This window comes from Physcomitrium patens, chromosome 5, assembly GCF_059467195.1.
Source record: "Physcomitrium patens ecotype Gransden chromosome 5, ASM5946719v1, whole genome shotgun sequence".
Taxonomy (NCBI): Eukaryota; Viridiplantae; Streptophyta; class Bryopsida; order Funariales; family Funariaceae; genus Physcomitrium; species Physcomitrium patens.
The window spans coordinates 7,364,818-7,436,906 of record NC_143414.1 but is presented as its reverse complement, the minus strand read 5'-3'; the positions used below and the strand labels follow the sequence as shown (position 1 = coordinate 7,436,906).

General features: G+C 32.1%; 1 protein-coding gene and 2 long non-coding RNA genes across 9 annotated transcripts; 1 reads left to right on the top strand and 2 right to left on the bottom strand.

Moving 5' to 3' along the window:
• The first annotated feature begins 20,989 nt into the window (after positions 1-20,989).
• On the top strand, positions 20,990-26,803 carry LOC112282706 (uncharacterized). Of its 4 annotated transcripts, none has more exons than XM_024520689.3 (10): positions 20,990-21,138; positions 22,629-22,829; positions 23,222-23,337; positions 23,738-23,803; positions 24,003-24,068; positions 24,285-24,974; positions 25,143-25,278; positions 25,514-25,688; positions 25,935-26,088; positions 26,215-26,803. In XM_024520689.3, exons 2-10 carry the CDS (start codon positions 22,706-22,708, stop codon positions 26,476-26,478), a joined length of 1,791 nt encoding a protein of 596 aa, XP_024376457.1. In that variant the 5' UTR covers positions 20,990-21,138; positions 22,629-22,705; the 3' UTR covers positions 26,479-26,803. The 4 variants fall into 4 exon arrangements, with proteins under 4 accessions (XP_024376457.1, XP_024376459.1, XP_024376458.1 ...); XM_024520691.3 differs by having other exon boundaries at positions 21,109-21,226; XM_024520690.3 differs by lacking the exon at positions 20,990-21,138 and adding an exon at positions 21,378-21,558.
• Positions 26,804-27,352: 549 nt separating this feature from the next.
• LOC149989254 (uncharacterized) lies at positions 27,353-28,267 on the bottom strand. Its single transcript, XR_016502918.1, has 2 exons — positions 27,980-28,267; positions 27,353-27,579 (listed from the first exon to the last, which is right to left on the bottom strand). It is a non-coding gene; the product is annotated as an uncharacterized LOC149989254 (long non-coding RNA).
• A 13,179-nt stretch (positions 28,268-41,446) lies between these two features.
• LOC149989253 (uncharacterized) lies at positions 41,447-45,280 on the bottom strand. 4 transcript variants are annotated; one of them, XR_016502914.1, is made up of 3 exons: positions 43,980-45,280; positions 42,677-43,870; positions 41,447-42,418 (listed from the first exon to the last, which is right to left on the bottom strand). It is a non-coding gene; the product is annotated as an uncharacterized LOC149989253 (long non-coding RNA). The 4 variants fall into 4 exon arrangements; XR_016502915.1 differs by lacking the exon at positions 41,447-42,418 and having other exon boundaries at positions 42,521-43,870; positions 43,980-44,532; positions 44,831-45,276; XR_016502916.1 differs by lacking the exon at positions 41,447-42,418 and having other exon boundaries at positions 42,521-43,870; positions 43,980-44,170; positions 44,831-45,270.
• Positions 45,281-72,089: the final 26,809 nt, after the last annotated feature.

Here is a 72,089-nt window from a genome sequence, read left to right as displayed (position 1 = left end):
GAGGTTTGATGGAAGGAATATCACCAAGTTCTTAAGGATTTACACATGTGAAATGGAGGTGCATCAAGTTTCAGAGATGATGATGATTACCACCTTTGATTTGGTAGTGGTACCAGAAATCAGAGAAAGAGTGCAAGAGTTACATTCTGAGACTATATCATGGAAGAAATTTGAAGAACTCTTGAAAGATGAATTTTTTGAAGAAGATTTAGAAAGAATGACAAGATAGACTTTTTTGGAGTGGATTGAGCAAAGGCCAGAGAATCAATTGGCTCCAAATGAATTAATCAGTGAATTTGAAAATAAGTTTGGACAATTACCATGGCGAGAGAGGCAACTATTAGAAATAATAAAAACTGAGTTATTCTTGCAAGCAGCTGATGAATATTTGGAAGACAAGCTTCTCTTTTATCTGGCAGACAAGACATCTGAGAGTGGTTTTACAAATAATCGGAAGCTAGTAAAAGAGACAGTGGAACTTTTGGCTAAACAGCAAAAGATTAATACTCATGGTTTAATATCAAGATTGGAGTCAATATCTACATCTCAAAATCTAGTGCCACCTCAAAGGATAATAAAGACTATTAAGGATGACACTCTTGAAGAATTAATTAAGGGTATATGGAATTTGAAGGTAGAAATGACAGAGTTGAAGAAATCTCAGATGGAGCAAACATCAAAGAATAATGCCATACAAGGAGAAGGAGCTGAAGCTATCAGAAAAATGACTGGATGGAATGATCCAATTGATGCTATTAATATTAAAGCATATTTATGTGGAAAAAAACATGATGATGATCTGCATGATGCCATGGTTGAGGAAAAGAAAGATAGAGCTATTCATGAGGAGGATGTTGAACTTGGAAGCAAGAAGAGGTCTCTAAGTAATAAAGAAGCTTATGAAGGGCAAAAGCTAGTGAAGGTGTTTTCTTCTACTTATCCTAGAGATATATCAATATCAAAAGAATGGTGGGAGAAAGACAAAGAGAAGGAGAAAGATGACATATGGAAATCCAAAGTTGAAGCTATTATAGTGGAAGCATTGGATACTCACACAATGGAAGAAGAAGAAAAAGAAGAAGAAGAAGAAGAAGAAATTGGCCAAGTATTTACTCTTATGTGTGATCCTATGATTAATGATGGCTACAAAAAAGAGCAAAAAATTGGCTCTAGTGAGGCTCAAGAAGAAGAAGTTGAAGAAAGAGAAGAGTTTTTCAATGGAGAAATGAAAAATGAGGTTTTACAAATATTTATTGGAATAAATATGAGTAATATGGGGGTTGTTATGGATACAATATGTATCCAAAATCAAGGTGAATTTAAATATGGAAGAGCGCAAGGCTTAACAAAAGGAGCCCAGACCATCTAAATTCAAGAATTCATGGTTGAAGAAATATCAAATGAAAAGATGGTTCACAAGGATACAAAGGTACTTATTTATACTCTTAACTATAACTTTGAGTGTGGTAAAGAAAGAAAAGTGGATTATTTTTATTTATTTTGGACAAAAGTAAAGCTTGAAGAGCTTAAAGATATGGTTTTAGCTTTGATTATTCATGACTCTGAGAAAAAAATCATATCTAGGAGACTTTTTCATAGGAAAAAATGGTCCATCAATATCAACCAAAAATAGATATTGAGAGTTTCAAATAATATGAAAGATATGTAAATAGAGGTTTTTAATGGTACTTTAGAATATCAATATAATATATAGAAGAAATTTTCTTAAAGATAGTTTGAGTCATATATAGTTGCAACAATGCAATACAATGAAACACATATATTTTGAGAGTTAGATGGTATAATGTTGAAGATACCTATAGTTGAAAAGAGGATCAAGGTATTTAAGAGAAGACATGGCAGATTTATTTCAAGTGATCTTCCAAATTTTAAAACATTGGGTTTAGATGAAGTAGAAGATGGAAAAGAAATGGAAATAATGAAGCAAACAAAGATGGTCAGATTGGCACATGCCAGAGGATGTGCAGGTTTGGAGGGGGTAGTTGTCGTACTGTAAATGCTTACAATATGTAAAAATTAGCTAAAACATATTATATGTTGATAAATCTAGATGTGTGTTAGAGTGGCTAGTAGATTAAATTAAAAAGATTTGGTATAAGAAACTTTATTTTGTTTCTTTACTTCTTTTGATTTTGATATTAAAATATATATATATATATATATATATATATAGGACCTAAATGCTTAGTATGAAGCCTTGGGAGAAGGTGGAAACCTAAGGATGAAAATCTAAACTAATAGGAGGCTAATTGAAAGGGATGAAAGTAAGGCATGGTCGGATGAAGGCAAGGAATGGAGAACTCCATCCCTATTGGTCGAATACCATGCCCAATAGACTTCAAGGAGGCTGCCTGAGGCCTTATTAGGGATTAGGGTTCTTCTTTCGAAGGCATTCGAAGATTAGAAGTTAAGGTTGTAAAGTTTAGGGTTCGGAGAACAATTTGTGTACAAAAATTAGAGGATTTGGAGTTAGGGTAAAAAAGTTATAACCGTTTGAAGTTAAGGTGTTTATTTAAGACATACTATTACTCTTTTGAGAGTACAAGGAGTTTTACATCAGCTTTTGAAGATCGAAAGGTGCGACTAGAATGGCGATTTTAAGGCCTACATCTTTTACGAAAGAATTATTACTTTTGGAGTTTATATGAAGGAGTTATAAGGAGTTGAAGGCGATGCTTCCAAATCAAAAGCAGTAAGTAAGCGGGTTTATTTGTAGTAATGGTTGAAGCCATAACTTGAGTTTTCGGACGAATTTTTGGCTCAAACTTTTTGGAGAATGTAAAATTTTGTGTTAAAAAGCTATACATATAAATTTCGTGGCATTTGAATTTATATTTTGTGAGATATGAAGAAAATTGCACACGGATGTATAAAGACAAGGGTTTGAAGCGACTATTAGGGATTTCAAGATATCTCAAGATCTGCCATGAATTTGTAGTTGAAAATTGTTGTAGAAGTTAATAAGAATACATTAGTATCTCATGTAAAATTTGAGTTTGTTTGGACGGTCGGATTAAGAGATATGAGGTGTTGAAGTTTGGAAAAATCTCCACATAAGAATAAATAAGGATTTAGAAGTTTTTATCATATTTTGGAATTTGTGGGTTACTTGAGGATTGTATATTTGGTGTAATTACTCAAAAAGAAAAAAATTATATATAAACTTAGGGCTTCCCTTATTTTTAAGCTTGATTGAATAATTAGTGACAGCCAGAAGCCCAGTATATTTTTTGAGGCAAACTCATTCTACCCCGACAACGGTGACTAGACTCGAGGCACCTTCTAGATAATGATTCTATTCTTAAAATGAATCCATGATTGCAAGGAGCTCTTTGTCGTGGATCTCATAATTAATCTCGGCTACTAAAAGTTTTTTGGAATGAAAAGCTACTAGGTGGAATTTATCATTTGTTTCTATTTTTGATAACACGGCATTCATAGCAAAGTTTGATGCATCTATTTCCATAAAAAATGCTTTAGAGAAGTCGATACAAATTAAGACTGGTATAGAAGTAAACTCTTTCCTTAAAGCATCAAATGATGCTTTTGATTCTTTATTTTACCTCACTTTGTCTTTATAAGTCAAACATGTAAGTAGAATTGCAACTTGAAAAAAATTCTTGATGAAGATTTGGTAGTAATTAATAAAGCCCAAAAAGTATTATACATCTCATATTATTCTTGAAATCTTCCAATCTATGATAGTTTAGACCTTCTTAAGATCCATCATAAGGCCTTCATTGAAAATGATGTATCCTAAAAAGTCAACTTGAGTAGTATAGAATACACACTTTTTCAACTTAACATATAATCTTCTATCTCTAAGTTTTTATAACATGAAAAAACCATGAAGTTTACATTCTTCTATGTTCTTAGAATAGATTAGAATATCGTGTAAATAACAAATAACATAATCATGGAGAAATTTATAAAAAATATCATTCATAAGATGATAAAAAGTAGCCAGTGCATTTGTGAGTCCAAAAGGCATGACATTATATTCAAAATATCCATACCTAGTCCAAAAAGTAGTCTTCCATTCATCTCTTTTTTTGATACAAACTAAGTTGTATGCTCCTTGTAGATCTATTTTGGTATAGATCTTTGCTTGATTGTATTGGTCAAGAAGTCTTGAAATCCAAGGCAAAGAATACCTATTTTTTATGGTAATCTTATTCAGTCCTTGATAATCCATTCACATCTATAGAAATTTGTCTTTCTTCTTCACAAATAAGATAGGAGCCTTGGTTAGAGATTTAGAATGGCATATAAAGTTTTTTGCTAAGTTCTCATCAGTATATTCCATTAATGTTGCTAACTCATTGTGCAATAAGCTATAGATTGGTCTAAATGGCGGTTGAGCTCTTTCTTGTAGATCAATTGAACAATTATAAGGTCGTTGCTTTGGAAAAGTATCCTTCTTTTGTAGCATGAATGAAAGCTCTTGTATCTACCAGTAAAGGTTTAGATATATTAGACTTATGTACTTTTACTTTACAAATAACAAAATCATCCAAAAATCTAGAAACGTTAAAGTTATGAGACATCCAATCTATTTGAGGTTTATATTTTTTTAACCACGATAATTCTAAAATAATTAGATTGGAGGGAGATCTTATTAAATTAAATACTATTATGTGACAAGGATACAAACTAAAAAAAGATACATAAACTTGAAGAATCTATATCAAAAGAAAAGTGAAAAAATAGAAGAAAGTATGTATATTCAAAGAAGAATTGGAATGGCTATTGTCGATGACTAAAAAATATAAGACTCTTACAACTAGACTAAAAGTAAGAAATGAGTTGACAAAAGTGAGGAAGGCCTCACTCTTGTCTCTATATATACTACTTAACTAAGAACTATATGGTGACATGCCATAAGATCTCTAATACGCATCCAACTTGAAGGACACATGTCTAATTTGCAAGGCAAGTTTCCTAGGTATGTGCCATATGTCCAACTTATACTAAAAGTGGTCAACATATCAATATGTGGCATCCTTGTTGGCAAAGTTTTCAACCTATCAATCACCTATAGACATGTATAAAGGCAAAACAATGTCTATAAAGCTTTTAAGAAGCTTTCCACAAGATATTATCATATTTATCTACTTTGATTTACTTCTACTTATTTTTATTATCTAAATAATTATCAAGATAAATATATATGTCTATGATATTATCTCCCTTTTAGAGACAAGTTCCACAAAGAATGGTGATTATATGTTGATAAAGTCCGAGATGCATCAAAAATTATTTGTCACATATTCTGATCTTTGTTTCGTTTGAAGGTAGTTGATAGGTTCTTTCAACCATTGATAATGTTCCATACCAAGGCGAAAAGACCACCCTAATATTTGATCATTATTGAGGCCTTTATAACTTTTTTCAAACAAAATATTAATAATATCATCAGGAATAGTATCTACCTCCAAAAATATCACTAAATACCAAGAATCCCTTCTAAGATTATGGTATCAAATGTGTTGTATCTTGCCATCAATTCAAAGAAGAACATGTCGTTCTTAAGGATCTTTATCTTGATTTTACCAACTTGAAGGTTGTAATAGTTGCAATGTCTCGTCTGGTAGCTCAGCAAATGATGGCTCTTGAGTTGAATCTGTTGGTTATTGATTCTTTATCTCTTAAGTACTAAAAAATCTAAAGAAACAATGATATAAAATCTATTAAAGAAATATAATAAGCAAGACATAAGTAAGTAGAAATCAGTAAGCTTAGATATAAGAGAAGTGTGAAATGAGATACCTCTCACTTCCAACACCTTTTACTTATATATAGAATTTACATCTATTATGGATCAACTTCATTCTCATTCATCCTTATTTCATTCAATTTAATCCTAGATTCTACTTAACTTAGTCGACACTCCAAACCTTAGTCGCTACTTAACCTAACCACTACTATAAACCCTAACTGCTACCTTAGTAACTTTCTTATTATGTTTTGCTACCTTTTAACTATTAGCAACTTATATTACGTAATATCTTTTATTTGTCTAACATTTACTTTATCACTCCTACTTTGCTATTGAATAAAAGCTTCTAAACCTAATGCCTTTGTCAATTTGTAATATCTATCCTTCATCAATGCTTTTGTAAGCAAATCAGCAAGCATGTCTTCTATTGCATAATATTTTATGTCAATCACTCCCATTTCAATCTTTTTTCATATGAAGTAATATTGAATGTCAATGTACTTTATTCTTGAATGATGCTTTGGGTTCTTTGCAAAGGTAAGGCATCCTTGATTGTTATACTTCATTGAAGTTGCTTCCAATTGCATAAGTCCAATGTCTCTAAAACTTGTCTTAGTCAAATTGCCTCAATTATACCATAACTTACTGCCATGTATTGTGCATCCATTGTAGACCTTGTAATTGTTGGTTGTTTCTTATAATTTCATAAAATTTCTTCTACTTCAACAAAGAATAGATATCCCATTATTGACCTTCTATCATTTGTATCTCTAGCCCAATTCGCATCATAATAACCATGCAATACAATATTATCACCTCCAAGGCATAATTTGAAGTTTAAAGTGCCTTTTAAGTACCTCAAGATCATCTTAATGGTTGCCCAATGGATTGGTCCAGCCTTTGATATGTTTTGATTCATAACATTCATCAAATATGTAAGATCTATCTTTGTACCAACCATTGTATATATAAGTGAGCCTACTACTGCCTTGTATGGAATATCTTTTATTTCATCTTCAATTTTAGTAAACTCTTCATCCATTAGCTTCATCAACTTTATATTGGCCTCCAATGGTACTCCTATAGGCTTGCACTCCTTCATATTGAATCATTTCAATATTTCTTTAATATACTTCTTTTGGCTCAATGTAATGATCTTCTTAGGTCGATCTCATACAAATTCCACTCCTAAGCAATAGTGGAGCTCTTCCAAATCAATCATCTTAAATTCTTTTGTTAGCTTTATCTTCAACCAATCCATCTTTTTAAGGTGTTGGTAAAGTTGATTAAATCATTAACATAAAGAATAATAATCAACAAGAAGACTTTTGATTGCATCACATACATGGAAAGATCAGCTTTGCTTTTCATAAATCCTTCATTTACAAAGAATGTATCGATGTATTGAAATCATATCCTTGATAATTGCTTGAGTCCATACAAGGATTTCTTCAATTTACAAATAAGGTGTTGTTTGCCTTCTTCAACAAATCCTTGAGGTTGATCCAAATAATTGTCTTCTTCCAACTCTCTATTCAAGAAAACCATCTTCACATCCATTTGTTGCATCTCCAAGTCTATAGTTGCCCCAATTACCACAATGATTTTAATGGTGGCAAATTTGGCCATGGGAGCAAATGTCTCATTGAAATCAACACCAGCAACTTGTAAACAGCCTTTGGCAACGAAACTTATCTTATACCTAACAACATTGCCCATTGCATCCCTCTTTATTTTAAACACCCACTTACAACCAATTGAAGCTCAATTTGGTAGAAATTGAGTCAATTCCCATGTTTCATTGTCCATGAGTGATTGATATTCTTTTTCTATGGCTTTCTTCTACTTCAAAGCATCTGTGGACTTTATTACATCATACAAATTCAATGGATCAGTAAGAAGTGCATCATTGATATGTTCTTTATTTATTTGAGGAAAGATATGATTCTTCCACCATTCACCATGTTGTTTTCTATCTTTCAAATGACATCTCCTTTTATTTGAAGAAGACTCAACTTGTTGTATTCTATGGTCTCTTCCAACCTTCTTTCCTTTTGTAGATAGTCTTCTTTCATTCAAAGATTGATAATCCTCATCACCATCATCATCAACATCTTCATGCTTTTCATTGCTGATCTTAGCATTTTTAAAGGCCTTGTTCTTCACCTTCTTTGCCTCTTCATCTTCATTTCTACCTTTACAACCATCATTATCTTCATCTTCTTCCTTCTTTGCTGAATTTAAAGATGTGTCTATAAATACGCTATTACTCCCACTCGGACACATCTTCAAGTGCTCACAAGTACTCTTGTCCTCTAAAAACTCAACATCATGACTTTTGATGAATTTTTTGGTCTCCAAATACATGAGTCTATAAGCCTTTGTACCTTCATAATATCCAATAAATACACATTTTGTACCTTTTGCATCAAATTCATTTACAAAATATAGTACTCAAGAATCAAGAAAAAAAATTCTAGAAATAATAATAGTTTAGAAGAGGGTAATCCAAAACTTCTAATACGCTCATATCTTATCAAGAGAAAGGGATAATCCACTCTCAATCAAGAAAGGACAAAGCTTTGATATTGTATGTATACTCTTGTCAATCTGTGAAGGATATAAACTAGAAGAAGATACATAAACTCGTGGAATCTGTATCAAAAGGAATGTGAAAAAATAGAAGAAAGTATGTATATTCAAGGAAGAACTGGAATGGCTATTGCGAAAGACTAAAAAACATAAGACTCTTGAAACTAGACTAAAAGTAAGAAAGGAGTTGACAAGAGTGAGGAAGACCTCGCTCTTGCCTTTATATATATTACTTAACTAAGAAGTATGTGATGACATGCTATAAGATCTCTAATACGCGTCCAACTTATAGAACACATGTCTAATTTGAAAGGCAAGTTTCCTAGGTGTGTGCCATATGTCCAACTTGTACTATAAGTGGTCAACATGTCAACACGTGGCTTTCTTATTAGCAAAGTTTTCAACCTACCAATTATCTATAAACATGTTTAAAGGCAAAGCAATGCCTATGAAGCTTTTAAGAAGTTTTCCATAAGATATTATTATATTTATCTACTTTGACATATTTCTACCTATTTTTATTATTTAAATAATTATTAGAGTAAATATGTATGTCCGTGATACTACGTTGTTATAATCTTTAATTGCTACATCCAAAGAAATAGACTTGTGGATAATATTTTTAGAAGACAATGAATGACCATCTATGACTTTTACATGTACGAGTTTAGTTTTCTTAACTAATGGTATTTTTTGATTTTTGACAAAAGTTTTATCTATAAAACATATTAAGACTTTTAAATCTAATAAGGCAAAGACTTTGTGATTTTTAGGTCTTAAACACAAATCTATTGTAAAACAAGGTGAAGGGTCTAAGGAAAGAATGTGACCTTTAATAGATGTTGCATATGATTTCAACCACATGGTTCCTATTATAGCTAAAAAAAAAAACTCATTTTCTAACACATTATCTTCTTTGATAATTGTGCTCCTCATTTTGTAATTATATTGCTTCTTTAGATAATATTAAGCAATGTGCTTAGCTTCTCCACAATATAAATACAAACCCTCTTGGCCATGTCAAGTCTTTTCCTGCTCTGTGAGGGATTTAAAATATATCATATTAATTTGTATTGGTTTCAACCTTAATGAATATGTTCAAAAAAACTTAGAAGTTTCCACCATTACTTGGCTCATTCCTCTCCAACCAAGTTTTTATTCTTGAGGCCTTTCAAATAATCAATTGTTGCATGCAATAGCTTGAGCACTAAATTTTTCTAAAGATTGTGCTTTTGGCATTATTAATATCAAATATTTGATGCTATCCTTCAATCCATATCAAAATTGATTGATAAGTGCTTTGTCATTTTATTCCATGTTGTCATGGAGACAGAATTTGTCTTGAAAAAATATTGGTTTTCTGACTACTATTGATTGTTCTACTATCTTGTAACTCTTGAATATTTATAATACTCTATGCAATAAGAATCTTTTATAAATTTACTTATCCCCATATCAAAAAAATTTCTTTCATTAAACATTGGAAAAAAAAAAAAAAAAAAAAAAAAAAAAAAAAAAGAGCCAAAACTCCCTCAAAGAGTTCTTATATCCTCCTCTTAAGACGGTTGCCTTCCTTAAAAAATCCTAAATCCTAAACTCTACTCCCAAATCTTAAATCCTAAACCCTACTTTCAAACTCTAAATCCTAAACTCTACTTCCAAATCTTAAATTCCAAATTATTATTTTTTTATTTGAGTTTATATATTTCTTTTTAAAATAAAAAAGTTTGGAATTGAGGATTAAAAAGGATTGATGCCATCTCACTTTAAGCCACCACCAACTTGTGGCTTCTTTCTTTTTAGGAGAAGCTATATATCAATCTATCAGAAAGATAAATATATAGAAGGTGTGGATGTTACATATCATCTACTATTAAGAGAGATCCTTCATTTCTATCCATAGGTGATAAGTGCCTTTCTCATCCAACATAATCTCCTAATGTAAGCATTACAAGACCAACCTTTTAGATATCCTCAATAAATTAACTTAAGATTTTTTTAGAATATTCTTTTTTCTTCTCTCCCATGTACCACCATCGAAATTTAAACTTGAAATCTCCTAAATACCACCCAAAAACCTTATCATCCATCCACCTCCATAAGTTCCAAGCCACTACTTAATGTCCAAAGCCTCAACTCTTTTTCCTATAAGCTTGCTGTCCAACTTCTTCCACTTCTTTAAATCTTTATTTTTTACAAATCATAATTTATTTTTCTATTAAAATTTACATATCTATTTATAGATATATTAAAAATATATTTTAAAAATTTTACATTGAATGGATATACTAAAAATTAATTATCCTAAATCCTATTTTTTCTTTGTATAAACTTACTTTTAATTTTTAACAATTACAATACTTATTGCTAATAGAATTCACTCATATATATATATATATATATATATATATATTAATATTTATTCTAATTTAATACTTAATTAATTAATTAATTTTTATTTCTAATTATTTTTCTAAATATTTTATTTAAATAAAAAAATATAAGCTAAGAACTAATAGATTTTATAATTTTTATCTAGTTTTTATATATCGTGCTCAAACATGACACAACAACGTTGCAAGTGAGGTTTTGGAATTTAGCAACATATGTGGTGGCTAATTGTGATCTTTTTCATAAAGATAAGAGTTTTGTCTCGACTACTCGTTCTTGATCACTTTTTTTAAATATGGCTGTAAACACTCCTAAGAATGAATTTAAATCATAAAGAAGTTGTGAATCTTTTTTCATCAAAGGTACAAACCAAGTAAGAGCACTTCCAGATAGAAGTGGGCCTATGAAGCTGCCTTGAGTAAATCCATCTATATATTGGAAAGGATGTAACCTTGAGTAGAGCTTAACTTGTTATAAAAACCCTCAAAATTTTGATCTTATTCCATCAAACTTCTCACACATACTAATTCTTGCCTCTCTTGAGTTTGTAGAAGTAAGACCTCTTAAATTTAATTGTGAGGTTGATGGACTTGTTTCTCTCAACTGTACAATATTTTATCATAGACTCTAGACTTCTTTCATAGGTATAAAAGTAGTGCTCCTATAATTGATATTGGTGATTTATGAAATTTTTATCCTAAGAATATTGATAAGCTTATAAAGATCCACAATACTTGCAAATCTATTTTCAGATCCGCTAAGAGTAGCATCCATAATCTTTTTTTCTATAGAAAATCAAATAAATCCAAAAAGTTAAATTAGAAGAGGGTAATCTACAACCTCTAACAAAATTTTCCTCAAAGAGAAATAATCTATTTTCTTTAAAAAAAAAATCAGTATTAAAAAATAATATTTTTTTTAAAAGTAGATAGTCTACAATCTTTAAAATACAACAATAAAAGTGAAATAATTCATTTAATTCTAAAAAAAGATAGAAATAGTATATTAGCACTCATATCAAATTATCAAGGACATGATTCTTAAAGAAAGAAAATCCTCAATATATTCTTGTGTCACTGAAACGAACTAAAAAGTCACTCAAAGATAATATAATATTGAATTGGAATGACTATTGCTTAAAATAAGAAGACTAAAAATTCTTGAAACAAGACTAAAGACTAGAAAGGCATTGACAAGAGTGAAAAAGGCTTTGCTCTTGCCTCCATATAAAGCTACGTATCGATATTCTATAGGACTTTCAACAGGTGTTGAATTTGTTAGCTACATGTCTTAACTTGTAAGGCAAGTTATCTATATATGCACCACATAATTAACTTGTTCTATAAGCTACCATACGGAGTTAACTTATTCCATAAGCTACCAACATGTGGTTAACTTATTGATTAGGTTTCTAATCTACAAACACATCTAAAGTCAAAATTGCTTCTAAAAAGCTTTTAAGAAGCTTTTCTAAAAGACTTTATGAAATTAATCTATATTTACTTATTTCTATATAATCATATAAGTAATTATTGAGATAAATGTATATGTCCATGATAGTCATTCAAAATTTGGAAATAGTCATTCAAAATTTTTTCTTGAATATATAAATTTTTTTGATTACCATTTTATTTATATATCTTTTTATGAGTTCTTGTCTTTGGTAGATTAATAAGTATGTTAATTAATTGTTTTATCTTATTTTTTAGAAGTAAGTAGATTATTCTACTTCTATTATTATATTTTAAAGATTCCAAACTATCCATCTTTGGACTAACATCCTTTGTTATCTAAACCTTAAATATTTTCTTAAAGAGAGCAGATAATTCCTCTTTGTGGAAATTTTTATTTGACATTAGAGATTGGAAATTATTCTCCTCTATTTGATTTGTAGATTTATTAAGTTATTTGAAATAGATGAAAAAATCATGGATGTTACACTTAATATAAATAAGAATAGATTTGCAACTATTACATATCTTTATAAGCTTTTTAATACTCTTAGGATAGAAATTTCATATGTCACTAATGTCAACTACAGAAATAATATTCCTATACTTATAAAAGAAGTCTAAAGTCTATACCAAGAAGTTATGTAGTTGAAAGAAGTAAGTAGATTAATCTTACAATTAAACTTAAGAAGTATTTTTTCTATAAGTACAAGTGAGGCAAGGATTAATATATCTAAGAATTTTGATGAGAGAAGATCAAAATTTCAAAGATTTCTACAAGAAGTCAAGTTCTATCTAAGGTTGCATTCCTTCCAATACTCTAATGGATTTACTTAAGTTGGATTCATAAGTGCTTCTATTTGGAAGTGTTATCTTAATTTTTATCTTTAATTAAAAAAATATTTATAACTCCTTAATAATTTGAATTTATTCTTAAATTATTTTTAACAATATTTGAAAAAAATGACTGAAAAAGAGTAGCAGAGATTAATCTCTTATCTTTACAATAAGGATCATAGTTAGCTATCATATACATTACTAACTTTCAAAACTTTACTTGTGATATAGATTGAAGTGACAAAGACCTTATTAATTAATTTTCATATGGATTGAAGGATAATAATAAAAAATTATTATTAAAAATATTGAAAATAAATTCTTTGGAATAATTTATTATTCAAGCCATTGCATGCAATAATTAACTATTTGAAAGGCATCAAGAAAAAAAAAATTGGTTGAAAAAAAAAGTGAAATAATGATGGTAGCTCCTAAATTTTCAAAAACGTATTTATTAATACCAAAACCAATGCAAATTGATACAATATATTTAAAAACTTTCATTAATTAAAAAAATATTTAAAATTATCAAAAAGATTTATGCTTATATTATGGAGAATCAAAGCACATTATTTAAAATTATTAAAAAAAATAAAGTAATCAAAAAATAAGGAACAGAGTTGCCAAAGAAGACAATGTATTAGAAAATAAGTTTTTTCAACTATAATAGGAACCATGCGGTTGGAATCATGTGCAACACCTAATAGAGGTTTTATTTTTTCTTTATATCCTTTATTTTATTTTATAATAGATATATATTTAGGACCTAAAAATTACAAAATCTTTGTCTTATTAGATTTACAAGCTTCAATTTATTTTATAAATAAAGACTTTATTAAAAAATAAAAAATATCTTTAAATAAGAAAACTAAATCTATACATATAGAAATTATAGATGGTTTTTTATTATATTTTGAAGATATTACTTATAAGATTGTTCTTTTAGATGTAGCAATTAATTTGATTTGTTCACAAATAAGAAATGTTTTAAGTCTATGGTAATCTAACTTATTACAACAATGACTATTCTTGATGTTATAATAAAAAAACCATATCTTATTGCTTATGTGGAATTGAGATTGTTCTTTAAAATAAAAATTTATGTTGATTTTTTATCATTCTTAAACTTTCTTTAATTGTACCTTCATTATTTCATATAGCTTTCATAAATAATTTTTCAAATCTTTTACAATAGGATTATCAATTTTTAAAGAGTCAAAAATATAAAATCAAGGATAATAACCATAATCATTATAAAAAAATTGAGTAGAAAATATATCTTATTATAGTAGATAAATTTTAACAACTACAAAAGAATTGTGCAATCATTTTAATGGTAGTTGGTGATATATTTCAAATATGTCTTCAAGATTTGATTGATATGTTTTATTTGTCCATCAATTTGAGGATAAAAAGCCAAAGATAATTTTATATGTACCTTCAATATTTCAAAAAGAATTCTCTATAATCTTATTATAAATTTATTTTTTCTATTCAATATAATAATAATTAATACAGTATAAAATATGCCATCTTAGTAAAAGAATCTACTATCATGAATATAAAATCATATGTATTTGTCAAGGATAAGAACTTGATAAAAACAAATAAATAAGTGAGACTTCTCTCAAAAAAAGATGAAAAAATAGAAATTACTAAATATGTATATTAAGAAAGAAATTGGAATGGCTATTTCCAAAAGACAAGAAAACTACACACCCTTGAAACTAGACTATAAGCAAAAAAGGAGTTGATAAGAGTGAAGAAGGCTTCACTCTTGCCTCTATATATACTATCTATCTAAGAGCTACATGGCGATGTTCTATAAGACTTCCAAAAACGTGTTAACTTTGCATAACACATATCTTAACTTGCAAGGCAAGTTTTCTATGTAGGCGCCACATAATTAGTTTATTCCGTATGCTATCAACATGTGTGGTATGTGGTTAACTTGTTGACCAAGTTTCTAACCTATCAATCAAGTATAAACACATCTAAAGTCAAAGCAGTATCTATGAAGCTTTTAGGAAGCTTCTCTGAAAGATATTATGAAATTAATCTACTTTTATCTACTTCTACTTAGGTGATATCACCTAAGTAACAATTATAGTAAATATATGTCCATGACAGTACTTGAGATTAGAAGAATTATAATAAAATCCATAGAAATAAAAGATTATAAGACCAATGATAAGAAGTTTTTGATCTTGAACAAATATCATATCTTTGAACAAAGTTTTTAACTAACTTTTATATTTGATACCACCAAAAATCTCTTAATATCAACTTTAAGGTCTTATTGTATCCATAATATTATACAATTAAAAAATTGTGACAAGCTTGAAGAGTACGTAGTTATGTTTTATTTTTTGTAATATAAAAGTAATTTTTTATATAGAATAGATAATTTTAAAACTCAAATTCAGAAATGTCATGAAATTTAGAAGAATTATTTCTAATATCATGAATAAGAGGATTTGAAGGCATATTTGATTAAACTTGCTTTAAAAAAATTGAATCAACAATCAATGTTAATTTTATACTTTGAAGATAAAATTTCTTTGACTTCAAAAGAATTATTTGTTGTAGATCAAAAGTTGCATCTTTTTTTTTGATGCAAGATAAGACCATTTAAAAAATTATGTTATTTATCTACTTGATAAGTGATGTTAAATTCAAATCTTTACAAAAACATACTCCAACGGACTTAGTAATGACTTAAAAATAGAAGCACCTTCTAAATAATAGTAAAATTATAGAAATAAATCTATAATTATATGAAGGTCTTTGTTGTGGATCTTGTAATTGATCTTGGCTATTAAAAAAAAATTAAATAAAAAGCTATAGAATGAAGTTTATCATATGCTCATATTTTTGATAATATTGCACCAAAAACAAAATCTAATGGATCCATTTCCATGAAAAATTCCTTAAAAAAATTGATACAATAGAAGATTTTTAAAAAAATAAAAATTTATCTTTAAAGCTTTAAATGGTACTTCTGATTTTTTCTTTCTTTTATAGATATCAAATTGTATGTTTTTTATAGATTTATTTTTATATAGATCTTTATTTGATTCAATAGATTAAGAAGTTTTGATATCAAAGGTAGATAATACCTATTCTTAATGGTCATCTTAGTGAATCCTTCATAATCCACATACATCCACATTGATCCGTCTTTTTTCTTTATAAAATATATAGTACTTTCTACTAGAGATTTCAAATGGCATATAAAATTCTTAATCAGTTTTGCATTTAGGTACTTCTTAAGTACAATCAATTTTTTTATAATAATCTATAGATTGATCTAAATTACAATTGAGTTTTTTTTTTTTAAATCAATTAAGCAATCATAAAAATAACATATTGGAAGAATATTTATAGTTTTTTTTAAAAAAAATATATTAATAATCTTTATACTATCTTAGAATTTTACTTGAAGTCTTTTACTATCAAAAATGGATGTCACATAAATAACAAAAAATGACCTTTTTTTTGCAGCATATATAAAAATTCTTTTATATACTAATAAGAATTTCAATTTATAATTTTTTACTTTGATAATAAAATTTTGGATTATGCTATGGAAAAAAATCAAGATTATAAGAAATTTAGTCTATTTAAAGATTATATATTTTTTAACCACTATAAATCTAATATAAATAAGTAAAAATAATATCTAAAAATATTAAATATTATTATAGTTATGATGACTATTACTTGCTACTTCTATAGAAATAGTTTTATAGATAACATTCTTTGAAGATAAAAATTGACCATTTTTTATTTTTGTATGTATTAATTTAATTTTCTTAATTAATGATATTTTTATTTTTAAAAAATTCTTTATCTATAAAATAAATTAAGGCTCTTAAATATAATAAGGCAAAAAATTTGTAATTTTTTAATCCCAAATCAACATCTATTGTAAAATAAGAGAAAGAATTTGAAGAAAAATAGAACCTTTATTAGGTATTGCACAAGATTTTAGCCTCATAGTTCTTATTGTAATATATATATATATATATATATATATATAATCATCTTTGGCAATTATGTTCTTTATTTTGACATTGTATTGCTTATTTAGACAATATTGAATACTGTATTTAAATTTTCTATGATATAAGTATAATTCTTCTTAATAATGTCAAGAATTTTCTTCTTCATTGAGAATTTTAAGCATATTATATTAATTTACATAGATTTTGATCTTAATTAATAAGTTTTTAAAACCCAAAAAATTATTATTATGACCTGGTTTGTTCTATTCCAATAAAATTATTATCATCATTTGAATTTTTTTTAAAGCCAATTAATACATGTAATAGCTTGAGCAATAAATTATTTTAATGGATATATTTTTAATATTATTAATAATAAGTCTTTGACATTATCTTTTACTTGATATTAAAATTAATTGACAAAGACTTTATTATTCCAATCCATATTGCAAGCAAAGTTTTGGATTTAAAAAAATATATTATATCTAATCATGATCTTTATTGTATGAATAAGAATCTTATCTTTGCTACTTTCTCTCAAACATTTTTTTCAAATGTGGCCATAAATACTTCCAAAAATGAATTTAGGTTTTATAAGAAATTTGAATCCTTTTTCATCAAAGGTACAAACTAAGAAAAAATACTCTCTAATAGAAATGTTTCTATAAATCCAACTTTAATAAATCTATTAGAATATTGAAAAGGATATAATTTTGTATAGAATTTTATTTTTTGTAGAAATCCTAAATATTTTTATCTTATTTCATTGAATTTTTTTAACATACTAATCCTCATCTTTATCATACTTGTAGTAGTAAGATTTCTCACTTTCAATTATAAGATTGATCTACTTGCTTCTCTCAACTACACGATTTTTTAATACATACATTAAATCTTATTATTGACTCCTTTCATAGGCATAGGTATAGTACTTCTATAATTGATGTTAGTAATATATGAGATTTTAACCTTAAGAATGTTGACAAGTTTTTTTAGATCTAAAATATTCATAAAATTATTTTTATTTTTATTAAATATTGCATTCATTTCTTTCATTTCTATTATATATCGCTTTAATAAATTCATAAGTCAAATTAGAAGAAGGTAATCTGTAACTTCAAATAATAAATAAAAATTTTACAATGAAAGATACTTTATTTTTAAAAAAAATAGTATTAAATTAAATAAATAAATAAATAAAATTCAATAGTCCACAACCTTTAAAATCCAGTAAAAAATCTATTTTTTTCTAAAATAAACAAGAATAGTGAAATAACAATCTTATCAAATTGTCAAAGATATGAATGAAAGATAATAAAAAAATCAATATATTCTTGTGTCACTAGAAAATAATAGATATTCACTCAAAGATAGTGTAATATTAAAATTATAATGACTATTATTGAAGACAAGAAGATTAGAGAGTCTTAAAATATTTCTAAAAATAAAAATTATTGACAAGAATAAAAATGCCTCACGCTTGCCTCGATACAAATTATCTTATTAGGAATTATGTAGTAATACCCTATAGAATCTATGACACTCATTCAACTTGCAAAATACAAGTCAAACTTGCAAAATAAGTTTCTTACATATGCGCCATATGACTAACTTGTACCACAAGTTACCAATATGTACAATATGTAGATAATTTTTCGACCAAGTTTTCAACCTATCAATCATCTAAAAATATATATAAAGCCAAATATGTATTTATGAAGATTTTTAAAAGATACTATCAAATTTAATTACTTCTATTTATTTCTATTTAATTCCTTTAATCTAAATAAATATGTATGTTTGTGATATATGATTATACTTGTAGATATTAGAATTATTGAATATGAAAGTTAAATAATATTTCTTTGTATATATATATTGAAATTTTAAACTTATATTAAGACTTTAGAATAAGTTTACTAATACCAAATATTAGTGATATTAATTTTTAGAAAAAAAAGACATATTTATTAATTAAATATAGATTAAAAGATAGCATTTTTTATAATAATTATTTAATTAAAATTTGATTTAGAAGTCATAAATAAATATATGATTAAAGTTCTTATAGACTTTGTTATTAGGTAAAATAATAATGCTACAAACATATAACAAAGTATGGTTTCAAACATCTCTCATGTCATTTTTAAATCTTTCAAATATTTATATTTACTTTTTTGGATATTTATATTTTTTTAAAAGACTCTAAATATTATAGTAATATTTTATAAAATTTTACATGTTTTCTCTAACTATCCAAAGTCTTCAAGAAGTTTTTATAAAATACTCTTTAGATTTTATATGCACTTTTAAAAATCTCTTTATATTTTATATTTTTTTAACTTGTATAAGATTTATTTGCCACAATATAATTAAAGAAACAAAATAAGATACTACTTAATATGACATGTATATATTTTGTGATTTTACAATATTATAATATTAGTTTTTAAATTTCAAAATATATTTTATTTTTAATAATTCATAAATTAACATCAATTGTTTTTTTACAATATGCTAATAGATACCTATTATAGTTGTTATGAGTTTTAAATAAAAAAATATTAATGTTGATACCAAAATATTTTATTTTTATTTTTTAATGATTTTAAAAAGAAAGTAAAAAAAGTATAAGATTAATTGTTGATTCTTTGCAATAACTTTTTATATAAATGTTTGTATTTGAGGTATAAAAAAGTATTCATAAAATAATTCTAACAACTAACCTTAAAGGTATTTGAATTTAAAATTATGGTGTAGAAAATCAAATTAAGATGATGTCAAGTAATACATGAATTCAAGTGTTACTTCTGTATTTATATATTTCTCCAAAAACAATATTTTATATCTAAGTTCTAAAATATTCTTATTACAGTATTCTTAATACATGTTTTAAAAATTTGATCTTTATTAGTACTTAGATGATAAATATGTTATTAAATCTAAATTTTAGTTTAATCTTAGGTAGTGTAATAGTACCTCCAACAAATAAAATAATACAGTTATCATATATTTTATTGAGCATACCAAAAAATAATGATATATGTATATATATATATATAATTTCAATACCCAATTGAGTCAATCATTGTCAACTCAAATTTTACATATATCATATGTTATATTATGAAAAAAAGATAATGCATTTGTTGAAGTTCTTTATCTTTATCTATTGATTTAATGAAAAATTTCACAACAAAAAAATAAAAAAATGTCTCTTGATGCAATTGAATTTCTAATCAATTAGTAAAAAATCGTAATACTTTGATATACAAAATTCATACATAAATGACATAAAGATAAGGGATTTGAAAGTAACAGTCGAACGATTTTCAATTGATAGCTCTAAGTTTCATTTTACGGCTCTAGACAAGGTATTTCTTTTACTTTTTTACCAAAATAATAAAAATAAATAAAACAATGCAGATAATCAATCGACAAGGAAACAAAGTGACATGGATATTTTTCTTGTTAACAGGACGTGTTAACACGACGTGCTCATTAAAAGATTTCTAAATCCTCACAATCAATGATTTGGAGCCAACGTAAAGCCCACATTAAAGTCACGCACCAATTTTATCAGTGGTTGATTGGGAAGGGGAAGCAAAGATAGCCATGGACCCAATTAGCATAACCCCCACCCATCGTCGCCAAATACAGTGCCAGCAGTGTCTTAAACAACTTTAGCGTGAGGCCCAGCCAACGTGAGAAAGTCCGGTTGGAGACCTGAAGGACCCGGCCCACGTCCCAATCCAGGTGCTTTTTTTCAAATTATGCGGACCTAAATATCCCGCGCGAGCGGTTGAGCGCGGGGTCGAGGGGTTTCGCGGGCCAGTCCCGCGAAAACGGGTCGCCTGACGCCACGAGTGACCGGCAGACAGGGGTGACCGGCTGAGGAGAGCTCCGTTCCATTAGGTTTCGAGCGATGGCTTCGCGTTCCAGACTTCATCCTCCTGCCGTCGTCGTCGACTTCGCTGTGCGGCTTTTCCCTATGCGCAGTTGGTCGAAATCATTCGTTGGCGTCCAGGCTGGGAGCGCCATTTTACACTTTACCCTCGAAATTCTCCAATTTTTCGGTCGTGCAGAGACGAGTTCGCAATGGAGGTCCCTTAGATACGAGGTTAGAGGATTTGTTCGTGGTTTAGTAACGTGAGATTTACGCTGATGAGGGGCACAGTGACGATGCGGTTCTTGTGATGGCTGTGAATGTAGGTGTGGGGATGGTATTTCATGCGAATTTTTTGTTTTATGGGGGTTGGGTTTTTTTGGGTTTTTCGAAAAAAAAAATCGATGTATTTTTTTGTTTTTGTTTTTGCACTGGATTGTTGTGGATGGAAGCGTGATGACATTCCCGAGGAATGTGGTTGGAGATCCTCGTAGGTTGAGGTTTTGGGATGGACGCTGCGGTGTTGCAGCGGGAGGTTTCATGTTGTGGGTCAGCGGGTTGCAGCCTGTCCGCGTGCGGGTTTGGTTTGGTCTTTTTGGGGGAAGCGGAGCCGTGCTGTGAGTTTGAGCTGCCACGGGAGATTTGAGTGTGGAGGTTTGTTCCTGACGTCGTGAGTAGGGTAGTCTAGCTGGGCTCGGAAAGAGGGTGCGTGTTAGTGTGTTAGTGCTGTGTCTGTGAGAGGGAGAGCGAGAGAGAGAGAGAAACTTGAGTATTCCGAGCTTCATGCGTGTGACCTGAGTGACAACGGTCAGTTGCTGGGCTCTGATGCTGTCTTATTAGCGTATGTTTGGCTTATTCAAAATCTAGTGGATTCATTGACTGTGGGATGCGGTCTCTGTTGGTCGGCCATTGTTTATTTAATTTATGGGCTACTTACGAACTTCGCATGATTGGAGTCAGATAGATTTCCGCAATCATTTGCTTCGAGCACTAGCTGGTTCTTAAACTTTATTCCACTATATTATGCAGCAGTCTTTCTCTTTTACTTTCTGCAGCTAGATTTTTGTTTTTCGTTCAAAACAGCGAAGCTCTATTGTTTTGGGTAGTCCCCATCTACAACATGGATGTTCGGAATTCTTCACTGTGTATCAATTCGTCATTACATTAGTTTCGGACTTTAGCCCATGTAGCAATTTTTTTTGCATTGTTAAGCAGGAAGATCGTTTCGCCATTCCTCACTCTTTACTTGCTATTTCAGTCTTGTGCTCACGGAAAGCTACAGCTCTGACAGTCTGTATAACTCGGTAGAGCCCAGGAACGATTCTCTTGCCAGTTAGTCTCGAAAACGAAATTTATGGGTTATTTAATTGGTTGCTAGAACACCTTACATCCATTTTCTTACCCCGTTGACTTATTCTTCCGTTCAGCTCACAGTAGATTATATCGTGCGTATTATTCACATGTGAACTCTTAGTTTGAGATATAGGGTTCTTTTGATTTTACGTGTGTTAACACCATTGTTGCAGATGTTTTTGTAACTGAATACGTCCTGTTTGACGCCTCATCCTCAATCTTCGTTCAGCTCTTAATTTGAGAATGTGCTCAACTGTCATGACGAGGACGCTATTGTTACAAGTGGATTGTTTCTGTGTTTGATATTTGCATGTGACGTTGTGCTACAGCTTTTGATTTTCTCTAACTTCTGTACTCTTGGGCTTTCTTAGAAGCCTCTTACTTGTGCAGGAAGCGGCCAATTAGTTGCTTTTGTGCAATTGTAGCTCATGATCTTTAACAGGTGGAGATGGAGGTTACATCCACCGAAGCCATGCACGCTGCAAATACACCGCATGAAAGTGATGACCCGATCTCAGCAATTGATGAAATCGAAGGATGTCAATCAGCCTTAGCGGAGACTCAAATCCTGGGTAAGTTAACTTTTACATCAAGGAGTATACCACCTGCAAATGCTTTGCAATGTCACATGAACTTAATCACTAGGTGATGCTTCTGTTTCATGCTTAATTCATTTGCCTTCGCAATTTCATATTTTTGCCACTCACATGATTCATTGTCAACTTTTACAGTTGGTCCTCAACCCTATTTACACCTGTATTGATTGCACACTGGTTAACTAAGTGCTAGTTTTCTTGTGCTGCTTACTGTGATATTACTCCCTTCCGACGTATGTAAGAAACTCAGAAAGCGTGTTGTGTTTTGTGCGATCATAATGCTGAGCGACTCTTTGCACACTCTGATCCTGCATTCGATGTGTTCCTCAGAACTAACTTAATGGTCAGAACGTATCCTTGACGTGCAGTGAATACAGGCGCACAGCGTGGTGCAAATGGTAAGACTAGCACCCCAGAAGTGCACCATCATGGTATGGTACATGGAAGTGACTCTGTTCAAACAGACGAACTTAACACGCAATTGGTAAGTCAACCTCATGAATTATGGGTGAACAGTTGTGAATTATTTATTCGAGTGGCACAAGTAGACCCGTTGCATAGTGCTAGTAAGCGCGTTCTTGAACACTGTATTTATGTTACTCACTAGCCCAATTTCAATCACGGGCTAATTTGTTAAACGTTCGAATCTGTAACGCATGTACTCGTCTTCTGCACTTGGACACAAGTACCTCTACATTTAAAAGATAAAGTTGCTTAAGTGTCATTGGATGTAAAGCTCTAAACATTTAACATCAGTAGAAAATCTGAGATGCTTGTTAGTTGAGTTGATTGTACAACCATTATGCGCAGACTCTTAAACGTAAATGGCAGCTGGTTGAGAGTTTTTTGAAATTTAGTTTCTCAAATGTTGAGCTCTTCTACAGGCAAACAAATCAGTTGGTCGGCCGAAAGAAAGGAGTTACAGAGTGATCAGGTCTTCGAAAACACCGGTAAGTACCTAACTCACGAGTCTTGTCGACTGTTCTTACATTGAATGTTGCTGTCATATTTTCGTCCCTATGTACTAAATATTTCTGAGTTCGACATGTGCCACCGTAGAGTGCTCAAACTGATGGATTGCGGGATTCAAATTGATTGGCCCTGAGGTTAATTACCTTGATACTCTCTTCCAAACCGGGTTTTGTACAGGATACTCGATTGTCTCCGTCGCAGCCTATGAAGCCATATGAAGCGGATCAGAGTCTTGAGGACAACGTACGCATACCATTCTAATTTCTAGTGTTTTCACTTTGGGGATAATTGGGATGCGCAAGATGATGGTTTTGGAGATCTTTGAAATATTTACACCAGCAACGTCCTCTCATGGTTCTATTAGCAGATTAAATTTCATTTAGCTTGTTATCTGATGTCCTGTGGTGCCTACATTCAACTATCATTTACTGATCTCTTACTTTGCAACTTGTGTCTCAGGGAAAGAGGTCCAGTTGTAAGAAGCAGGCAAAAAAGAAAGCCTCGGTTGCATCACTCTTCTATGTCGACAATAATTCTTCTACTAGGAGACAATCAAAGAGAGGTGATGAAGACCGCTCTCATGTAACTCATGCTCGTCGTCTACCTTTTGCTCCTGTTCCGGCGTCCGAACTCAACATACGGATGGGTGCCAATCAAACACCTGAAAAGTACACGCCTACCAAAACTGTGGCCACTCCTACTAGCCTCACGCCGGTCCAGGTGGCTTCTACTGCATCAGGTGAGGAGGGATCAATATCTCCAGTGTTGTCTCTTAGGCAAGCAGAATCTCTAACAACTCATGGCTGGACTGTTGGAGATGAGAGTGATGTTGAGTCTGAGTATTCTGAAGAGGCTACTCCAGTTCCATTAGGAGATATCCTCGTCGAAGAGGATACTATCGAGAGTGCCCTGGAGAAGCTGTCTTTGGAGATATATGGTCCCGATGATTCATGTGAGCATCACGATCCTGATAAGGAGAATGTGCCTGAGATGAACCCGCCCGGACTAGGTGGATCGCAAAGGTTCAACAGTATCGGAAGTTGCCGTAGGGAGCCCCTTCAAACACTGTACAGTGCGCCGTCTCCTTCGTTCTGCCAAAGTCCTAATACTTTTTCCATATCTATGGCTTCTTCTCAACAATTGCACAGGGTGGGTGTTCGATTACTCTCTATTCAATCTGGCTATTCTAGAACTTTAGTTACCTCAACACGAAAAATACACGAACTTTCTTTTATTTCATACAATATTCATTTTGACTAAGTGCAGTAGCCGCTGCAGTCTGTCAAAGAGTATGTTTAAATATGTTTTTACCTGCAGGCGAGGTATCCACTGGACGCAGGACGGCAGTGGCAAGTTATAGTAGATACAGAATGTCTTATGAATACGAGGTCCCTTGAATGTATCAAGCAACTTGAAGGCATTCGTCTCACTCGCCTCATCATCCCCAGCATCGGTAAAACTTGATAAGCCTTCATTGAAAAATCCACGATTGTGTAAATTCGGTGCAGAATGTAAGAACTAGTATTGTAAATCCAAATTAACTTATATTCTCATTCCACTAGTCTCCTACTCACATGCTGACAATAACTCAAGTGGTTAAAGCTGTTCGTCTTTGAGTTGTTAAGACCTTGAGTTTTTGGATGTTCAGTATGCAGAAATGCCTGATACAATTGTTTTTCATACTGCAGTTATAAGGGAACTGGGTTACTTTCAAAAACAAGAGGAATTGAAGGCCCGTTCACGTTCTGCACTGGAGTGGATTCAGAGTTGCATGTTGAAAATGCCTTCATGGATTCATGTTCAGTGCTCTGCGGATGCTTTTCGCGTGGCCATAACCCCCGTATCACCCTCCGTCTTCTCCAGGTACACAGCTACTTCGGTAATTGTCTGATGGTTGATTTGCTAAAGTTTTGGTTCAAGTGAGCATTGTTCGACTATTTTATACATTCCCTTCGCGTCCAATTATACCAATTTATTCACATGTGGTGGGATATTTTAAACCGCGTGTAGCAAAGAATGTTAATCTCATTTTCACTTTAATACGAGAGAAGCACCTGTCATTTCAAGTTTTCAGTCTCAAACGTCGTCTGTGTTGACGTCATAATGCAGAGCACTTCTATCGTACGTTGGTGAAAGCGACGTGATGCAACCCACTCCTCACGATTATGTACTTGAGTATGCTTTACTCCAACAAACAATGGCAGATGGCCGAGTTGCCATTTTGACAGATAACACCACACTTAAAATCAAGGCCCTGGCTGAGGTAATGTTATGCTTTGGTGAACTAGATCTATGCGCTTCTAGCTAGGCTTTCCGTGCTTAGTCAGTCTCCGAGGGTCCTTGATATATTTCTAAAGAGCTCCAGATGTATGACTGTAACTTGTGGCAGGGCCTTGTGGTCGACTCTGCAATCAGTTTTTGTGAGAGCTTGTTCAACCCATACTCCGATCGCTTCGTTTACACTGGCAGCGAACCCATTGGACGATCATCAGGTCGATTCTGCGAAAGATTACATGATGGAATCAGCACCCCTCGATCGATCACCTGGAGCTGGACACAGTCTAGGCCGGACTCCCCCGGACCCACCTCGAGAGGCAACTTTTCCATTTGGCGTAATAGCCAACCGGTGGGTCTGCAGATCCTACTTGCGTAACCAATCAAACTGAAGATTCTGGTTGTGAATCTCAGAAACCTGGCGATTTGCCCTCGTTACTGGTTGCTCACCTTAAAGGAGGTGGTTGAAACCTGGTGACTTTCGGCATATGGTTCATACTTTTTGAGGTCAAGTGTTTCATTGACGACATTCGCAGCATGTATATATGTAAACTTTCTAAGTAAGAAACTTCATCGACAGCTTGAACAATTTGAAAATTCATCCTAGATCGCATCTCTTGATGGAACGCTGTTGCAAGTCCCTAGTTTGTATCGGTACTGGGTAATATTCATTCGTATCTAATATCGGTGACCGCCTGATTTGACATGAGAGTAGTTAACTTCCAACATGCTTTCGCCCACTGATATACGACTCCCTTCATAATACTAAGCAAACTCTAGAATAAGTTGATTTCCTTTCGTCCACTTCACGTGAGAAGCAAACCTCGAAATTGCAGTGATCCTATATCTCGGGAGGTGCTTGTGTCACAGGGAACAATAATTACGTTTTGTCTTGCAGAGTTGATTACTCTCGTCTATAACGGTAAAGGTGTGAACCCCTAGAAAGGCCCAATCACCCTACTACTACGACCCTCTGTAACGTCAACAGAACCGATGCGGTGTTGGAACCGGAATATACCTGCATCACTCTTCTTTCATGAACGCCGTAGTCTGTTAATACGCCGTCGAGTATAAAGTCGTTTTCGTAATTCTTGAAGAAGTGCAATTAAATCTTAGTCTCACATTTCTCATTTCAGTAACATTCACCAAGCTACATTCGTCAAATTGAGTGTTGGAACCATTACCCGAAGTGTTTGAAGTCAATTGTTTCGAATAAGAATTAGTGGTCGTTCAGTTCAGAATATCTTGCACTGAAAATAAGTCTGTCACAGACACAATGGTGTCCCTCAATTATTTCCAAGTTGGAGCCACACGTTGAACCAATCGTGCAGCGTGACACAATTTGTTTTGCAATAGACTTGTGTGGAAGCAACAGCCGCCGCCACAATTATTCAGTGGCTAGCCTGGATGTTGTAATCTTCCATGACAATTGAATCGCTCTCATGTTAAACTTCCGTGTCTTGTCTGCATCTCCCAGCCTCTGCCATGCATTCACTGCCAAATTTTGAACGTATATTCGCAATGCGACCGGCAATTTGCAAAACAGTTTTGAAGGTGACAAATGGCCCAAATTTCAATGTACAGGATTGACCGAAAACAATGGCTTCGTCGTCATTGTTCCGAGTATTTTAATGTGAGCGCTCCTTTCGCGATACATTTCACTCACAGTGGGTTCGGCAATTGCCATAGCCAAGACATTCGGGTCTTCGCAAATAGGTCGACACTCATTGCCGACACTCTCAGCTCTTCCACACACTAATGCAACTTCAAAAATACCACAAAGACCAGCCCGAGAGTCTTCCAAGCATATCTCTGGTTCTCTGTACATAATCATATCAGAAGTTAACGTAGTTACAATGCAGAACCAAAGACTGACCCACCTTGGCCCTCTTTGGTTGTGTAGTCAATGTGTAAGATGACATGTTTAGATTGATTCCCCAACAGGTTCCACTCCATGCCGCACCAAAGCAGTGCAGTAAACGTAGCCCTCTGGCCACCAGCAATTCCCACCACCATAGCCATTGGAAAAGCAACTCCAACGACCCAGACCAACCCAACATCTCAACAACAAGGTCAACACCCTACCACTACCGCCTCTCCTCGATTCAACATTCCTACAGAAAAAGAAAAAGAAAAAAGAAAAAAGAAAAAAAGAAAAAAGAAAACCCTATTTCTAAACTCAACCATGCAAAGCTTCGACCGATTCGACCACGACAAAACCTCAATCAATCATTCAGTGAACCGAGTTTAACCATTCCGACATCCGTTCCACCACACATCTCTCCCGCACACGGTGATTGCGTGTGGAGGCCATGAACTCCAACTTGACACTGCCAGTTCCTGCTCCGGATTCTATTCCCTGGACGCGCGTCGGTATGGGCCAGGGCATGTTGATAGGCAGGGAGATAATACTAGTCGGCATGCATTGGCCCATAGCGGTACATAAGCATGAGATCCCGCCCCATCCCCCACACACGAGATTCACGGTCAGATTCTGAGGCATTCAGAGTCTTGTGCTGGACATCCTCCTGCTCTTGTGAGCTCCAACTGTGCACCATTATATAAAGAGCCATTACTTGGGCCGGGGAAGGGGGATCCATTTTCTGGATTCTGTGGTGGTGGTGGAGGGTGGGTGTGGGCTGCCATGCTAAATATTTAGCTTCAGCGGCTCCTTGTTTGTTTGTGTGTGTGCGTGTGTTTTTTCTACATGGCAAGCAGCTCCAAGTTCAAACATTTACAAGTTCCAACTTGTCACTGCATATATAACATTTAGTCTCCTTGCACTACTACCTCATTGTAAGAACGCCGTGTCTTTGTTGTTGTGATTAGGAGCTATGCCTTGAACAAGACAGCATAGAAGGAATGGGTTTGTGTTTGTTTTCTAAAAAGAGGTAGAAGTGCCCAAACCAGGATAAAGCATGTTTTCTTTGTTTGGATTTGTGTGTCTTCAATTGATTAGATAAAAATGACTAAAGTTGTGTGGCTATAATAAGACCAAGAATTTCTAGTATGTTTCTTGTCAATGCCTTGGATGAAGTCAACAATCTTTAGCAAAAGTCGCAATATGACAATACAACAAGAAGATAGGATAAATATACAATTAGCTGTAGCATTGTCATAAATTTAGACTAGAAGTGGTGATTAAGAATTTTTTTAGGCATTATAAGAACCACTAAAGGAACACATGGCCCTCTCTCTCTTTCTCTCTTTGGAAATCATATGTTCTATAGTAAATAAACATGGCAAGTTTGTTTGTCACAATTATGGAAGCATTTTGGTCATGCACAACAATGTAATGTTCTTGTACTTGAACGAATAAAAGAGAAAGCATTGATTCATTGTGTTTGGAGTACTTGTAAACTTGGCTTTCTTTTGAAGAAGCATCGTAATAAAGGAAGCATTTACATCTTGGATGTGTCTTGATATCATAGTTACTATTCCACAATGTGCCACTGACTAACATAACCCAAAACTAACAACTCCTCAAATCTCGCTCATGTCTTCTTTGATCATTTGAAACAATTATGATAAATTTATAATAATCTTCAATTGTAGGTTTATAATTTAAATTATTTATCTTCTAGTTTGCTAAATTAGTTATTAATTTTATCTTTGATTTCTACTAAAGCATATAAGATTAAAATGTAATTTTATTATAATTATATAAAAGAAATAAATATAATAAAATGGTGATTCTTTTTTATTTTATTATTTTTTAAATATTTATTAAAATTAATTATATACACAATGTTTTTAGTTTTTGCAATAATAAATATATTTTATATTTCTACATCAAATATTTAGAATTGTATGTATTTTAGAAATACCAAGTTGTAATAGAAGGTACATGAATAATTGTCTATTGTGCATAATTCCATTTGGCATGGTCAAAATAAACTTGACTACCTATCTTTATGCTTAATGATGAACAAAACTTTCAACTAATTTTTTTTGTAAATAGTATATTGTTAAAACATTGTACATGAAAATTTCTTCTTATAATTAAAAGGGTTAAAATTTTATACACAATATATTGGTTTAATATCATAAAAATCATTTAGACTTGTGCATTGCTAATCCAAGTCTAGTTCTTAAATTTAAAATTTTCTTTGTGATGCAATATAACAAGATATAAAAAATTAAATCTCCTTTATTTAATAATTTGGCTTTCTTATTAATAATTAATTATTTCTAAGTTGCCATCTAATTTAATTTTGCAATATATATATGTCAAGTAATTCTAGTATAACTTATGTATTAAATACTCTATATAATATATGTATATTATTTAATAATTTTTTAACATTTAAGAAACTTAGATATTCAAAAATAAATTTCAATAAATACTTTATCTTGCTAGAATGAATTTTTTTTGATAAAAAGATATTTTCTATCATTTATTAATAGATTAAAAATTACTTAAAATTTTGATTTTTTAATAATAATTCAAATGGAATATCTAAAAAAATTTATATAATTTAAAAATATATATTTATTTAAACTCATAAATTTATTAAATTATAGAGTTTTGTATTAATTTCTAATATCCTACTATCTTCCAAAAATTTAACATTTCCACCAACTACTTAATAAAATTATAAGTAAGATGAAATTCTCTCTTATATCTAAATAATTTGGATTTCTTAATAAACCTTAATATTGCTTTTAAGTTTATGGATCTATTTTTTATTATTATTATTTTATTTTTTATCATAGAAATATTTTATGTGTTTTAATTTCTTTAATTTTTTTTATAAATTTATAATTTTTTATTAAAATTAGAATTTATTTGTTTCATAATTTTTTTCTTTATATTATTAATCTTTCAACATTGAAGTATTCTCTTGTGGATCTACATAAAATTTTAAACGAATAGATTTTAGTTTTAATTCTATTTTTTCTTCTTCTTTTTCTTTTTATAATATGGACTTGTTAAAATAAATCAACTGTATTTATAGGCGTATTTACAATAAACTCATCTATTGAACTTGCTTCATTTTGTAATATATATATATATATATATAGACATACATACATGTATAATATGTCATAGAATTGCAAGTGTAGCAATATTCTTTGGATTTTGTTGTTGTGTACTTGTACCTTCCCTTGAACTACACTCTTTAGGAAGGTGATCTATCCGATGTGCTGTGGATTGCACCAATTACTCTTGAACCATGGGCTACAAAATGAAATGGGCAAATTGGAAATTTCATACTTGTCTGAAATTGCCCAACATCGTTTGGATATGCACTCCTTTCAAAAATTCATTCTCAAGTCCCTTGCACTTAATATGAATTTTTTAAGTGCAAGTGGAAACTCACTTGAGTCCCTTGTGCAAGCCAAGTCCACCACGCTCAACCCATGTTTCGAATGCTACTCACAAGTGCATCATATCAATGTCGTGCCTCTTCCAGAACGTTTGAAGACATGGAAATTCTGATTTGAGCAACGCAGATCATTTCCACAGTCACGATTGGTGCACCGCAAATACACACCTATTGCACACCCACGTTGTTGTGCAAACCAATCCATGAATTTTCGCACGTAAGATATCTCTCATAGACCTGGCGTTTCGGTATCTTCAAAAGGCATAAATCTAAGATGAGGCTTTTCCCTGGGCCGTCTCTTAGATCGTTGCTCCAGACTTGTCGGTTGCCGACGATAGAGAGAGCGTGATATTACAGGTCGAGGCTCTGGTGTGCGTCAGATGCTTGAAGATATTTTGTGGCCTTTTAAGGACCACAAAAAGATATTAATTTTAGATGTCAAGAGTTCACAAATAACCTGGAACTACGGATAGCATGCACAACTTTTATATGTATATTGAGGATTAGGCTAAATACTCAACAAATCCACTCAGGATCTCAAAAAAACACTAGCCAACCCACCATGACCATAGTATGCGCGAGATATGCTGAACTAAGCTCAGCTAGCATTGTTATGCTAAAAAATCTGTACATCGGAGGAGCATAGTATCTCCGGCTGCGATAATCGCATTCTAGCTTCATCTCAACTCTTCCGCATGTCTATGTTACACTCGGTGCAAACTTTGATGCATCCCAGAAACTCGTAACTCTTTTATCTGCCACACCGGAGGCGTTTAATTCCCAGAGTTGTTCTGATTGATTGGTGACAATTCATTAGTTTTGCTCAAAACCTCCTCTGCCACGGTATGTCGCACACGCATCCCTGCTTTATTAAGTATACAAACTTCAAAGAGAAATGACCGCTCATGATTCCTTACTAGCCTGCCTTCAATCACTCGTCGCACTGCCACAGAAAGAGGGCATGACTGGCCTGGATATCGGCATCATGTGGTGCCAACTCCAGTGCTTTGTTATATAACATCTCTGCTGCATCTATGTCTCCTAGTGTCTTCCATGTAAACATCGCGTACTCCGACACAATCCGGGCATTACCAGGAGCATTTTCAAGTGCGGCTTCGAAGGCCATCTTCACTGCTTCGTTATCCACTGGAGCACGCACTTCTGTTGAGCTCGTGCCCAAGTAACTCAATTGAAGCTCTGTCAGCACGTTGGTGTATAGAGGGCGACTCCCTTTACCGTTACATTCCACTAAGGTACCGTTCACAGACTCAGCCAAGAAAGAGCGGGGCAAAGGTTCTGCGTGCTGGTCAATTGTATCAGGGCGCAACTCCGGGGTAGGCTTTTCCTCCACCACAGGTCGCTCCAAAACTCCGACAGACTGCCGAGTTGGAGGAGGATATGCCGTGACGGAAGCCTGACATCGGGCAGGATTGTTGACAGACTGTGAGTGACTGACACTGCTTTTTGATTTTGAGAGTGACGACTCCTGATCTTGGAAGACGGAACCATTCGTTTTCGGGGGCTTTGAAGGTTCAATTCCACACCAAACTCTAGCGTCTACAGCAGGGGAGCACGCGAGGCGACCAAACGCTGCCACATTCCTCAGCACTACTGCCATAGTTCGGCAACAGGGGTGAAAAAATAAAAACAAAAAAACTCGATAAGACTGCCTCACAGTTCGTCTAATTTCAACTCTACGCTTGAAGAAAACACTCCGCTACTTTCAAGCAAGAGAACATAAGGTCACGTTACCAATAGACCAAGAGGATTCCGACCATGCGGAAACCACTAACCACACCAACCAGAGAAGATACCAAGATTGAGGAAATAAATAACAAAATAAAAAATAAATAAAAACACTCGAGAGACTACATACGATCTGCTTAAAACCAATCTATACTACGAAACACTATAGAAATCCAAATCACCTGGAGTGCGTGAAGCTAAGCAACAACGAAGAGAATCTGCAAGTGGACTCCCTTGCAGAGCGAGCTCGGACATGGAGGGCCGAGGCAGCTATGAAGCACGCATGAGCGCACACACGACTTTATCTCTCCCCCTACTCAGTGATGCAAAAGCTTTAAAGATCCCCTCGAAAAGTTAAAAGGAGCTTTAAGTGAACCCGGTGTCCGTTTTCCGCCCACGGTGAAAGTACCCTAAAGACGTGGAACCGCGTGCTGTTTCGTGATTTTTATTTCATCCGATTTCATCCAACATGGGTTTAGAAGTGGATTATTCCTAATTATGCTTCGCTTGGGAAAATAAACAGAATTTCTCCTGAATAAATGAAAAGTGTTCTGAAATAAAAGTGTGATTTTTATTTCTAATTTGTGATTTATTTTTCATTTAATTTCTTTGACTAAATTTGACTTTTCTACCACATCAGCATCTAACTTTGATGGTAATTTATGGCACACAGCAAGCGACTTTTAGGAGTAGATACACTTAAACAATTCAATGTAAATGATTTCTTTAAAAGGAAAAAAACTCTTTCTCAAAAAATACATTAAAAGTAACATGTGTATTTTGGGAAAGGAAATAGAAAACTGAACATATAACATATTCTCAATATGACTTTAATGTAATGCAATTTAACTTTGACAATGCCTTTGGCGTTCCTGATCTTGATAGAGTAAAAGTGCAAAAGGAAAAAAGCTTAATCATATTTGATCAACTTGATGAGATGTTGATAAGCCAGGTAGGGACTTGATAGAAGTTTAGTTGACTAATTAAGATCGAGTGCCCCAGATTAGTGATCGTCTTTGTCAAAGACTGAAAACCTGGGCACTAAAGTTAGGGTTCTCACTGCCACCGCTTTCATATTAGTGTTCCTCTATAACCCACCTCAAATAAGATGAGAACCCCCAAAAAGTAAAAAGGCAGTGAAAGGAAAAAGGAAGAAAAAGTGGCAGATGCTCCAGATTATGATCCACAGATGGATTTTTTTTTTTTTTTTTTTTTTTTTTTCTTTTCTTTTCTTTTCTTTCTCTTTCCTTTTTTTTATGTACGAAATGAACAATGCATTACCAAATTTCGTTGAAAGTGGACTTGACCTTCTCCACCCACATGACGAATCTTCACCTGCCCGGCACAAAATTTTCTTAGTGGGGCACCTTGTCACTGGGATGCTTAATCGTAAAGTTTCATGGGAAGAATGTGGAAACTCTCACTTGGCTGCCCAAAAGACTCAAAGTCTCAATCTTTTGAGAAGAACTCAAATGAAAGCCCAACTAATTTTTATTTTGATGAAAATAGAACTTTTTTTACAATATTTCAACATAATATTTCATGAGGGATAGTATGTCTCAGTGAAATGCTATGGATGGAACATAGGAGCTTTGCCATAAAATCCTAAAGTAGTAGTTTAAGATTTAATGAAAGTCGCTCAATAATATTATTTCTACAATTGTAATGTCACTTTTTTGATTTGGATGACTATATTTTTTTTATTGAATGTAAAAGATCTACAAGAAAACAATGATTATTTTCTATACTTTTAAGAAAAACTTAAAGTAGATGTGTAATATTGCATAACAATAATTTTCAAGTGCAAAAGATTAATCAAACTAGGAAAATCATATATATATAAAAAGAGAATTGAAATAACAACTTTGAATAGCTCCTTGTGTTGAATGGTCACAATTTATGACTTTTAATACAAAAAAATAATTTTTTTAAAAATATTTTAATTTCTTATCATTTTCTTATCTAATGTTTCTACAATTTTTTTTCAGCTACATCTAATTTGATGTAGCTTTTAAATAAAATTATAAGATGTTTATACAAACTTACTAAGGAATTATATTTTAAAATTATAAAATTAGAATATTTAATTTTATAAATAATATTTATTAGCTTTTAAAAATAATTCTCACCAAGAATTAATATTTTTATTATAAATAGCTCATTATAGCTGAAGTATGATATATATCTTTTTACATACACACACACACACATATATATATATATATATATATATATATACACACACACATACACATAGGTTTAAAGTTTTACAAAAAAGTAAAAATATTAGAGAACTTTGAAAATGAAAAGATGTGATTTGGATATTTTAAGCTTGATGGGCATTGCTCCTTCTTATTAAAGTGAAGAACAACAAGATGAATCATCATAGTTCAAGAAAAATTATATAAAATAAAGAATGGTTTTCCTTAAATTCCAACAAACCTAACACACATCTACATAAGAAAACAAAACCAAATAAGCACACTTTCAACATGCATGCATGTTTGTTGCGGAACCCAACACAATCACACACTTGTAAGAAATAAAAGACAATAAAACAAGACATCACTTTAGAAGCTTTGGTGGAGGATGGCAAGGATGGAATCTCCTACACACTGTGATAACATTGAAGATAAATAAAAAGATAAAAAAGAATGGGAGAGGGACCCATCTTTGTTGCAGTGACCATAGATATTTTGGGGCATTGTGGAGGCATGACACACAAACAAGGTGGAATAGAGGCTCATGGCAACCATTGAAGTGATTGACTAAGATGACAAAAGAGAACCAAGAGGAGAAAGAAGCCATGTGAAACAGATAAAAGATATGGAAAAATGAACAATAAAAATGAATAAAATAAATGGGTGTTCTCCATGACAACACTTAAAATCATGCTTTCAGTATCTGAATTAATTCTAGTGAATGTCGATGACTTGCATTCTTGGTAAACCAAAAAAGTAAAATGTAAGGAGCTCATTAATCCAAAAATTCTCATTACAAACATGATTAACTTGAAAAATATGTCTATATATATATATATATATATATTTGGTGATGGAATTGGACTGAGTTTGTAAATTTCAAGAAGCCAAGTGTTGTGACAAGGATATTAAAAAGAATAAAGTGAATATTACAGTGCACAGTCAATGTTGCTTTGAAAATTTTCAATCCTACAAATTAATAGTTAGTGTGGGTCTGAATGATGATAGATCCTAAAACAAGTTCAAAACTAACATAATCTATACACAATATGATTTCAACAAATTCGTGATTTATATTTACAATACAAAGTAGACCATAAATAATTTAGTTAGAAGGTAAACTTGGATACAAGTGGTTTTTTCATGAAATAAAATGAATTCTTTTATATTGAAGATCTTACAACAGTAATGGCCATAATGTATGTCATGTTCACAGCTGCATCACAAAGAATTATTTAGACTGTCTTCATGCTACACTGTTGAAAACAGTTTCCTCTATGTTGGAGACTTTTGTGGCCCCATATTGAAAAATATGAGACAACACACCTTGCATGTTATTGCTAACTGGGTCAATCCTTCAAATGAAAAGAATGATTCCCCACAACTTGTGGTCCATTCACTCACAATCTAGTAACAGGCAATGTGATCACTTCTTTATTTATCCAGAACATGAATTTTTCATGCATTACAATAAACCTTAAAATATGGGGCCTCAAAAGTATATGCTTTTCAAGACATCCGATGTTGCCATGATTAACTTCAATTTTATAAAAAATATATATTTTTTCATTCAAAGTTTAATAATGGGTTTTTTTCTTGTATTCACTCAAGATTGATGTTATCCTTAATTTTATCCCTTATATTTACTCTCTTGCTCTTGTATAGTTGTGATATTTTCCATTCACAGTGTTTTTTTAAAAATATTTTAAACATTGTAAGGATCAATTTGGAGTTGAGGCATTGAGCAGTTACCTGCACACCTTTCTGAACAGGTCTTCATTTTAACATTTAAGGGCAGGGTGAGAGGTTGCAATTTTAAAATTCTTTGGTTAGTTTATACATACAAGCTTTTCAATTTCAACAAATCAAATGATTTAAAATTAGCATCTTTTTCATTCTGGCTCCTAAGTATTAAGATCTCCAAAACCTCCAAGGTTACAATTTTCAAATTCCATAATTGGTTTGAATATACAAACTTCTTAATTTCAACCAATCAAATAATTTAAAAATTATGCTTTCTCACTTTTTCCCAAAATATAAAGACCTCCAATCTTTTTGATCAGTCAAACCCAATAAGATTAGTAGGGGCATGATTTATTATGCTTGTCCATATAAACATTCTTTTTAGGGTATTAAATAAGAATGATTTGGAAATTATTAATGTTTGCTTAGGATCGAAAGTTTGTAGGAACTAAGTTTTTGATTATGACTGATTTTTAAAAGGAAATGGATGGTAATTCTTTTGAATAAATTATGACATATGACTTTTTAAATTTACTAGGCTTTTAAATTTTCTAATAATAAATAGTAATAGGTGATAGCAAATAAAATCTTAAATGGTAAAACAAGTTGAATCTTCATTACATAGTAATAAGTTTGGTTACAAGTCTTAAGGTTTTAATCCATTAATATTGTACATTTTGTTGTTTTAACATGCACATTTGGTTTGTATATAGGATGTTGTAAAGTTGACATAGTCATATATTAAATCAACCTATCCATTATTATACATCTACATATAAATTTACATCTACATATACATCTACATATACATTTACATATAAATTTTTGAGCACTTCTTTTTATTGGTTGTGGATCAAGCGTTGGATTTTTTTTAATATGATTATGATAGGTCGACTGATTTAATAAATGCATGGATCAATTTAATAATTGTATATATATATATATATATTCTTTTCTTAAAGATATATACAGCTATCAAATTTTAAGTATATTATTTGAAGATTCAAAAATTAAGTATATAAATTAAAATTTATTAAAATATTATATATATATATATATATAGGAAGTTATTAAAGCCACATCTTCCAAACTATATGATGATTAATATTGGAAGATAAAGAACAAAGAATGGAGATAGGAAACAAGATATAAGAGTTGAGAAAGAGGGATTAGAGACATGGAACAAGCGACATAGATAGAAATGTATAGAATTGATCATGAAATGATATTGTGGGATGTGGCTTTAACAACATTAGGATGTGGCTTTAATAACTTCATATATATTCTTATATATCTATATCTATATATAATTTTTTAAAATAGATCCACTCTTTTATTAAATCAATCCATCCTATTATAACCATCATTACAACTATAGCCCTTATTTTCACCTCCTTTGTTTTCAACCTCCATTCTTAGCTCTCATCTTGATTCTTCTCTATTTTCAGCCTACACTCTCTTTGTTCTTAGCTTTCATTTTGATCCCTTTGTTTTTAATCCTTTCTTCTTTTATTTCGACTCTTTATTTTATTTTATTTTATTTTCTCTCTCTTTCCTTCTTTCTTCCCTCTTTCCTTTCTCCCTCTCTTCCACTCAAAGGTTTTGCTTGCAAATTGCAAAGCAAGAAGGTTCACACTTCAACCATTTTAAAAAATATATTACACAAGAATTCATGATGAAAGAAATAAAGACCACACCACTCTCTTCTACAATCTCTTTCAGAGATACCTTAAATATGAATAACTTATACTTTGTATCATAATCTTTTAATAAGTTGAGGATTTAATCTTAACCTTATAGTCTTTTGAAGTGAAAAATTAGAGATTATCAATGGATTTATTAATAATATTTTATAATTGTAGCTCTTTGGAATATATATTGATTGTTAAAAGAACTTCAATCTATTTTCTTTTAACAAATTTAAAAATAAAAATTTGCTATTTAAAAATTATCCACATAATAGTGTTATAAATTGCGAGTATTAATTAGCTTTTAAGTTGAAGGCCATTCATTCAAAAATTGTCTTTTTTCAAGTATCAATATTCAATTTCATAGCATTTCAATACATATGCCTTCTAAAAGATCAATGCAATGTACTCATTGTGCATATATATGAAATTAGTGAAAACATGCTTATAAAAAGTTCTATCTTTGATTGCATTTAAATAGAAGAATTTATCTGTAAAAATGTGCATAATTATATATGGCTTTTGGATCTACTATTAATTAATGATATTATTTTGATTATGGTATATCAAATATAGAAATGCCTTCAACCTCCCTAGAAGAGTATTGTGTTGGCGTTGGTTCTTGATCACATATGCAACTTTGTGAACTGATGCCTATTACATCACATTTTAATCTATGTAATCTTTAATTAAGGGTTCTAAGGAATAAGTTTAATCTATTAGAATTTGGGCTTGTAGAGGCTCTATTTATCCTTCTACAACTTCATCACAAAACCAACTTCTCAAATTGTTCTTGTCTCATCTCTTAGCAACCTAAATAACATAGTTTGCATGTATCTATAGTTGTCAATCCTATTTTGTAAAGCATTTCTCTTAGGTTAGAGCCTCAACTCATCTAATACTCTTTCTTAAGAGAAATGCTTTACAAAATAATTTACAAAATATTTCCAAGCACCAAATGCAATGTTGATGTAAGGATCTTTTTTTTTTCCAAGTATTATTAAATGTGACATTCTTTCAATCTCAGACTCAATAAGTTCAAAAAAGACTTTGTTAATATAAATGTTCTTGTTGATATTGTGAAAGAGAGCAGTGTTGCTTCCCTTACTAATGAGTCCATTTGATTTTGATTTTTCAATTGATGGTTTTTGAGTTTAGATCTTAAAAGCCTTTGAAAAAAAAAGTAGATTTATCTTGCTTAATCAAAGATGAAGCCTCTACCAATAGATTATTGGTTTCTTCATTTGTAGTTCCCAGATGTACTAGAAACCGTGCTTATAGAATTTGCAACTTAGGTTTTTATAATCTTCAAATTGAACAAAAAAGAAAATATTTTTTTTATACTTATTATTTATACGGGAGCAAGGCCAAGATGAAGATTGGTAACAATGACATGGACTAGGATTATAGATTGGGAATGGAGGGAGTTGAGATGATAGATAGAAACGGAGGGAGCATAGATTAGAAACAAGGAAGTTAAGATGAGAATTGAGAATGGAAGGAATAGAGGTTGGAAATGAAGGAGGTCAAGATAAAGGTCAAGATAATGATCCATTTTTCTAATGATGGTTATAATAGGTGTATTAATTTAGTAAAAGAATGGATCTATTTAATATTTTTCTATATACATACATACATACATAAATACATGCACATGAAGTGAATAATTTCATAGAGTGGAATCAAAACTCAAAATAAGCACATAAAAGATTGTTTACTCCAATGGTGGCTACATTTGGGGCTCTTGGACATCCTAATTTTTAATTAATGTATGGTTTAGTAATTAGTATAACCCTGCAATGATATACGAAGTTCATATACATTCATCCATATATACTTGTACAGGCTCAATTATTGGTAAATTCATCCATCTACTCTTCCGATCGAAAGGATGTGTATCAATGAGCAAGCTTCGCTTTCGATTATAGACCAATTGTTGAATCATCGTTGCGTCGATCGCTGGTCTGCAAGGGACAAGTGTGCGAATTGTGAAACGGAGCTTCTGCTGAAGCAATTTGGCCGACGGATCAACTAACAATGAAGCGGGTTCCATTGCACTCAGAGACCACAATATCAGCATTGTCTTGCTTCGAGGTTCATGATCTCGTCTGTGCAGGATCCTTCCTCTTGTCTCATCGACCTGATGTCACCTTGTTCCCTGAAGGCTGCATACTGCCAACGAGTTGAAGTTACCCCAGTGAGTTCGTGCGAGGTATCTCAAGCGCTAACGATCTCAGTGTTGCTGAGGAGTGATTCTTTTCTTCTAAAATTCAAGTTAGTTGTTGCGGCGGCGCTGTGGACAGCTATCCAACACACTGAGTTTGTTCTAATCGTGTTCAATCAGATGCTTCGTATTCAGCTTCTGTTAGTGAGATTTAAATATCAAAACTTTGTGATAGTGGATGTTGTTCATCATGGTACTCGTAACTGTCACTACTAACAGTCACTGTTCTGCGTTTCTTCTACTGTATGGACTGAGTTTCAAAGGATTTTGTCATCGCGCTGGATGGTGGGAGATTATACCGACGATTTTTAATATCCTTGTTGCTTATTGTACCCGTCTGTGGACCTGGCAACATGAGTGAGCACATTGAACACGTACAGAAGATTGCTACATTCAGTGCTCAACAATTGGCATGATTGTTCTATTTAGATCATATTATTCCACATATATATGATTATATAAATCAGAAGGTTCCCAGCATAATAGCCAATTTAGATACTAAACATAGAGAAACTAGTCGAGTAATACTTAATGAAAAATAGCAAGTGTAATTCTCTGATCATGGGCTCAATCTTTGCAAGTGGGCTAGAGGCTGTTGACCGAGGAGAGTCAAATTCCTTCCCACTCGCCGATTGGACAAAAAAGATAGGTAAGCTGACCACTCAACAGCTGCAGGTTCAGCACCAGATCGCCCCTACGAATCTGACACGTCGAAGTTGATTAAATTGACAGTAGTTAACATTTCTCTCTGCAAGATAGAAAGCCACTACCATTACTGTAGCCGGCTGTGATCGACAAGGACTGTCCCCCACAGATAACCTCAGACACAAGAGGGACAGGGCTCTCGAAATCAGAAAGATTGGGACTATTGCAGTGTACAGGGTGCTCTTCGACTAATGGTAGATTTCTAACTGCTCACTGATACATTGAATGTATTCTTTCATTCTATTATCGTCTGGAGTGACAATAAGATGGATATTACAGAAATCCACAGGTTGTTCATTCATTAGTGATGAACGACAGGTTCAAAAACAGCAAAAGAGTCTCAGATTTGTCAGTGTTAGTAAATTTAATTGAACTGTTCAAGGCACAGCGGCTACAGTGTCCACCAGAAGTACAATATGAAATAAATTCTACTCAAAGTTGAGCACTATTAAGTTGATATCCTCGGAGTGATTGAGTTAAACTGGTAAGTCGTCTTGTTTACATTGCACACTGTTTAAGCCTGCTATTCATGGTCCCTCATAAAAAAGTGTCTTGAACACCAGCATGCACTATAACGGAAATTTGAAAAACCTGTGACGGTCTATATCCCAAACACATTCTGACGCAGAGCATTTAATGAAATGAAAATCATTATGCCGACAGTGAAAGTACATCGGCTGTTCTGCAAATTTCAATCGGACTAGGTTAGTGGATATGCTGGGTCACAATAACACGGAGATGAACTTACAACCAACTATAAACTGGAGTAAAGACGATCGGTGTATCTTATAACAGGGTATAGTATTAAGATCAAGAACATCGTTGTAAACAATGTGACAATTCACTACTCAGTTCTCAAACCACGCCCTTCAGATCTAAGAAATGTTGCTTGGGTCAGGGTAGGGACAACTGAATTTAGCAAGACTTCATCTTCACTTACGGAGTTTGAGCATGGATTTTCTATTCTGCAGCACTCGGGTCCATCTTCCTCGACTGTCAAGGTGGAAGAAAAGATAGCCTTGATTGGAGACTCGGGCCAAGGCACAAGTGTTGAGCCATGCGGCATGGCCACCGAAACATTATCCAGGTACTCTTCCATCAACATAATTCTCTCAAACAGGGCGTCTATCTGACAAAACAAAGATAGAATGCCTCGTGAACATAATTACCATCATGCAACGTTGCCGAGGGGAATGAAGCCTGGTCCGGAGCATAATTCTGGCATGCCAAGATACATGGCTACGGGCCACACGTCATTCCCCACGAAAACGTTTCATTCAGCTTCACAAATTTACTCCAAATGATCTGCGCAGCCCACGGTCCTGCTCATGAGAATAACAAGAGTCTTGTTATTAGGGGTAAAAACATGCACCTTGGAGGAAAGGAATATATCCTGGTCTGAAGCTTCGCGACAAGCTAGGAATTGAATCCACACAGCATTTCTCACAACAGAGCTTAGTGTTGCTTCGAGAGATTCCCTAGATTGGACCGGAAAATCTGATCACTAAAGAAGGCGCGTGTAGTCGGTGGTGTCATCATTCAACTCTGCATCAGTTCACTTTGATTGGACAGCGCCCAGCTCACGGCATCGATCCAATAGTCAAAGTCATATTTAGGTTATGCAACACAATTAATCAAGCACCAATGACCTTGTTCATCGCACCATCATAGCTGCGGGGAATAAGGCTTGGTTTGGAGGTTCAATTAGAGGAAGCAAAAAAAATTGAAATTCTGTCCAAACGCCATTTCCCACGAATGAATCCCCTCTGAACCGCATACTTCTACTGTCGCTGGCTACTCATGCTTCAACTATTACGTGGCGGCATCTTTACAACAGCACCAACATGCAACTTCCCGAGAGGAAGCAGCCTGGTCCGAAGCTCAATTATAGAAAGTTCAATACTCATCTGCAGTTCAAGCTACATTTCTCGTACGAGTCGCATGTAGGCTCAACATCTGAAACAATATCATATCTCCCGAAGAATAGCCCAATCGAATCAAGTCTATTCTTTCGTTTCCTCGTCTGCAAGGAGAGTTTGTAATCCTTAATCAGAACTCCCTTGAGTGACAGTTATGAATCATGCATCGGTACCGTTGATGTGGAAGGATCCGGTACGACAAGCTTGACCATCACCTGGGACAATGTGGTTGAAGATTAGTCAAGGATAGTGTTAACAGTGCCAACTGAACACCATGATACGACCTTACGGCTGCCAAGCGCCTTTTTCAGAAGGACCAATTACCTCAGTTCATGCGAGAAACGATCATGAATTCTTGGATTTTCCTGGCAGGCTTGATCCAGTGGAATGTATCCTCAGGATTATAACCTGGCCGTGTCAAGTCCCCACGGCGGCAGTGTCGATGATGAAAAGCCGGAAGATGCCTACAATATCAGGCTTATCGTATCGAGAGCAGATTTACTAGGAAGTATTCACTGTGGCCGGTGAAAGCACCAACACCAGCACAAAATTCAGACAGGATCAGCCTCCACATGCGTTTAACACGCAACACCAAAACACCAGGACAGACGAATTGTGACACAGCCTGTGTATGTGTGTGAACGAGATCTGATAGCGATGCTACGCATTCACTCACTGCATCCCCTTGACCCAAACTACTAAATCTAACCGCTACCAAGGACAACCACCCTGCCAAACATTCGTGAACCGGTCACAGTGCAGCGTAGTCCTATTCTGAAACCGACGACTGTGCGGAGGTCGTACTTCATCAATATCTGCTCCGTGGCTGCCACATGAGGAAACCGATTCTCGAACGATGGCCCCGAACTGACACAATCTGGCGGTATGAGCTATTTCAATATTCCACAAAATCACCGATCATCCAAAGGTTGGCAAGCAATACATCTGCCAAAACGGTGGCATGAATCTTCATACCCAACCCTAAACCCTACAGAGCTCCTGAGTCGAAGCTCCTCAACACTGGGTTATCACGATCCTAATCTTCTACCAGCACAGGTTATATATCTGTGCTCAGAGTAATACTGTAGAGGTCCACTAGAGGCAGATCTGTGCATACCGCCACACATGACATCCGCAAATACATGTGTATAGTAGAGGCGAGATGAGGTGCATACCGGCGCACGTAGTAGATAATGGTGAGCAGCAGAGTGGAGCAGGCGTTGATGCTTCGATGCGATAATAGCGGAAACGACGATAGATTAGCGACTATGTAGCAGAAAATGGAGGGCTCGCAATAAGTACGCGGCCTCTATCATACTGCTCAGTCATTCCTTTGTCTTGCTCCGATCATCTTTCGCCTTTTTTCTAGGTGTCGGGTTGGTTTACAGGGGCAACGAACTTCGCTCCAGTGCGGCATCGTGGATGGGATGCATGTAAGCAGCCCCCACAAAACTCAGCAGCTCAAAACGGCAAACTGCAGAAGTGGAATGTTTGTCGTTGAGTAGGAATTGGATTTCCGTTGCGTTGCTTCCGAAGATCCAACTCGGATGTTGATCGAACTAGTGACAAACTACATTATATTTTTAATCGTCAGCAGTGTCTGCACGGGTGCCATTCACCGTGATCGACAGTTGTCTCGCCTGTTTTCTGCCATTCCAACCAGCGTCCCCGCAAGGACTGCCAGGATGCCGAAATAGCTATTTGTCGTGACCCAGGTACATGAAGTGACAAAGCTCCATGTCCAAACGTCCGATTACCTTTTCTTTTTACGCTTTAGTTCTTTTTCAAGCGTCGTTACTTTAAAGATGTCCAATGTGTCCGAGGTTTGTGATTCAAACTGCGCATGGGGCAAGACCTTTTCTTGACAAAGTAACTTTTGTCTTTTTCGGGTTCGAGGGAACTATTGGGGGTCCAGCCTCGAGTGGAATGATGTGGTGCCAGGTCATCGTTCTCTAGGGGATGCCGCCTTTGGAAGGGATGTGGCGACCTCTCCCAGGGAGGGGCCATGATCTGGCATTGAGCTGACGTGGCCGTAATCTCGCGTCGGTCAGCTGGAAGGGGGGTCAGAGGGAATACTACTGCAAAGGATTCGACGAATCACGGGCTGCCCATGATGAAGGTGCCCCCCAATGGGCCTCAGGATTATTGTCTGCCCATATTTAGGAATTGTTTGTAATCCCGGTTTAGACTGTTGAATGGCCTCCCCGATGTGAATGATGGAATTAGGTTCAGGATTTAAGGCCTATGGAAACCCACATAAATCCTAAACCTAAGTAATATATTGTCATTGAAAGGGAATATTGTTTTATTATTTTTTGAAAACTGCTCTAGTGTTTGTTTGTTTAAAAAATAAAAATGAAATTGAACAACGTGATTTGAAATTATATTTTTCTAAAAAATCAGTAATTAAACTAAGTAAATATATTTTACTGAAATCGTTTTAATGTGTTTTTATACATGTAAGGTAGTCATTGGATACAAGGAGTACATTGTTAATAGCGTGTGTAACTCCTATTAGACATAAAGTAGAATAGACGGTTGACATCGCTTTGCCAATTGACAATTTGTAGCCACCATAGCCTACCAAGTTGTCATACAACCTAATAAGATGAATATCAACATGTGAATTGGACATCGTTGACTAGGCTAGTTGTTTGTATGTTCATACTAAAAAGTCCATGTGGTTAAACTATGGACTTCTGCTATATAAGGAGTAGAAGTAGAGATTAATTTTAATCGTTTGTTTTCTTGAATCTTTGATAGTAAAATAGAGAATTCTTTTGTATTTGCTTCATAAAACTTTTATCTTAACAATATACTTCCTTTATATTTTTTTCACATGGTATTAGAGCCTTGATACTCTAGATTTATCCTTTGATCGGTTTGAGTGAATCAATTGAGGCTATTTTGCAGGACTTGATCTTTCAATCAACTTTGACAAGGTTTTATTTTCTTGCATTAGCTTAAGAGGAGTTCAAGCTCTAGTGAGCCTAGAACTCAAGCTACTAATATTTTTGACAGCTCATAATTGAAATAATAAGGCATTAACTTTAAAGGAGAAAGAGCATTTTCAAATTTTAGTGCTACAAGCAATAAGTGTTGGAGCTTACAGCTGATGATTTGATCAGACTAGCAATAGAGTCCATCAAAAGCAATAGGATCTGATAGCAAAAGCAAGACCTAGCAACATCAATGGGAAGACCTAGTAGTAGTAACAAGATCCAACAACACCAACAATGGGACCTGACAATAGGAGCGAGGCTAATACAATCCAAGAAACTTTAACAAGACCAAGGAGCTCCAAATTTGATTTGATTTGATTTGATTTTTTTTTTTTTTTTTTTTTTTTTTTTTTTTTTCCAAGTTTTTTAGACATAATTTCACACAGAAAGCTTTTAAAAACACAATTTTTGAAGTTTTGAGTTTAATTTTTTTGAGAATACTAGTGATACATTCTAATTTCTTTTTTTAGAATTTTTTTAGAAATTTTATAAGATTTTTTTTAATTAATATTCAAAAAATCTATAAGTACATGTGAAATCTTTCTTAGATCTCATTTCTATTCACATTCTATTTCTTCCTCCATTTCTCTAATTTCTTCTATTTAGGGCATATTTTTTACAAGATGGCAATAGAATACCAGACTATAGAGAAATTTGATGGAGAAAATTGGCACTTATGGAAGAAAAAAATTGGGACTTATGGAGAAAATTTGCCTACATCTTTTAGGTATAAATTTTTTGACCATGAGTAAGGTAGAAAGTGCATAAGCAGCATGGCAAGGTCTAGAAGCAATATACAAGGTAAAAAATACTTTGAATCTATTATACTTGATTTGCAGGTTCTGGTCCGTGCAAATAAGTGAAGGTGATAACATTGTCATGCATATAGGCAAGCTATAGGAGATGGTGAAGCAACTTTCTTCTATTGGTGAGAAGGTTTTTGATACACACTTTATAATGGCATTACTAGGGAGTTTCTCAAAATCATACTAGACATTGGTGGTGAAACTAGAAACAAGACTTCTATAAGAACTAATATTATACATGGTCATAGCTTAACTATTACAACAAGAGTTTCACGACAAGAATATGAAAGCAACCTTCAAGGTAGCATTGGCTATGGAAAGAAAATCTAAGTCACATTTTCATATTCATACTCATGCAGGGTCTTGACATATTCACTAGAAAGATATTAAATGCAAATATTGTGGCAAAAATGGTTACTATGAAAAAGAGTGTTGGACCAAGGAAAATGACAAGAAGTTAGGAAAGTTAGAGAAAGACTTTTCAAAAAGTGTAGGCTAATACAATAGACAAGAAAGATTGAAAGGATGATGAATTTGTCTTTATAGCTATGTTATCTGTCACTATAAATGACAAAGAATGGTACATTGATTTTGATACTTCTCAATACATGACATGAAATTGAAGTTGATTTTCATGTTATAAAATCCTACTACAAGGCCCTAAAGTCTATTTAAGCATTGGTACTAGACTTGCTATCAAAAGAAATGATAAGATTTCTTTTCAATTTCCAAACAATGTTTGCAAGGATGTACATGATATCTTGCATGTTGAAAGATTAGTCAAGAATTTTCTTTCTATTAGCAAAATGATAGATCAAGGTTACAAAGTGAATTTTAATACTGATATATGTCTCATGAAATAAGAAAATACAACCATCAAAGGTGTAAGATATGGTGGCCTATATAAGCTATTGAGATTTTTAGATGAAGTTAAAAATACTTTTCTTATTACTAAGACAAAATAAATTTTGAACAAGAGTGATCTTTGACATCAACAATATGGTCATCTTGAAATATTGGGCTTAAAGAAACTATAAGCAAGTGATATGGTCACTCATTTGGACGTAAGCAAGGATATAAAGTTAGAGTTTTGCAAGGGATGTGTTTATGGAAAACAACATCATGATGCTTTTTCAAAAAAAAGTGGTATTTGTATAATAAAATTATTAGAATTGATATATTTTGATGTAAATGGTCCTATGAAGACAACATCTAATAGAAGAAAAAATACTTTATTACTTTTATTGATGATTTTTTAAGAAAAAATTTTGTATATTTTATAAAATAAAAGTCTAAAGTCTTGGATAACTTTAGGATTTTTAAGGCTCTAGTTGAGAAATAAACGAGCTTGAAGATTCAAAAATTATGTAATAACAATGGAAGGGAGTACACATTTAAGGCCTTTAAATAGTTTTGTAAGCAATATGGCATTAAAAGATAATTTTCAATGCCTTATATGCCTTAACAAAATAGAATTGCAGAATACAAGAATTGGACATTATTTGAGAGTGTGAGGTGCTTGTTACAATATAAACAACTTTTGAATGCATGGTGAATAAAAGCCATTAATATTATAATATATGTCCTTAATTGAGCTACTACTATAATTGTGGAAGGAAAAATATCCAAAGAAGTTTGATTAGGTATAAAATCTTTAATATAATACCTTCACGTCTTTATATGTAATACCTATGGATATATTTCAAATGAAAAACATACAAAATTTGATTCCAAAAGCAAAAAAAAAATATATTTTTGGACTATATTGAAGGTACTGAGTGCTATCATTTGTATAATATTAAAAATGGCTCCATAATTAAAAGTCGAGATGTTAATTTTGTTGAGTGTAAAGACTGTAAGTAAATGGAAGAAACTTTGAAGATTTCTATTAATAAACTTCAAGAAACAAGGATTAAAATTGAATCTATGGAATCTTCATTAGATTTAAAAAATAACATTGAGGATATAATGGAAGATTTGGACACCGGTAAAGGTCACCAACAACCACCTATTGAATCTTCATCTTTTGTTTGAAATATTTGAACACAAGCTTGAGTACTTAAATAATAATGTACGGCTTTAAATCCATCTCCAATTCTACCTCCACCTCTACCTTCATCTATAATGAAGTGTGCAAGAGCTTAACTTTTGGTACAATAACAAGTAATTGATGAATCAGCATTCGCTTGGATTCTTTCTAAGTCATTTATATCTTTAGTATATATGGCACGTGCTTTTTACACAAGCATTGAAGAACTAGCTACTATCATTGAAGCTATGAAAAATGATGATTGTTGTTCTCATTGTGTTCAAGCTTCAATATACCAAAGCAATTGAACTAATAGAGGTGGGTTCGAATACATGAAAAGATTGGTTATATGAATTGGATCTATTAGTGTCACAATTAACTGTACTCTGACTATCTGAAATCAATTATCAAAGTATAAAATACCAAAGCTTACTACTTCTATCTTAATTCAACCCATAATCCATTCTACGAATATCAATTCAATAATACTTCCATATTCTTATCCGTTCATTTCCTACTTACTCTCTTTATGGTTTATATATATTCAATTACTGATCTTCAATTTACCTATTGTATTCAATTTTTCAATTCATCACACAGAATCCAATATCTTGGCTTATGACTCTCACAGTTTGACACTCCAAACTAACTTCTCAGTATTCAAAAACTATCCATTATTAGTTTATAACAAAGAAACAAAAAGAGGTAGCACCAAGCTTGCACCGGCTTATGACTCTCACAGTCTGGCTGTCATGGCCATAATCATGTAAGCTAATAATTACATATAGAAATAGGTAGAAGTAAATAAAAGTAGGTAAAAGTAAGTTAATTCTATAATATTTAATATGGAAGCTTCTTAGAAACTTCCTAGATGCTGTTTTGACTTCATAGGTGTCTTTAATTGACTTTTTGGATTAGAAACGTGGTCAACAAGTTGGCCATGTGCCACACATGTTGTTAGCTTAAAGATCAAGCTAACTATGTGGCCCACACGTAGAAAAACTTGCCTTGTAAGTCAAGGCATGTGCCCTACAAAGTCAACACATATTGGAGGTCCTATAGAATATCGCCACGTAGCTCTTAGTTAGATAGTATATATAGAGACAAGAGTGAAGGCTTCTTCACTCTTGTCAACTCCTTTCTTGCTTCTAGTCTGTTTCAAGGGTCTCTAGTTTTCTTATCTTTTGGCAATAGCCATTCCAGTTTCTCTTTCAATATATATACTTGTTTATATATATTTTGTTACCTCTCTTTGAGTGAATGCTCACTTGTTTGAATTGTTTTTTCTTCGAGTTCTTGTCCTTGACACTGGCTCTTGGCTTACGACACTCATAATCTGACCCTGATCTCTCTTTTCTCAATCTCTTTATCCTACCAAAAAGTTGATCCGTCAGCCAGCAGATTCCAAAGGTTATGACCCTTTGAATTTGTTACCATTTATTCCACTAACAACCTATTTTTATAAACTAAATTGCCTAACCATCAGTCTAATTCTCAAGGTTATCAATAACCAACCAGTACCTTATCACAAAATTTATTTACATATTCTACAATAATACTTGGAAGTAAAAAGAAGCAATAGATTTAGAGTACGAGAGTCTTATTAACAATAATACTTGTAGTTTGATATGATTACTAGCAAACAAAAAATCAATTAGTTGCAAATAGATTTTTAAGATCAAATATAATATAAATGGTTCAATAGAGTGCTGTCATGATGTAATACGATTAATAGGTGAAAGAGTATGGAGATTATTATAATTTAGGAGATCTTAGTTCAAAATATTAGAAAAAATTATCTTAGAAATATAGTTAATAGTCAACGGGGTAGAAAAATTAAAAGGTACCAATGCTGCCTTTTAGAAAGGTGACTTCTACTTACTTTGTAGCACCATAAGTAAGGCAAATCAAAGTAGATTGGGAAAATAAATGATATAGGCATCTTGAGAAGGAAGTTAAGAGTAAATTCTAAAAAAAGTTACTTAGAAAAACTAAATATTGATACCCGGAGAGGGCCGGTTATGAACTAGGGTTGAAATCAGACCCTAGGGCACAAAACCGAGTCTCGACGATGATTCCAAGGTTCTTTTGGAGATCGGAAAAAGAGGTTTGATAGCAGACTAAATAGGCTTTCTATGAGCATTAATTTTGGGTGATTTGGAGTTGTTATGACTTTGAAAGAGCTTTGTAAAGTCAAAGATTGTTTCGGATGACTTGGGTTTTATGAAATAAAATAGGGTTTACGTTTTGGGTGATTTCAAGAGTTTTGTAATAGATCTACGAGTGAAATTTTGTGGGTTTATGGTTATTTTTGTGTTTAATATGTGTCGTGAATTTGAGCTTGATCTAACGGTTGAATTGAGGGATATTGAGGTTTAAGTAGATCAAGGTCTTAGAAAGTAGAATTTTAGGTCTAGTAGGAGTTTTTGAGATTTCTTACAATCTATTGGTTGGATTGGAATGAAACTTACGTGATAGGATATTAGACTTATTTTTCTATTTGTATGAGAATTTTGAAATCAATCAAACAGTGCAAAAGAGAGATATTGGCTCTCGAAAATTGGCATCAAGTTTAGAGAAGAAGGTCGGCCAATACCTGAGCACATTTTTGAGGATATCGTCAATTTTGTAACTCCGATCCTTATCAATTTTTTTGTGCTTATTTTTAACTTTTTTTTATAGAAGTGTGAAAAATTTGAGTTAAGATCAACAATTTATTCATTAGTTATTGAGGTTTAAATCTGTTATAGGAATTATTAGGATTTGGTTTAGGATTTGGTTAAGATTTGGTTTGGAGTTTAGGATTTGGATTAGGGTTTGATTTAAGATTTAGAATTTGGTTAGGATTTGGTTTAGGATTTAGGATTTGGATAGAATTTGATTTAGGGTTTAGGATTTGATTAGGGTTTGGTTTAGGGTTTAGGATTTGGTTAAGATTTGATTTAGGATTTAGGATTTGGTTTAGGATTTAGGGTTTGGATTAGGATTTGATTTAGGATTTTATTGAGGTTTGATTTAGGATTTAGGATTTTATTAGGATTTAAGATTCAATTAGTTTTGGCCTAAAGTCTGAATGAAGTTCAATAGGATTTTAACTAGAATTAAATTAAGATTGAATTGAGATGTATTTGAATGACATTTGTGTTCTTTCTAATGTTTCTTTAAAAATTCCTATTTTTTTTTTAAATTTCTTTGAGGTTTTTTGAATTTGATTAAGCTTGCTTAGTATTATTATAGTCTAATTAGAGCATTGTTATTATTCTATTAGAATTAAGATTTTGTTATTACAATTTCCATTCTTCCTTCTACAGCCAGGTGCTCAGAGCATTCTCAAGCAAGACTTCACGTATTACGACAGTGCTCCAAGGTAAGACTTATTGCAAAAGATTACGTATAAAAAAAAGGTATTGTTTACAATGAAACTTTTTTTCCAGTGGTAAAAATGACCTCAATTTATACACTTCTTGCATTAGCTACAGTTGAAGATTTGGAAGTTTATTAAATAGATGTCAAGATAATATTCTTGAATGGAGATCTTGAAGAGGATATATACAGATATATATATATATATATATATATAGATCAACCAGAAGGCTATATATCAGAGAATGAAGAATAATTAGTATATAAACTTTTTAAATCTTTCTATGGACTCAAACAATCTTTTAAAGCATGTTACAAGAAGATAGATGATTATTTTGCCTCACAAAGTTTAAAAATAAGCCATGTTGACCTTAACATTTATATATTATAGACAACTAATGGGTTCATCACCATTATTGCACTCTATGTGGATTTCAAGGACATAAATTTTGAAGAAAGAAAATCCTCAATATACTCTTCTGTCATTGAAAGAAACTAGAAATTCACTTAAAGATGATAAATTATTAAACTAGAATGGCTATTGTTAAAAGCAAGAAGATTAGAAAGTCTTAAAATAAGACTAAGAACTAGAAAGGCATTGACAAAAGTAAAGAAGGCTTTATACTTGCCTCCATATATACTCTTAACTAAGAGCTATGTGGCAATGTCCTATAGGACCTCCAAAATATATTGACTTTGCAAGACACGTATCTTAACTTGTAAGTTAAGTTTTTTATATGTGTGCCATATAGTTAGCTTATTCCACAAGCTATCAACATGTGGTTAACTTGTTGACCAAGTTTCCAGCCTACTAATTAACAATAAATACATATTAAGTCAAAGCAATATCTGTGAAGCTTTTAGGAAGTTTTTCTAAAAGACATTATGAAATTAATGTAATTTTATCAACTTATATTTACTTCTACCTAATCATATAGGTATTTATTAGAGTACCTATGTATATCCATGATATTACCTCCCTCTTCTAGAGACATGTTTCACAAAGAGCGGTATTCATATGTTAAAAAAATCCAAGATGGGGGAAACTTTATTTGCCACATACTTTGATTTGTATTCCTTTTAAAGATGGTTGATAGGTCCTCTCAAACATCAGTAGTATTCCATACCAAGGCAAGAAGACCACCTTATTATTTGATCATTATTGAGGCTTTTGTAACTTCCTTCAAATAAAACATTTGGAACACTGTTAGGAGTTATTTCTATCTTTAATAAAATCACCAATCATCAGGACTTTCTTCCAAGGTTGTGATACCAAACATATTGTATCTTACCATCTATTCAAGGAATGACATGTTGATCTTGAGGATCTTTATCTTGATTTTATCATCTTGAAGGTTGTGAGAATCGTAATGTTTTATCTGGTAAGTCTACAAATGAAAGCTCTTGAGTTGAATTTGCTCGTTGTTGATTTTTTATCTCACTGGTATCACAAATACACAAAAGCTATAAAGAAAGATAGAAGAAAGAGTGTTTTTTTTTTAATCTTATTTCTTTTATAGCAAAGATTTGCTATTTTTTATCTTGGTTTTGTTGGATGTTGTTAATAAAAAGCTTCAACTCTCTTTATTGTATTTACAAGTTTTTGTCTTGGTTTTTGTGTGTATTCATTAACATTATATCCATGCCAATGAACAATATATTCCAACCTATTTTAATGTTGCGTTAAATCTAAAACTTCTTCTACCTCAAACTCTTGATTATTATCTATTTTTATAAGAAGAGATGGCATTTGTCTTCTTTTCAAGATATTCACTATCTTATATGGCTCAAGAAGAGACATGTGAAATACAAGGTGGATCTTCATAGACTCTCATAGATATAATCAATAAGCAACAAGATTGACTTATTTATTAATAAAAAAAGGTTCAAGCTTACGATAGTTCAACTTATTGAAATGATGAATAGTCTTGATATTACAACAAAATAATCATATCTTGTTACCTACATTAAATTATCATTGTTCCTAGCAATAAGCATCTATATTAATTTTTTGTCATTCTTAAGCTATTTTAAACTATACCTTCATTGTTGCATATAGCTTTTACAAACAATTTGCTAAATCTTTTGCTATAGGATTATCAATTTTTAAAAAGTCAAAAATATCAAGTCATAGACGATAACCATAATTCGCAAAAAAAAGTGTTTATTGAATCAAAGAACGTACTAAATTATTCTATGCAAACTCTACAAATGCTAAAAGAGTTGTTCAATCATCTTAATGATAGTTGATGGTACACCTTAAGTACTACTTCAAAACTTGATTTACACATTCTATTTGCTCATCAGCTTGAGGATGAAAAGCTGAAGAGAACTTTATATCCACCTTTAAAATCTTAAAGAGGATTCTCAAAAATCTTGATATAAATTGAGTTCCCTTGTCCAATACAATATCTTTAGATTATTTGTGAAAGCGATAAATATTATTAAAAAAAAGCTTAGTTATTTTTTTACTTATAATAGATTTTATATATAGTATAAAATGTACCATTTTGATAAAACAATCTACTACCAAGAATATAGAATTATACAAACCTAAGACAAAAAGATCTATGATAAAATCTATAGAAACGGAAGACTATGGTTGCTTTGGAATAGGAAATGGTTGAAGAAGTCCATAAGGTCAATGGTGAGGAGTTTTGGATCTTGAACAAATATCATATGATTGTACAAAGTCTTTGACTACCTTCCACATTTAAAGCCACCAAAAATCTTTCAATATTAGCTCCAAAGTCGTATTATATTCAAAATGTCCAATTATTGGAAAGTCATGATGAGTATAAAGAACATGTAATTGTGCCTCATCTTTTAAAATATATAATCGTCTCTCAAAATAGAACAAGTTTTTTTTGAACTTAAACTTCGAAATATCATGAGTGTTAGAAGAATTATTCTTTATAGCATAGATAAGAAAATAAGAGGACATACTTGATTGAATTTGCTCAACAAAAGTTGAATCGACAATCAATGTCGATTTTATTGCTTTAAGGTGAAAATGCTCCAACTTCAAGATAATTGTTCTTTGTTGATTAAAAGATGCATTTCTTTCTTTTGGTGTAAGATAGGAATGTCCAGAAAAGGTGTCTGACAAATCTTGTTATTTTTTGGATCGATAAGTGATCTTAGAATCAAATCTTGGTAAGGACATGCTCTAACAAGCTTGGCAAGATTTTAATACAAATGTCGACATAAAATACATAAGGTTCTTGTGATCTATATACACAATGAATGAACTTGAGGTACCTTCTAAATATTGATGCCAATTTTGAAAAGAATCCACAATTGCAAGGAGCTCTTTAGCATGGATTTCATAACTAATCTCACCTGCTGAAAAAAATTTAGAATGAAATTCTACTAGATGGAATTTGTTATCTACTTCCACATGTGATAATACTGCATCCAAGGCAAAGTTTGATGCATCTGTTTCTATGAAAAATGCCTTAATAAAGTCAATACAATATAAAATTGGTATAAAAATAAATTCTTTTTTTAAAGCATGAAATCTGACTTTACAAGTCAAACATGTAAGTGGAACTACAACTTGAAAAAAATTCTTAATGAAGATCTGATAGTAATTTGCAAAGTCCAAAAAGCATTGCACATTTTTTTATCATACTTGAAATCTTCCAATCTATGATAGTCTGAACTTTCTTTGGATCCATCATTAATCTTTCATTGGAAATGATGTATTCTAAGAAGTCAACTTGAGTAATATGGAATAAATACTTTTTTAACTTGGCATATAATCTTACATCTTTAAATTTTTATAATACTCAACAAACATAAACTTCATACTTTTCTGTGTTCTTTGAGTAGATTAAGATGTTATTCAAATAATAGATAATAAAATCATTAAAAAATTCACAGAAGAAATCATTCAATAGATATTAAAAAGCAGTTGGTATACTTGTGAGTCCAAAAATCATGACATTATACTTGATACAAAACGTAATTTTTTATTCATCTCTTTTTTTAATGTGTACTAGATTATATCTACTAGTATGGATTCGAATATATTAGGCTTATATATTTTTACTTGACTAATAAGATTTTAGATTAAACTATCAAAAAAATTAAGGTTATAAAAAATCCAATCTATTTAAAAATCATATTTTTCTAATAAAGATAATTCTAAAATAACTGAATTGAAGAAAGATCTTATTACATTGAATACTACTATGTTATTATGATTCTTAATTGCTACATTTAAAAGAAGAGTCTCATGCATAATATCTCCAAAAGATAGTAAATAACCATCTATAACTTCTATATGTATAAGTTTAGTTTTTTTTTAACTAATGATATTTCTTATTTTTTGACAAAATCTTTGTCTATAAAATAGATTAAGGCTCTTAAATCTAAAAAATTTAACACTTTGTGATTTTTTAGTTCTAAATAAACTTCTATTGTAAAATAAGGTGAGAGATCTAAAAAAAAAATAGGACCTTTACTATGAGTTATGTTAGATTCTAACCATACAGTCTCTATTGTAGTTAGAGAAACTCATTTTTTGACATCTCGTCTTCTTTAGCAACCATGCTTCTTGTTTTGTGATTGTATTATTTCTTTAGATAATGTTGAGTAGTGTGTTTAGCTTCTCTACAATATGAACATAACCCTCTTAACATTATTGAATTTTTTCTTGCTATGTAAGGATTTTAAAACATACCATATCAATTTTCATTGGTTCTAGCCTTGATGAATGTATTGCTAAAAACTTGAGAATTGAAAGTTTTTATTCTTGATATCTTTCAAATAATCAATTGTTGCATGCAATAGCTGAAGTAATAAATTATTTTAAATATTTTTTCTTTGGCATTATCAGTAACAAATCTTTGACATTATCCTTCAATGCATATCAAAATTTATTGATAAAGGCTTTGTCATTTTAATCCATGTCACAAGCTAGGTTTTAAAATTCAGCAACAAATATGGTGGCTGATTGTGATCCTTGCTGCAAAAATAAGAGGTTGATCTTTATTATTCTTTCTTGATCACTTTCTTTGAATGTGACTGTGAATACTTCTAGGATTGAATTCAAATCATAAAGGAGTTATAAATTCTTTTCTATTAAAGGTGCAAACTAAGAGAGTGTACTTCATAATAGAAGTGCGCTTATAAATCTAACTTGAATAAATCCATCTAGGTATTAGAAATGATGCAACCTTAGATAGAACTTGATTTGTTGTAGAAATCCTTGAAATTTTGATCTTGTTCCATCAAACTTCTTAGGCATACTTATCCTTATCTCTATCATACTTGTAGAAATAAAACTCCTTGGATTTCGTTGTGAGGTTGATCTACTTGCTTCCTTCAATTGTATAACTTCTTGTTGCACACTATGAATTTTTTCTATAGGCATAGTAATTCCATGATTCACATTGGAAATATGTAAGATTTCCACTCTTAGAATATTGACAAGCTCATGAAGATTTACAATAGTTGTAAATCTATTCTCACTTCCACTCAGAGTAGGATCCATAATCTTTTCTTCCATAAACAAGTCAAACAAATTCAAAAGTTAAATTAGAGGAGGATAATTAGCAACCTCTAGTATTAAAAATGAAAATTTCCACAAAGAAAGGTAATCCACTCTCTTTGAAGGAAAGATCAATGTTAAAAAATGAGATTTTTTTGTTTAAAGGTGGGTAGTCCGTAACCTTCAAAGCACAACAATAGAAGTAGAATAATTTACTAACTTATATAACAAGATAGAAATAGTAAGTTAGCACTCTTGTCAAACTGTTTAGGACATAAATTTTAAAGAAAGAAAATCCTCAGTACACTTTTGTGTCACTGAAAAGAACTAAAAAATCATTCAAAGATGATATATTATTGAATTAGAATGGTTATTGCTAAAAACAAGAAAACTAGAAAGTCTTGAAACAAGACTAAGGACTAAAAGGATATTGACAAGAATAAAGAAGGCTTCATTCTTGCCTCCATATATACTCTTAACTAGGAGCTATGTGGCAATGTCCTATACGACCTCCAAAACGTGTTGACTTTGCAAGACATGTATCTTAACTTCCAAGGTAAGTTTTCTATATGTATGCCATATAGTTAGCTTATTTTGTAAACTATCAACATGTAGTTAACTTATTGATCAAATTTTTAACCTATTAATCAACAACAAATATATATTAAGTCAAAGTAGCATCTATGAAGCTTTTAAGAATTTTTTCTAAAAAATATTATAAAATTAATATCTTTTTATTTATTTTTATCTATTTTTATCTAATTATATAGGTATTTATTAGAATATGAATATATACCCATGATAGTGGATGATTTGATGCTTGGTCTAATAACAAGGATTTTTTTTTAGAAAAAAAAAAAAAAAAACTTAGTTGAGTGGTGTGAAATGAAGGATTTGGAAGGAATCCACTATATTTTAGGTATGTTAATTATGAGAAACAAAAACATTTATAAAATCTTCTAGAATCAGCAAAATTATGTAGAAAACGTCTTTGAAAGATTTGTCATGAAAGATTGTAAACCTTTGGCTACATCTTTGGATTCTAATAGTAAATTAGCAAGTGACATGAGTTCACAGATTCTTTAGTAAGTTGAAGCAATGAAGGAGATTCTATACCAAAATGTAGTGGATAATTTAGTTTATGCAATGATAGACTTTTGGATAGATGTTTCATATTTAGTAGGAGTTGTTAGCCAATACATGACAAATCTTGGCCGATAAGATTAGATAGTAGTGAAACTCATTTTACAATATATTCAAGGCACATCAAATTATTTACTACAATATAGTAGAAGCTCTTTGAGTTTAGAAGTGCTTAGTTATTGTGATGCAGACTATGTACAAGATATTGATATATGACATTCAACCACTAATTATACATTCTTGCTAGTGGTGTAATTAGTTGGAATAGTAAGAAATAATCAAGAGTTGCATTATCTACCACCAAAGTAGAGTATATGGCAGGTACTCATGCTACAAAGGAGACAATTTGGCTTTAAAGGTTTTTTAAAGACATTTCACAAGACAATTTTTTGACTATTTTCAATGATAATCAAAGTTGCATTTTTCTTTCAAAGAATCTTACATTCCACGCTCATACTAAGTTTGTTGAAATTTAGCATCACTTTGTTTGTAAGAATATTGAAAGTGGTGACATCAATTTAATTTTTTATGAAACTTAAGACATAGTTGTGGATGTTTTGACCATAGGTCTAATTCGTGAAAAACATTGTAAATTCAAGGAGATAATGGATATCATTATATTGAGTTAGTTTAATATGTCATTAAGTGACAATGTTAATAGAGTGTGTAACTCTTATTAAAAAAAAAATAGAATGGGCAGTTGACACCACTTTGTTAGTTAACAAGTTGTAGCCGCCATTTATTAGTAGTAATATCATTTAGCTACCTTAGCCTACGAAGCCATCATATGGCCTAACAAAATAAGTCTCCACGTATTAATTAGACATTATTAACTAGGCTAATTATTTGTATATTCACACTAGAAAGTCTATGTGGTTAGACCATTGACTTTTGTTATATAAAGAGTAGAAATAGAGGTTCATTTTAAGTGTTTGTTTTCTTGAATCTTTGATAATAAGGTAGAAAAATCTTTTTTATTTACTTCATAAAACTTCTATCTTAGCAATACACTTTGTCTTTATTTTCTCACATACATAAATATATACTTCTATTTATTTAGAATATAACAAGATGTATATAAATAAATTTTTAACAAGATTCTTTGTTACAATCAAATTTTATTTTTGAATACCATTCTTTCTAATATTTATAAGTGATAAATAAAATATTCAAAATACTATTAGAATCAATAAAGATAGTTAAATAAATTTATGCTTAAATATCTCATTATTTATAATTAAATATAAAATCAAATAAAATAGTTATAAAAATTTTAAATAATTTTTAATATAAATTTATCTTAAATCAAATAATAAATTAATATTCCATATATTTTTATGAATTAAAAGAATTATTATTATTATTATTATTATTATTATTATTATTATTATTATTATTATTATTATTATTATTATTATTATCATTATTATTATAAATTTTATTTTTAAAATAAAATCTACATAAAAGTTTAAATTTTATTAATAGTATTAAATATCATTTTTCTAAATTATTTTTTATACTTTTCAAAATAAATATATAAATTTTTGTGCTTGTAATCATAATAAAATATATTTTTTATTTCCTATTTTTTTTTTAAATTTTATGCTTAAGCTTTGAGGAGAAAATATCTTTTATTATAAAATATTTATTAAACTTTTGGACCATATCTTTTTTAAATTAGTATTTAGAAAGAATTTAAGTTTTAATTTTATTATTTTTTGTATTAAATGATATATTTTCTAAATACAAGTGTGTATCTATGTAAGCTACAAATTATAATATTATGGCCTTATTAATAAGTAAAGGCATCAATATTAAGATGTTTAGCTTAGTTGATGCGTCATTAATATCACAATATTTTTAGGATTATACATTACAATAATAATAAGGAATTGTGAAACATTGGATTAGTCAAAATCATAAAATACATATATACCATACGCTTATATATCAATATTAGTAGTTAGTAAGATAAGAAGAATTAAGTAGAAAGTTAAAATATATACATTTGATAATATATTTTAGAAAAGCCTCTTAAAAGCTTTACAAATACATATTTGACTTTACAAGTGTTTGTAGGTAATTAATAGATTAAAAATTTAATTAACAAGTTAGCCATGTGACATGTCTAATAGCCATATGTGGTACAAGTTGACCATGTGATATACATATTACAAATTTGTATTACAAATTAGATCTATATTTTGAAAGTTGGACATGTGTAAAATAACTTAGAAAACATAATTACAAAGCTTTATAATTAGATAGTACATATGATGGCAAAAGTGAGGCCTTTTTCACTCTTGTAAATATATTTATTATTTTTAGTCTTATTTTGAGATTCTTTATTATAGACATATATTACAACACTAGTAATTACTAAGATGAGAGAAGTTAGGTAGAAGTAAAAGTAAATAAGTTTGATAATATCTTAAGAAGTAGCTTCTTAAGAGCTTCATGGATACAAATTTGACTTTATAAGTGTTTGTCAATGATTAATAGGTTTAAAACTTAGCTAATAAGTTGGCTATATGCCGCATATATTGACTACTTGTTTTATAAATTGGCCACATGTTTTATATGTTGGCTACTTATGATATCAATTGGCTATGTGGCACATATATTAAAAACTTGCCTTGTATATTAAACACATATTTTGTAAGTTGAACACATGTTGGATGATCTATAAAAAATTGTTATATTCTTCTTTAGTTAGATAATATAAATGAAGTCTAAAATAAGGCATTCTAAAATTTTATCTGTATTTTTTTTGTATTATTTTTTTGATTTAAAAATCTCTAATTTCTTTATAATTGACAATAGCCATTATAGTTTCTATCTTATATCTATCTTTGATTTGTTTAATTTCTTTCTTTGAAGATTAGAAGAGTGTTTTAAATATCTAGAGTTTTATTATAATTTATATTTTTAATAGTTTGATAAGAATATTGAATTTTTATATTTTTTTAATTTTTCAAAATAAATAGAATATCTTATTTTTTATTTCTGTATTTTAAAAATTACAAATCTCCATTTTTTTTCTTTCTAATGTTGATTTTTTTCTTAAAGAAAGGAGACTATTTTTCTTTGAAGAAAATTTTATTTGGCATTAAATATTAAAAATTATCATCTTCTAATTTGACTTTTAGATTTATTAAATTTGTCTATTATAAAGATGGAAGAAAAATAATTATAGATGCTACACTTGAAAAAAGCGAAAATAGATTTATAACTATTAAAAATCTTAATAGGCTTGTGAATATTCTTAGGACAAAAAAATTATGTATTACTAATATCAACCATTAAATTAATATTTATATGACTTTAGAAGAAATCAACAATAAAATCAAATATCTATGCTAAGAAGTTGTATAACTGAAAAAAATAAGTAAATCAACTTTACAAATAAATCCAAAAGGTCTTATTAATATGAATATAAAGAGAACAAAGATTACTATGTTAAAGAAGTTTGATGGAACGTGATCAAAATTTCAAGGATTTTTACAAAAACTTCAAGATATATTAAAAATTATAATTTTCTTAATATCATAAAAAATTTATTTATGTTGCATTTATAGGTGCATTTATATCAAATAATGCTCTCTTTTTATTTGCATCTTTGATGAAAAATAATTCACAATTCTTATATGATCCAAATTCATTCTTAAAAGAATTTACAACCATATATAAAGATATTAATAGAAAAAATAATAGCATATAGAAAAAAATCTTATTTTTACTAGAAAGATTATAATCAACTATCATATATATATTGCCAAATTCCAAAGTCTTGCTTGTTATATGGATTAGTATGACAAAGCTTTTATCAATCAATTTCAATATGGATTAAAGGATAATTTCAAAGATTTATTATTAGAATGTAAAAAAATATATATTAGAATGATTTATTATTCAAGCTATTACATACAATATTTAATTTTTAAAAAATATCAAGAATAAATATTTGGTTGAAGAAGAATAAATTAAGTCATGATAATAATTCATAAGTTTTTAGAAACTTATTTTTCAAGGTTAAAATCTATATAAATTGATGTAGTACATTTTACACTTCTCACTAAGAAAAATAAGATTTGACATCATTAAAAAGGATTGTGCTTTTGAAGATATTATCTATAAAATTATTTTTTTAGATATAATAAAAAATGGTCATGATAGCTTATTGATATATAAATTTATTATATTTTTTTAAACCAATAATTTTAAGCTTATTATGGCTAAAAAAATATAATCCATTTTCAATAGTAGAAAGCTTTTAAGTAGAATTTTAATCCAGTATAAAGATTATGAGGATGTTTTTAGAAAAAAAAATATATAGATTATTTTAAAGAATTGTCTTTATGATTGTTTAATTGATCTTTGAAAAGGAATTTAATATCCGTTTGAACCAATCTATATCTTATTACAAAATGGATTGGTTGTACTAAAAGAACATATTAATAAGAATTTACCTAAGAATTTCATAAAATATTCAAAATTTCTAACAAAAGCTTCTATCTCATCTGTATGAAAAAAAAAAAAAAAAAAAAAAAAAAGAAGATATATCATTATAAAGGTGTGTAGATTTTTGAAGTGTATATTTTATAGAATTCAAGAACTTCTTTATTTAAGTATAAATTTGAGAATAATCTTCTATATTCAAGAATAAACTTCTATATTTTGAAAGATGCTTATATATTCTAGATGATAAAGTATAATTATGTGTTCTTTAAGCTTAATAAAAATTTTCTAATTGTATGACATTTTAGACACAATAGGATTACAGAATTACAATCGTGAAATTTTTGGTGGTCTCTAATAAAAAAAGTAATTAAAAAACTTGTCACGGACACAAAATACGGACTTGAAATCTAACAAGAAGTTCAAGAAGAAGTGGCAGAACTAGATTAAACAGATGAGTACAAGAACAACACCAGAAAGGTGAGCTAGAACTCCAAGAGATGTGTTGTCGAGACTGAAGAACTCTTCAGCGTCGACTCCTATATATACAACTGGCTTATGGTTCTAAGGAAGCGCATCAAGAAGCTTCCCAAGAACTATGAAGCTTCTCGAGCAACTACCCAAGAGTTAGGAAGCTTCTCAAGTAACTTCTTAGAATCTACTAGAATATTCTAAGAATCTTCTAGAGCCTTCTAAGAGAATCTTTAGGAAATCTTCAAAGAATCTTTAGAGAATCTTTGAAGAATATTCTAAGAGAATATTCAAGGAATCTTCTAGAAGTTTCTAGAGACTTCTTTCTAGAAGGTTCTAGAAACTTCTTTCTAGAAGGTTCTAGAAACTTGTCTCTAGAAAGGTCTAAGGACTATGTCCCTAACATCACCTCCTCCTTTAGCTTTGAGGTCTCCGAGAAGCAATGTTATCGTCAGTCAATACCAACGCAAGAAAATGAAGATCTGTCGCATAACCTCTGCTATGAACTCCAATTGTTGTTCACGAGGCAAGTGATTCAATGGTCCTTGAAGCCAACGATAGTGGCCCACGCCATCAACTTCTGACCAAGCATGAACCTCCGTGTCTTCATTGTGAAATTGTCCTGCAAATACTCCTTCTGGCTGACCATTGTAGGCAGGCTCGACCTCAAATACAATCACCAGCGATCTGTTGCTCGAAATCCTTCGACGTCGTCGTAGTGCAGGCGGTTCTTCATCTCGCGGTCGTCTTCGTGAGCTAGTTGCTTGAGATGACATGACAAGTGTAGTATCTTGGCTATCCATATTCAAAGGCTAAAATAATAAGAACAAACTTGGGCTACTAACAAAGTTCTACGCTATCTTGGAGAGAATGACTACATCAACTATGGATTTTGGTGGTGCTCTCTCTTCTTTTCTGTTTTCTGGATGAGCAAGCTTCAGTAAGAAGCTATCGTCGAACCGGCTTGGGTTTCTCAGGATATCGTCGATGAAACTCCTGTACCTTTTGCGGTGCATTCGCGAGATTTTCGGCCGGCTCCCATGTTCGTTCATTAATATCGTAACCGCTCCAATGCACAAAGTATTCTAATTTACCCCGTCTTTGCCGTGAATCTAGGACCTTTTCCACCTCGTATTCTTCGTGGTTCTCTATTTCTATGCTAGGTGGTGGACATTGTACTCTTCCAAGAAAAGACGATTCTCAATAAGGCTCCAACAAAGAAACATGAAAGACAGGATGTACCTTCATAGTAGCTGGTAATTCCAAACGATACGCTACAGGATTGATCTGCTTCTGGATAACAAATGGTCCCAATCTCCGATAGTCCAATTTGTCACATGGCCGCTTGGTCTTAATATTTCGTCGAAGCAGCCAAACTTTGTCTCCAATCGTGAATTTAGGTGCCTGATTCCGAAATTTGTCCGCGGACGCCTTGTAAGATTCTTGGGCAGTTTGCAATTGAAGCTTCAATATAGTTTGAAGTTGCGAAAGCTCCTTCACCAATCCTTCAACTGCCCGATTGTTAATCGTTGACGAACTCTATAAGTCAAGCTTCGGATGGTATCCATAATTGGAAAAGAATGGCATTTGTTGAGTTGACGCATGAAGGGTGTTATTATATGCGAACTTGGCTAGCGGTAGATATGCGGCCCAATCATCTTGTTGATAGTTGATGGTGCAACGTAAATATTGCTCTAAAACTTGATTCACTCGTTCTGTTTGGCCGTCCGTTTGAGGATGAAATGCTAAAGAAAGCTTGATATCCACCTTCAATATCTCAAAAAGAGATTTCCAAAACTTTGACACAAACTGGGTTCCTCGATCCGATACGATATCATCTGGTAGACCATGATATCGATACACATTATCAAGAAAGAGTCTTGCTGTGTCTTCGCTTGACGATGTCTTCTTGCAAGGGACAAAATGTGCCATCTTTGTAAGCCGATCTACGACAACAAAAATACTGTCAAATGAATTCGATGGTGGTAGATCCGTAATAAAGTCCATGGAAACCGAAGACCATGGTCGGCGCGGAATAGGCAATGGCTGTAGAAGTCCATAAGGCCGATGTCGAGGGTTTTTGGATCTTGAACAAATGTCACAAGATACAACAAAATCTTTCACATCCTTCCACATTTGAGGCCACCAAAAATCGCGAGAAATAAGTTTCAAGGTCTTATTGAATCCAAAATGTCCCGCAGTTGGAAAGTCATGACGAGATTGAAGAACTCGGAGTCGTGTTGGCCCTTTTGGGATATACAACCGCTCTTCGAAATATACTAGATCTCCTTCCATCTTGAATTTATCATCACTAGCATGTTGCTTGATATCAAGGGCTAGAGAATCTTCAATGGTTGCGGCCCGTACCTGGTCGAGGAAGTCAGCATCAATTGGTACAATAGCTGCGTTGAGTCGAAATTTCTCTGGCTTCAACAATGTCGTGCACTGTTGATCAAATGCTGCATCTCCAGCCTTTGGCGCGAGATATGATCTCCTTGATAATGCATCGGACAACCCTTGTTGCTTCCCAGGCCGATAAGTAATAACAAAGTCGAACCTGGATAGCGACATACTCCATCGAGCTTGACGCCGATTCAAAACTCGAGCCGACATAAAATACTCCAAATTCTTGTGATCCGTATATACGGTCACTGGATGTGCAGTTCCTTCGAGAAAGTGGCGCCACTCTTGGAAAGAATCTACTATAGCAAGGAGTTCTTTATCGTGGATCTCATAGTTGATCTCAGCAGCAGAGAATTTTCGAGAATAGAACGCAACTGGATGGAGCTTCTCATCTACGCCCATCTGTGAAAGTACAGCTTCCAAAGCAAAATCCGAAGCATCTGTCTCCAAATAAAAGGCCTTTGTAAAGTTCGGATGTACCAAGATTGGAGCTGTAGTAAATACCATCTTCAAATCTTGGAATGCTTTTTCTGCGATAGGTCCCCATTCGAGCTTGTCCTTGCACGTTAACCGAGTGAGGGGGGCAGCAACTTGAAAATAATTCTTGATGAAGATCCGATAGTAGTTAGCAAATCCAAGAAAACATTGTACGTCCCTAACCGTCTTCGGAACTTCCCAAGATATGATTGCTTCCACCTTCTTTGGATCCATCTTCAATCCTTCCGTAGTCGCGATGAATCCCAAAAACTCCATCTCAGTTTGGTGAAATAAGTACTTCTCCAATTTGGCATAGAGTCCTCGCTCCCGTAGTTTTTTGAGTACCAGACGAACGTGCTTCTCATGTTCTTCGTCGTTCTTAGAAAATATCAAAATATCATCTAGATAGATGACAACAAAATCGTCTAGATGCTCTCAAAAGATGTCATTCATCATGTGTTGAAAGACCGCTGGAGCATTAGTAAGACCAAATGGCATGACATTGTATTCAAAATGGCCATACCTTGTTCGAAAAGTTGTCTTCCATTCATCTCCTTCCTTGATTCGCACAAGGTTGTAAGCTCCCCTTAGGTCAATCTTTGTAAAGATCCTTGCACGCTCAAGTTGTTCTAGAAGACCAGAGATCAAAGGCAGTGGGTAGCGATTCTTTTTTGTCACCTTGTTGAGACCTCGATAGTCCACGCACATCCGTAGTGAGCCATCTTTCTTCTTCACAAATAAGATTGGTGCCCCAGCTGGCAACTTCGAATGACGGATGAAGTTCTTGGCTAGATTCTCGTCAATGTACTTCCGCAACTCAGTCAACTCCGTCTGCGACAAATTGTAGATTGGTCCAAAAGGTGGTTGTGCTCCTTCTTGCAATTCAATGGCACAGTCATAGGGTCGATGCTCTGGCAGCATATCAAGATTCTTCTTTTCAAAGACATCTTTGAATTCTTCATACTGCTTTGGAATAACCAAAGTCGGAGTTGCATCTTCTCGAGTCGGAGTTGCAAAGATGACAAGAGGTGTATTTTGCTTGGCTTCCTTCATGAAAGCCCTTGCACCTATAAACAAGGATTTGTTTCTAGACATTGTCTTGGCAGATTCCACCTTCAAGGAGTTTGTTGGAAATGTCACTTTCCGCAACTTCCAATCTATCAATGGATTATATCTATCAAGCCAAGATAGTCCCAAAATGATAGGACATGAAGGGGTCTTGATAACATTAAACACAATATTGCTCTCATGGTTTTCAAGACGTACCTTCAATGGTTTAGTTTCATGGATAACATTGCCCGAAGACAATGGTCGTCCATCTATGACTTCTACATGGACAGGCTTAAGTTTCTTTATAAGAGAAATATTGTGAAGCTTGGCAAACTCTTCATCTATAAAGCAAGCGGATGCACCCGAGTCTAATAAAGCATCGACTTGTAGTTCTTGAATACCCAGATGTAAAGGTACCATAAAACAATCTGAAGGTTGAGCTGAGAGAAAGGGACCTTGATTAATTTTGGATGTTGAGATGTCCAGCCGCACGGTCCCTATTGTGGCTGGGTGTCCTTGTTTTCCTGCATGCTTGTACTTCTGAGTCTTGTTGTTTGAGGCTTCTGTTTCTTCCGACAATCTACAGCTTTATGGCCCGCTTCTCCACAATATAAATACAAGTTTTGTTCAAACCGTCGCTTCCTTTCCTCAGCTGTGAGGGGTTTGAAACGTACCGCATCAATTTGCATGGGTTCAGGATCTGTGGAGTGATTCTCTGGACCTTTTGAAAATGTAGCAAATGCTCCATCATTTCTCCAGCCTGATCGTCTTTCTTGTCGTAATTCAAAGAGGCGGTTGTCACAAATAATTGCCTGAGATATAAGTTCTTCTAAAGTATCCACCTTAGGCATGGTGATCAATAAGTTCTTGACATCATCTCTCACTCTATATCGAAATCGTGTCATGAACGCCTTATCATTCCAATCAAGATCACATGTAAGCTGTTGAAATTCTGTAGCATAGATTGCAGCAGAACGTGATCCTTGTCGCAGATTTTGTATCTTTCTTTCAGCCACTCTTTCTCGATCGCTATCTCCAAACGCAGCAGTAAGTCTCTCTATGAAAGCCTCTAGGTCGTACAATATTGGAGAATCCTTCTCCAATAGTGGAGCAAACCAAGAGCGAGCATTTCCTGATAGAAGAGTACCTATGAAAGCAACCTGGGTAAATCCATTCGAATAACGAGAAGGGTATAGGCGTAGGTAAAGCCGTACTTGTTGCACAAAACCTCAAAAGTTGGCTCTTGTTCCGTCAAACTTGTCTGGCATACTCGCTTTTGGTTCTTTCGTACTAATCCTTGAAGTATCTATAGGGGTCGTATGTGACACATGTCTTGCTTCTCTCAGTCGAATAATCTCTTGTTGTAGGCTATGAATTTCGCGTCTAGCTTCTTCGGTCACTAGATCAATTTGAGGTTCTTTACTTGGATTGCGAAGAAATGCAATCTCCTTTCGTACACTATTCATAAGAGCTTGAAGATCTGCAAGAGTTGCCACTCTATTGTCTACTTGTGGAGATGCACTGTCTATGATCTGGTCTACTTCCATATTTAGAGAATAGATGGATTAAAATTTTGAGAGAAGAAGAAATTGCTAAGTCTCTTGGAGAAAATTGTAGCACTACTTGTCACTAAAACCTACTCGGAGAAAAGGAAAAAAAAAAACACTAAACGATTTCAGTTTTAGAGGAGGGTAATCCGCAGCCTCTAAAAATGCGTCAATGCTTTCGAGAAGAGGGGTAATCCGCACTCTATCAAGAAGGCAAAGCTCTGAAATCGATGTTAACAGTCTTTTCTACTAGCTATGCTAAACAAAAAGAAGGAATTAATATCAGTCCAAGAGAGGGTAATCCGCAACCCTTAGAACGCTCAAGTATCTCCAAGGAAAGGGGTAGTCCACTCTCTGCCTCAAAGAACTAAGCTCTGATATTGTGATTGAGAAAATATCAGTTTAAAGGAAGGTAATCCGCAACCCCTAAAGCGCTAGAATACCTTCAAGAAGAGGGGTAATCCGCTTTCAAACAAGAAGGATTCAGCTCTGATATTAAGATAAAGGTAGTCTCGACAAACTGTCACGGACACAAAATACACACTTGAAATCTAACAAGAAGTTCAAGAAGAAGTGGCAGAACTAGATTAAACAGATGAGTACAAGAACAACACCAGAAAGGTGAGCTAGAACTCCAAGAGATGTGTTGTCGAGACTGAAGAACTCTTCAGCGTCGACTCCTATATATACTACTGGCCTATGGTTCTAAGGAAGCGCATCAAGAAGCTTCCCAAGAACTATGAAGCTTCTCGAGCAACTACCCAAGAGTTAGGAAGCTTCTCAAGTAACTTCTTAGAATCTACTAGAATATTCTAAGAATCTTCTAGAGCCTTCTAAGGGAATCTTTAGGGAATCTTCAAAGAATCTTTAGAGAATCTTTGAAGAATATTCTAAGAGAATATTCAAGGAATCTTCTAGAAGTTTCTAGAGACTTCTTTCTAGAAGGTTCTAGAAACTTATCTCTAGAAAGGTCTAAGGACTATGTCCCTAACAAAACTTGTACAATCATGATGTATTTGTTTTAGATCAAAATCTCCTTGTCATCAATCTTATGGAATTTTCTAAGCATTACTTATATCAAAATAACTATAATTATTTATTTCTAGATATTTTATTATAAATCTTTTAATTTTGAGCTTTTATAATTTCATATTTGTGATAATAGATTGCTTCATTAAAATAGAATATTTTATATTATATACAAAGCCATCAAGATAAAAAAAAACTTTAGATTTTTTTATATCATATTTATTATTATTATAGATTTCTATAAAATATTATATTAAATAAAAAGACCCAATTTGTATCTAGGTTTTAGAATTTTTTTAAAATGTATTAAAAGTAAATATAAAATTATCTTTGATCTTTTATTTTAAATTAACAAACAATAAAAGAAGTAAATTTAATATTTAAGTAATATTTGATATGTACCATCAATTATCATTAATTTATAATAATATTATATTTTTTATTTATTAATTATATATTTATATTTATTATGGTTATCATCAATAAATTGATATTAAAAAATTAATAATCATACAACAAAAAAATTGATAAATTATTTATTAGAGTTCTATGTAATAATAAAATATTATAGTATCATATTACGTGGTTTTCTATCTGGGAATACAGTAGGTATCTAGCTATAGAGAGTTTAGTTTTAACTCATTAGCTAAGCTCCAATAAGTTATTTAACCTTTTAAGTAAAAGACAAATAAATACTGCAATATCAAAAAGATATCATACTAGTAAAAGCTTTCACATTTAAGAAGGTTTGTACATAAGGCTTTTTAAAATATCTAGGAATTTCCTAACATTCTTGATTATACCAAATCACAACTAATCATTTACTGGTAAGTTGGATTTTTAATAATTCCAAAGAAAATCCATAATCTCTTCTCAAAAATTCATCTTTGTATCTAAATTTAACCATATTTCTATATATATATATCTTTAATATCTATATATATATATATATATATATATATAAAGTCTTGACTTCTAAAAAAAATCCTTTTACTTTGTATAAAATACTCAAATTATAATAAAACCCCTTCAAAATATATTTTTCTCGCAAAGGTTTTTTTCTTCTTGAACTTTAGAAATTCATGTCTTTCAATCCAACCATTCGATTTTTATCAAACTTATAACTAATATTTAATTTATTCTTAATTATTATTATAAA

Bases quoted from the DNA above. Each gene is read 5' to 3' on its own strand.
- LOC112282706 (XM_024520689.3), top strand. From the start codon at position 22,706: ATGGAGGTTACATCCACCGAAGCCATGCACGCTGCAAATACACCGCAT. The intron at 22,830-23,221 runs GTAAGTTAACTT...CTTGACGTGCAG, and splicing joins AGCGGAGACTCAAATCCTGG to TGAATACAGGCGCACAGCGT. The intron at 23,804-24,002 runs GTAAGTACCTAA...GGTTTTGTACAG, and splicing joins TCAGGTCTTCGAAAACACCG to GATACTCGATTGTCTCCGTC.